The sequence below is a fragment of the Monomorium pharaonis genome, chromosome 4, assembly GCF_013373865.1.
Source record: "Monomorium pharaonis isolate MP-MQ-018 chromosome 4, ASM1337386v2, whole genome shotgun sequence".
NCBI lineage: Eukaryota > Metazoa > Arthropoda > Insecta > Hymenoptera > Formicidae > Monomorium > Monomorium pharaonis.
This window is the reverse complement of record NC_050470.1, coordinates 15,257,140-15,318,808: the sequence shown is the minus strand read 5'-3', so window position 1 is coordinate 15,318,808 and position 61,669 is coordinate 15,257,140. Positions and strand designations below refer to the sequence as shown.

Sequence of the window (61,669 nt, the reverse complement as noted above, 5' to 3'; positions counted from 1 at the left end):
AGTTTTTGAAAGAAAACGATATCCGTTTTCGAGTAACGCGTAATCCCGATATCAAGGCCGCGATCGTTGAACGTTTTAATAGGACGTTAAAGGAGAGAATGTGGCGGTACTTTACGCATAAAAATACACGACGTTACATTGACGTTTTGCAAGATATCGTTCGTGCGTACAATCATACCCGTCACTCTTCCACCAAAATGCAACCGACGATCGTGACGAGAGAAAACGCACGAATCGCACGTGAAAATATATTTCGTCGATGGAGCGTTAAAAATCAAAGTCGTAAAGCTAAATACCACGTTGGCGATCTCGTTCGCGTCAGTAGAGCAAAAGCTACCTTCGAGAAAGGATACGAGGCAGGTTGGAGCGAAGAGATATTTCGTATTCACCGTGTTCTCGAGTGGCGAAAACCTCGCGTATACGAACTGAGTGATTTAGCGGGTGAAGTCATAGACGGTATTTTTTATGAACAGGAATTAGCTCGAGTCGAGAAGAATTTGCGGGAGGACGAGTTTATCGTCGATCGAGTAATAAAAAGTAGAGGCTACGGGAAAAATAAACAGGTACTGGTCCACTGGCGTGGTTATCCCAGTAAGTTCGACAGTTGGATACCCGCTTCGAATTTAATCACTCTTCAAGATGCGTGAGGACCAATTTTACATCGTTCTTCCGAGCAATAGCAGCACGCGTCATTTTCCGCATAATAAGACGTCATCTTTCACCACACAATTACCACAGACTTTATCTTTGCACGGCGAATGGGAAGTCGGGCTTAGTGAGATTCAATTTCCTAATACTTTCCTCCACATAAATCACGGGGAAAACACTCTCAAATTCGTCGATATCGATTCGAAGGACAAAGACAAGACAGACATTAAGTTAACATCGACTGAAGCTGTAATACCAAATGGTATTTACAAAGATATCAACGAACTTTATTCCACAATTAATTCCGCGTGTAAAAAGGCCGGCTCGCATTTTCATTTTGAAGCTCGTACAGAGGAAGGATTTAAAACTTTTATCAGTCTCACATGTGCAAACAAATGTGGAAAAAATCATTATTTAAACGTTTCCGACAATCTTTTGAAAATAATCGGTTGCGGTCACATGCTGCTTTCCAAGAAAGGATATTTTTACACAGAGCTCACGGCATTGAAACCTAATTCCACAAAAGATTTCTATACAGCAAAATTTCTTATCATTAATAAACCTGATTTGGCTTTCTGGGGTAAAGAACCTCATAGTCTGATACGAGGAATCCCCGATAAAATGTTCGTTTATTGTGATATTTGCGAACCTTACATAACCGGTGATGTCAAGTCTCCTCTTCTTCGAATAGTTCCGATACCATTGAACGCGTTTAATTACACGTACGGTGCGAATCAGACGTCATATTTTTCTCCTTCTCATTACATACCTTTACGAAAAACGAATTTCCGTACGATCGAAATAGATATAAAAGACGCACTTGGTAAAAGTATACCATTTCAATCCGGAACGTTAACGGTGACGTTACACTTTAGACGTTATCAGTAACTTGAACGTTAAAAGTAAAAATTAATAAGTCATTAATATGATAGCAGAGGAGGAAGAATATTATAATTCAGCAGACGCCCGTGGGGGAGGGATACCACGAGTTTTCGTCGGTTCGCCATATCAGCGCGGACACGGAATCGGGAGTTTTCTCGGTGGATTATTCAGAAAGGCACTTCCTTACTTGAGTAGAGGAGTACGTGCGATCGGTAAAGAAGCTTTACGTGCAGGTATTAACGTGATAGACGACGTTGAAAATAATACTCCTTTGAAGGAGGCACTCAGAAATCGATTCAAAGAATCTCGAGGAAATCTCAAAAGAAAAGCAGAAGAAAAAATTAAAAACCTAATGAAGGGATCGGGATATAAAATATCGTCGAAAAAGCTGCCGCTTCAGTTCCCCTTCGTTAGTCACACTGGTCGCTTCGCGGCAACAAAGTCGGCATCGCGTAAACGTCGGACAAGCAAAAAGAAAACATCAAAAAACAGTAGGCGGAAGAAAAAAACGGTTAAAAGATTGACGAAGAAAAAGTCTCGTTCGGTAAGAGGCAAAAATAAAAAGACTTCCACTACGAATCGTCGTCGTCGTGTTAGTAAGAAGCGTGGAGTAACCGATATATTCTCTTAATTTACGTCAAAAGTCTCTGTGCGAGAAATAAGCATGTCTTTTCTTCACACTCATTCCAGTGAGTGCTTAAAGAGTGAACTCGATCTCTTCTCGTTACCTCCCACTCAAACCAGCATAGAGAGTTCGCAATGGATTTATTACAAGCCTGTGACATCGCTCGCCGACGATGCACCTATAGAATTTGTCATACCCGGTCACGGGGAAGATTACTTAGATCTCACGCATACCATGTTAAGTATTCGGCTACGCGTAGAAACCACTCCTCTCGCCGGTGGGGAGAAAGATACGACGCCCAGTGACTTTATACTCAAAGTAGGACCTGTAAATCATTTGTTACATTCCATGTTCAATCAAATTGACGTATATTTTAATCAGAAACTCGTGTCACCTCCAAACAACGCTTACGCGTATCGTGCATACATCGAAGCATTATTAAACTATGCTTCTCCCGCAAAATCCTCTCATCTGACAGCGTGTCTATGGGACATGGATACACCCGGTCTCATGGACACTCACGTAGATTCCTCGGCACCAAATAACGCTCTCGTGAGACGAGCGCGTTATATTCAGGCAGGACAGGAGTTAGATCTCTTAGGTCATCTTCACTGCGACGTTTTTAATCAGGATAAATTTTTAATTAACGGAGTAGAAGTTAGAATGAGGCTCGTACGCTCGAAAGATTCTTTCTGTCTAATGGAATCTAGTTCCACGTCAAAAATTCGTATTTTAGACGCTAGTCTACTCGTAAGAAGAGCAAAAATAAGCCCCGGTGTATTACTCGCTCACGCTAAAATGTTGAGTAAGACAACTGCCAAGTATCCTCTAACGAGAGTAGAGGTTAAAACGTTCACGATACACTCCGGGCTCGTAGGAGAATCGATAGATAACGTGATCCTCGGTCAACTACCGAAACGCGTAATTGTCGGTTTTGTTGATAACAGAGCGTTTAACGGAGATAGAAAATTAAATCCGTTTAATTTCAAAAACTACGATATAAATTTCTTTTCGCTATACGTCGACGGTGTACAAATTCCTAGTAGACCGCTACAGCCAAATTTCTCGAAAGACGAACCGCTCTACGTCGAAGCATATCATACGCTCTTTTCCGGAACTGGCATTCACTTTTTGAACGAGGGTAATTCTATAAGTAGAAACGATTATGCCGATGGATATACACTTTTCGCTTTCGATCTCACTCCCGATTTATCCGCAAATTGTGCCGGACATTGGAATCTCGTGAAACATGGCAGTCTACGATTAGAAGTACGATTCGCAAGGGCATTATCCACGTCTGTTAACTGTATCGTTTATGCAGAATTTGATAATGTTCTAGAAATCGACTCTTCTCGTCAAATTATCGTCGACTTTTCCGGCTAGACTTTATGTCTGATAGACGATAAAATCGTGTGAAAAAAAATTATAACCACCACCACTACCTTCAGCAGTACTAACATCAATTAACCCCACCACCGTCACCAACGCTAACAACGCACTTTTTTGCTGATATTTTTAAAATCATACGAAGAGAAATCAGTTTTCTACAAGACACGAAGACAGTCACATCGATTTAAAAGAGTGAAGCAAGCAAGCTGTTGATTATAACCATGGACATAGTTATTGACATCCAAGGCTTTCGGGATAGCGAGGGAAAATTTATTCCTAAAGAGATCGCAGTTGTCGCACTCGACGCAGCAATCATCGGCCATTGGATTACACTGCCTCCTTGCTCGTTTGAAGAATTACCCGAAAGTTCAAGACGTGAAAACAATTGGCTTTCACAGAATTACCACGGTATCGAGTGGTTCGACGGTGAAGCTAATCCCAAGTTTTTTGTAAGCCAACTACGTGACATTACCCGCTGGGCTCGCTGCATCTTTACCAGAGGTCATGAAAAAGCAAGTTACTTGCGTGATCTTCTCTCCAGAAACATATATAATCTGGAAGCAGATTCTCCGGCATACAAATATTTACCCGATGTCGACGAGTACGGTCACCGCTGTACTCATCACGGACTTCGAGCTAACGCAAAATTTCATTGTGCGTTACGTAACGCTTACAAATTAAAACACTGGTTAAACGAGCCATCCAGCCGAAACTTGAGTCACGTCAGTCTCTCGACTAACGACGACGTCGTCGACGAAGAAAAAGAGAAGGAAGAAGAAGGAGAAATCGTACAAAACGTAGAAGTAAAAGTCGAAGATCCGACAACAGACGAAGAGAAAGAAAACGAACGCACGGCTAAAGAGAACCCAGAAATTACGCAAACGATTCCACTCTCCCGGTCGTCGCCTTCGTATGAATTCACTGGAAATTTTACGTGCGTTGCGACAACTGAATGCCAAGTATGTCGGCGTCTATCCTGCAGACAGACTACCGAGGGTGTGGACGAGATCGACAGCAATCGTCGCTAACACAGACAATCACAATCAACCTGGCGAACACTGGGTCGCATTTTACGTCGATGAACGCGGAACAGGAACATATTTCGATAGCTACGGATTACCACCCTTGGACTCCAGATTCCTCCTACGACTGCGACGAAACTCAGCGAAGTACCGATGGAACACCGTGCCTCTACAAGGATTACTCTCGCAAACTTGCGGACAATACTGCTGTGTTTTTCTATATTTTATGTCTCGTGGTTATAATCTTAATCGGTTTCTCAATTTATTTTCTTCCGATTGTGAGCTCAACGACAGACGAATAGTAAAAATATTTAATAAAATTTTTTCGTGTAAAGAAATAAAAAAATGTGTAAAACATCAAGCGTGCTGTCATGTACAATTTTGTATTCCTAGAAAGTAAGCTATATTAATAAATATTTTATTTGTAATTTTAAGTAATGTCTATTTCTTTCTCGCACCCTCTCTATAATATATATATCTCTTTCCTATATCCGAGTCAAAATTATACTCGCACCTGTTTTTACCTTAGGTATCACTACATAATAGCAAAAAGTTCTCTCTCTCGCACTTACAAAGCATACTTGACCTATAAACCTATTGACCCATTTTACAAAAACTCACACCTGTCCGAGCCGCACCCCCCGCTGGGGTAAAACGCTCGGCACTAAGATCTGCTTTTTCCTATTCAAAATCCAGTAGTATACTCAGGACAGCCAATCAAGGCTCGGGGCAGCCATGGAGGGCCAATCAAGACTCGGGGCAGCCATGGGGTATCCAATCAGAACCCTCCGTTCAAAATCGTGACGACACAAACTCAGGCTACCCATTCAAGGCTCGGGGCAGCCATGGGGTGCCAATCAAAACGCGTCGTTCAAACTCGTGACGTCACACCGTCTAGTCTTCCCCACCAGGCCCCAGTCGGGGAAGGGGGTTAGGTTTGACACCAGTCGGACGAAGAGTGGGGTTAGGTTTGACATCAGGCCGAGGAAGAGAAGTTCGGGTTTGTTTTGATGCACCATGGCTGCCCCAGACAGGGGGGAAGGGGGGCAGACACCCCCCGCTGTGAGGGCGACACCCCCCGCTGTGAGGGCGAGGAGTGGGGGTTTGTTTTGACGCCCCATGGCTTCCCCTATACTACTACCATGTTTCCGCAGAATTAAAAGAAGTTTGTCTACAGTGCCTTGAGGAATACAACATTCTGAAATTAAGATTTGCAAATCTTCTTGTAAATTAAAATTTTGTTCATTTTGTACCGAAATTTTATTATCAAAATCGCTTAATTCGTTAGAAAAATTAGATAATGAAGAATTATCTTCATTTGATTCAATTGAAATGTCAAAACTGTTAGATATCGAAGAATCATAATTATCCATTGATAAAATTGGAATATTATTGGATGAATCCAAAGTGTTATTACTGAAAGGGATATTGGAATAAGTTTTACTTGGAAATGTTGTAACATTTCTACGTTAGAATTAGTTTCAATACATTTTTTAGGAACATTTGATGTAGTCGCTACTTTATCTAATTGAGAAATATGATGAGAAATTAATTGGTTTTTACGTCTTTTTGATAAATGGTGGTATGTTTTCGGCATATTGGAAATTGAATGTTGATTATTAAAATTAGAATAATAAATTAAACAATTAAGCTTTACTAATTAGCAAGATGATAACTAAGTATTACAATAAGTTACCAAAGTATTAGTACTTAAAAAGTAGTTTAGATAGAAAGAATTAATATAAGAATATTTATAAATAAGCAAATACTATACATAACAAATAAATATGCATAGATATTTAAAAATGCCTCATAAATAAATACTACTTTCAATACTAACAGTAAAAAATATATATAGCAATATATATATGCAAATATCAATAATTAAATAAAACAAATAATAATTTTGTATACATACAAATAATTTATTTTAAACAAAGAAGTGAACAGATTATGTGCCAACAAGAACATCAAGAATGAAATAAAATGAGATATAAATACAAACTAACTTAAAATAAGCAACTTTAAAAAGTTATTAGTACATCTGACAATGAATTAGTATAACACTACATAATGTCCGATAAATGAAACATTATTCACTGGTTAAATATTAATGTTATAATAACAAAAATCATATGCAAATATTGACAATTATTAAATTAATTAAATAATAATATATATGCAAATCAAGTAATTTTAAGCGTGTGAATGAACTGACAATGTACTGCAGAAGATATACCAATTAAATGCAACAAATAATAATAAGTATAAAATATAGCGTATGAAAATGCAAATAAACTGACAATGTGTTATTGGGTAATTGAGAATTTGCTTACAAAGCGAAAACGTTCAAACTCTAATATTAATTGAGAGAGAAAGAGAGAGAGAGAGAGAGAGAGAGAGAGAGAGAGAGAGAGAGAATATAATTATACTAAAATTCCATTAAATTAAATATATAAAATCAACTAGTTGATAAAGAAAGGACTACGTACAAAACTTTAATAATTAAATTAAACGAGTTACAATTAACGTTATTGAAAAATTTATTTTATACAAATAAATAAAACTTGCGAAAAATTAGCTCTCATAAGCTATCATAACCTTATTAAATTTTAAACAGTATTGTGATGTTTCCAATTGATAAATAATATATTATTTATACTTCCTGGTTTTCTGAACTTTGTGATTCGATGAAGATCCAAAACCCATACAGCACTTCACAGTCCACAATAATTGTGTACTTACGATCCAATAATGGAACAGTGGGCAAGAAAAAAGCTCGTGGCTCGAGACAAGAATTGGTTTTTTGCGCGCCAACGACTCTTCCAGAATTCTCACGCGGGACCCTCTGCTCCGCCTGCTCGTCCGCCTGTCTCTTCGTTTATGCGTTGTTCCTTCCCACGTGTTTCCTGCTTCCACGCAATTTACGCCGCTGCGCCGTAAACCACCAGACACGACTTCGCCGTACGAGTTTTCACGATCCGCGTGTATGTACCGTATACCGTGCCGTGGCCAAAGAATTATAGCGGCGATCAATATGGCGATCGATTATCATTTCCCCTTTGTAACTCTTGCGCACAGAAAGACGCGTAAAGGTGCCTTTTCACGCTGACGCTTAACGCTCATTTTCAGCGTCAAAAGACATCACGTGACTAAAAATGACAAATGGATATCTTTATTTTTAGTCACGTGATGTCTTTTGACGCTGAAAATGAGCGTCAAACGTCAGCGTGAAAAGGCACCTTTACGCGTCTTCCCGTGTGCAAGAGCTATAAAGGGGAAATGATTGGTCAATCCCTCTCCATATTTCCATTCCATTTCTATTCCGTTCCGTTAATTCTTCTCCATCAGGGGCTCAATTCTTTAATTTATTCGCAAGAGAAACGTATGCGCAAATATCCGTTCTAACAGAAAAGTTGCAAGTTTATTGGTTAAAAGCCATACAATAGCTAATAAATTTCCAATTTTTATGTAAAAATAGAATTTGCGAATACGTTTCTCTTGCGAATAAATTCAAGAATCGGGCCCCAGGATGCACCCTAAACGCTTGCCGCGCGGCGCTGAAAGAGATACAGACATGGGCCGCGTCTCGAGCGCCAAATTAAAATTTTCAAAAATCGGTAAACACCAAAACAGCGGTTGTGAAAATTCTCAGGTTTGCTACAGGTGCCATTTTCCATTTAATTATATTAATTTCAAAGTTGAAAACGAAGTACCAGAAAACGAAAATATCCCTCATTTCGATTCTTCGGATAGGATATAGGGCTTAATATTTTTCCCCAATTTCCTCTCACTTCGCTTTTACGAAAAATCATGTGGGATGGGAGGTCATAATCCTGTATGTGTGGTGTGTGTGTGTGTGTGTATTAAGCCTTATATTTTATTTGAAGAATTGAAACGAGGGATATTTTTGTTTTCCGAAATTAAGAAATATAATTATAATTAATGTACACATCAATTAATATTCCAGTAGAGATTCTGTATGTAACAATTATATTACTATTAATTAGGTAAGAGATATATCTCTTCTAACATTTTATAAATTAATATATGTAGCAACAATTATATATATATATATATGTTACATGTTACATGTTATTTGCTATTTGCTGGATATAATATTAATAATTTTGCGTTATATAAATATTGCATTACGTGAGTATAACATGCATTATGTAACAAGAGTAAACAAATAGTACATAACAGTTATATAATAAAAATATAACAGATGTTATAATACATTAATGCTTCAATGTTATATAACTGTTAAAATATGTGTTTGCTGGGTTATGTATACAAAAAACTTTATTTATTAATAGAAACATTTTAGCATTTTAGCATAGAACAAAACATTCAATAAAATTATATAATTTTTTAAAATATAAGGTAAACAATTTTTATAAATTAAATTCACAAATTTTTTGCATTAAAGAACATTTCATCCATGAATTGATACACATTAATGCTTTTAAAGAATCATTCTGTAACCGAGTCCTATTTTTTGTCATAGTCAGAGCTCCTATTGAAAACAACCTTTCTACTGGTACAGACGAAGCAGTTGGACTTAAAATGTCTCGAGCCATTTTTGACAATGTTGGATAAATGTCAGCATGACTTTTCCACCATTTTAAAATATTTATATCTATACATTTTCTCGGAGCCTGTAAATAATTATTAATTTCTGTTTTCCAAGAAACGAGAGATGGTTTTTTGTGCAAATAGACGGCACTTACATCTATTAAATCATTATCATCGTCATCGTTTTTAAAAGTATGTTCTAAATCTAAAATATTTGGAGTTGTATCGTCTACTTTAGGATTATTTAAATAATCCGAATAATAATTATTTTTATAAATATCTTCAAATTTTAAAATAGTACAATTTTTAAGTTCTTTGCCCCATGATGTTACATCAAAGCCTTCGATTTTGTATCTTGGGTCTAAAATTTAAAAAATGCAATAAATCCAATTGCATTTCTGATAATGTTTTAATAATTTATCACGCCCAGCTTGAAGTGCAAGAAGTAGAGTTTCATCTTGTATATTTCTATCAAATTTATTATTTAAGTTAAGTATTATTGATTCAATTTTATCAACAAGCATATTAAATGCTAACACAACGGTAGGTAACGTTACGTCTGAATCACTTGATAAATTTTAGAAACGTATTTAAAATGTTTTAAAAAGTGTACTATTTTTTCCAAAATAATCCATTCTGTTTCAGCAATTTTTAAATTAATTAAATCGGAATTATCCCACATCATCACTAACGCTGGTTTTAATAATAAAGCTGTATATAACATATAGTGCTATCCCATCGTGTTTTTACATCTAACACAGGCTTTATAAATTTAATGTTGGCAGCTTCACAAAATAATTTTAACTGAATAGTTAATTGTTCCGATCTTTGTATTTTTTTACAAGTATTTCTAATATTATTTATTATCTGAGAAACTATAGTTTCATTTATTTCATCATCACTTAACTCATATCCATCTTCATCTTCATTATCGTTATATTCGTTTGAATCTGAATATGGATGGTTAAAACATTGCTTGGTATCGACTTTTATTAGTTTTAGAATGTCTTGTACTGCTAAATTGATAATATGCGCAAAACATTGAAAACGCTGATTTTCTATATCAAAAATTATTCCTTTATTATTCAATAACACACCAAGTTCTTGAATAAATGTTGTATTTGCAGCAGCATTATCTAATGTTATGCCTTGAATTTTGTTTTGTATACCATAATCTTTAATTATATTAAGAAAAAGGTTAGCAATGTCTTTTCCAGTGTGCTTTCCATTTGATGGAACAAAATCTAATGCTAACGACTGAAAAATCCAATTATTGTCTATAAAATGTATAGTAACTCCGTGATATGATTCAAAATTTGGCGCAGTCCAACCATCAATTGTAAAAGAAAATTTACAGTCATTTTTACTTAATATTTTTTTAAGATTATCCTTCATTTTGTAATATTCAGTCATAACTTTCTCTTTCATAATATTTTTTTTAGGCATATTTATATTAAGATTTAATGTACGAAAACATTTTTGCGTCACTTTATCGTCAAAAAATGTGAATGGAAGTCTTGTAAGCAAGCCATGAAACAAGCATTCTATCCCAAACGTGATCACTTGATTGATTTTTATTCTGCAAAAATATATATATATTTAGAAAAAATAATTTGTATATTTGCATCTGTTACAAATACATGCACATGCACACATACGGATCATTGTTTATTCACAATTATTATACGATACAATAGTTGAAAGGTACAGTAAAAAGGCAAAATTTAATGTTAAGACATACAAATATACATAACAAAGAATGAAAACGTCAACAATCTGTGCAGAATTTATTAAAAAAAGACATATTTATTTACACATGCAGTAAATTTAAAGTAGATAAATTTAATTACAGAATAAATAATAAAAAAAGATTGCATGTGTGTAAGAATCGCAACGAAAAACCAAGAAACACGCAAAAGATTACACTGGAACCCCGTGTTAGCGGACTGTTCGGGGCTTTAGTCCGCTAACGCGGGGTTATCTCCTATTGCTTGGTTTCACTCCCACTCCGTGAAATACGCGACTGCATTGCTCATTGCTATCCCCCACACACGCTACTCATGTGGGCCGAGTGCATATGGAGGGGATAGTTTCCGCTAACGCGGAGTACGCTAACGCGGGGTTCCAGTGTATATAAACATACATGTAAAGAAAAATACTATAAGTCGATAATACGACATATAAAAAAATATTAAAAATTTTATAAAAGTATTGATCTACTCGATCTATCCAAAACAAAATAAAGAGTAAATAAGATACCTATGCATGTACATGTCTTTCACTTTTTACACATTACACATTTCGAGGTAACATAAAAATAGTACGAATTTAATAATGCTTCATACATAATTTATAAAATTTTATTTCACTTACATTTAGAAATAAATCCATAGTTTTTTGTTTTTCTGGCAATATTTTACGTTTTATTGCTTTTGCATCAAATAACCCACCAAACACCAAGTTACATGTAACGTACCTGTTAGTTGTAATTTCCCACTCAACAATGTAATTGTAATATAACACGTGTGTTATATTGCAATTATGTTATTGAATGGGAAATTACAACTAACAAGCACGTTACATGTAACTTTGTGTTTGCTGGAAAGTGTATATATGCTTCTTCATGATTTTTCTCCAAGTGTTTTTTTAATCCCGTAGTGTTACTATTTTTCATTTTCAATTCCTTTGTTACATTTTTCTTTTGACACAATAAGCATATGCCAACTTTTTCATTGTTTCTCGTTTTATATTCAAAATAAGTCTTATAATTGCATCGTTCAACCACAGTAACTTCGTCCATGCTTTCGTTATTACTTTCAACAATATCTTCATGTTCAGTAGAAGTACTTGGCCTAACTTTTTTTGTTAAATTTATATTAGATTTACTGCGTTTCATTTTTATCAAAAATACGCGACAAACAATTGTCCGAACAATTAAAAAGAATTATCTTATTATTTGATGTAAAATACAGACGTAGCAACCGACGAGTTCTAGCGACGCAACTGACACGCAGTAACATGCAACAGAGAGAACCTGCGCGAGATTGTTAAACAAACCACTATCGTTTATTAAGGGGGTCCTAAAGTTGTCTGTTTTACCGACGTTGCAACTGGCGACTTGTGATTAATATAGAACGGACTTGAGCTGCGTTCCGATATTCACTGCCAGTACTGAAAATCTATAGTTTACGTCACATATACTGTAAATTTTCAGTACTGACAGTAAATATCGGAACGCAGCCTTAATGTGTGTAAGGGCCAAAGCACAAAACATGGCGTAATGATTAAGACAGTCGTAGTCGTAGACAACGCACAAGCTTGTCGCACTACGACTGTCTTAATCATTACGCCATGTTTTGTGCTTCGGCCCTAAATCGTATGCAACTGCTCTTCGTAAAAACGCACACACATACATATAATTTAATGTCATGGAAAGTAAATAAGTACATAAATAATATAATAATTATGTTAAATTATGTTAAATATTATTAAAATTATATAAAATATTATTTAATATAATAAATAAATATTATATATTTTAAACAATTATTTATATTAAGATAAATATATATATTAAGATAAAAATATACCAAGACAAAACAAGACAAGACAAGATTTTTGCTACGAATATTTATCAAGACCAAGACAAGATTAAAATTTAAAAAAATTTTCAATACCAATACAATATTTTCGTAAATATCGTCTTATCTTGGTCTCGTGCAACCCTACCCTCGGCACAGCCCTGTCGCGTCCCACCTCTACCGATCCCCGCTCCAGTTAAACGGCAGCCGTCCCGGCCACCCCCGGAACGGACGTGGCTCCTCCCAGGGCCCCCACGCGGCCCGTAAGATTAGACCACCAGGTCCGGCCGCCCCCGCGCCAGAGGCCCTTTATTATGGGCGACGAATCGGCCCCCTCCCGAGACTGATCTTATCCGCCGCGGCGACCCCCCGATCGACAAAGGCCTACAAGAGGCTCGTCAAGTCCCACCGGAGATCACCTCTCCCCGAAACCGAGCAGATGGGCGAAAAAAAAAAATAAAAGAACAAAGAAATCTATACACACAGTTATGTAAACATATTCCGTACAAATATACATATATACTCGTACAATAATATTCTCCTCCTCGCCTCACCTTCATAACATTCCCTCCCGAAGAGGCTTGGCTCAACTAGTTACGCTCTCGGGGAAACTACGGCTCCCGCTCGGCCCCCGCACACTCCCCTCAGGACGTAACAATAATATTTTCTTTTGCCTAAACAAAGTTTTAACTTAAAAAAAAGTTAATAAGTTAAAGTTTCAAAAATAATTACAATTAAAAATTAAGTTATTAATAATTAATTAAGTTAAATTAAAAGTTATTAACTTTATAACTTTATTATTAATTTTCAATTTTTTAACCAGTTTGTACTCAATCCTGATAGTAATGAAGATGAATTTTTAGGAAATAATGCTGCAATGGAAGAAATAACTGACATGGAAAATTATGAAGACATTCATAAAAATCTAAATTTTGATTTGTATACTTCGATTATTAGAGTTATGAAGACTAGAACCAGGAGACCGAACTAAGCCTGATTTCGCCTCCAAAAGTGAGGCAAAAATCTGTCAGAAATGTAGTACCAAATGGTGGCGCTGGCGACAATGATTTACCGGAAACAATATGAAGTAAACAACAAGCATTTGACAATAAACCAATTTTATAATAAAAATCTTAGCAATTTTACATTTAGAGTACTTACCTCAGTTTTCTTATACCAAACATACTACAGCCTAGCACCACTAGCACAGCTGACTACGATAAACTTAGACTAGACAATTATGTGTGCTTTCCAGCAAGACACAGTGTAACACAGTGTCCATTAGTGTGAGAAAGAACATGTCAGTGTGTCTCCCTCACACTAGTGGACACTGTGTTACACTGTGTCTTGCTGAAAAGCACACTATATCTAGAGTTGGAATATATTCCGGTGTATCAGCATCGTCAGCGCCACCATTTGGTACTACATTTCTGACAGATTTTCGCCTCACTCAAAACCACAGAGATCGATCTCCTGGTCCTAGTCTTCATAATTAGAGTAATTGTAAGACTTCAATCTAAGGGATCTATAACTGGTACTATTTTGATCGATGTTTTGGACGAATTCGAAGAAGTGGTTTTGAATTTAGCTAAATTGTTAAAGACTAAAGTTCTCAAATATTTTCGAGCAAGAAATGCTACTGAAGACCTTGAAGTTGTTGAATTACTTTCCAACTTTGATTTTGAAAATCCTTTTGACGATTTTCGTACTTTGAAAGGCCAGATAAAGGCATTAAAAACTAATTGTGGTTATATTGAACCTATAGAGATTCCTCTTGGTTACCGCATGGAAAATTTATTACATAGCGAAAGTGGAACATACACACTTAAAATTGTATTTGAAACTTGTCAATATGTGCCAATAATAGATACTATCAAACATAGAAGTTAAAGAAGCTATTCTTTCTGAACAGTCATCAACGGACGATGTTTTGGCTTTATTTGTAGATGGAAACCATTTTAAAAATCATCCCCTTTTCCAGATGCATAGACATGCTTTGCGAATACAACTTTACTATGACGAATTGGAAATTGTGAATCCTCTTGGATCTAAAACAGGAATCTATAAATTGGGTGTTTTTTGTTACACGATTCAAAATATTCCAGCTTATATAAATTCTGATTTAGGAAGTATACTGAAGAATGTTTTACTGTTATGTTCTGATGCAGATACCAAAAAATATGGATTTAACAAAATTTTATTCGTCTTTTTGAGTGATTTAGAAAAATTAGAAAGTGATGATGAAATTAAAATTATGCTTGATAATATAACGAGCCGTTCCTCCGCCACCGATAAGGCACATAGATACCAGGCCGTTACCCTTCTACCTCGTGTAGTCCCTCCGCTTATCTTGTTTCCCCCGCACGTCTCCGCTCCTCTTGTCACCAAACGGGGGCTATAAAAGCCCTCCGCTGGTGATAAGAGAGCAGATCTCCCCGGTCTAGCGAATTGAGCCGACCGATCCTCTCAGTGAACTGAGCTGAGACTCCAGAACACGAATTGAATGCCAAACATAATTTCAACCCGGCTTCCTTGCCAGCGCGCACTGAGCGCTTCCTCACCCCACATACTGAGTGGCAGATCACCGCCCCGCTCGTCACCCGGATCCCGGTACGCATACTGAGCGACCGATTTTGACACCGTACACGGGGACCCTGTATTTGAGGGGAAATCGACGCCGCGGAGAATCATCCGGGATGATTCCTAACAACAGCTGATCGCCGTGACAGCTGATTGCCGTGGCTACCGAGTCGAGCAGGCCGAGCTCCGCGCCGCACCGCGCAGCCGCGCATCGTAGTACCGCAGCCAATCCGGCTACCGCTGCGACCGACAGGAGCGCCGCCTCGCACCGCACAGCCGTAGCTATACCGCCGCGAGCGCCGCGTACTCCGAACCGACCGCTACCGCCAATCAGCGTACCGATCGACCGACGCACGGACCGTGCGCCCGCCGCAGCCAATCCAGCGTCGAGACTACACGCGCACACGCGTCGCGACACACGTCGCCAACACCGAATCTTATACACCTCGCACAGCGAGATATTAGATATAAGAACTGTATATATTAGCATAGGGACATTGTAAATATTAGTTAGGTGTGTTACAATAAACCGTTAGTATTAAGCTGTAACGACCGTTTTTCCTACACGGACGTAGCTCGCCGGGATCTACGGTAGGAAAGGTCCTGAAGCAATGAATCGTACCCGACGGTATTTGATTCCTTATAATTATATTTTAATGAATATATACAAGTATTTACAGTTTGTACATGCCGGCGTAACGTTTCGGCGTCAGCTGTTTGTGTGAGCCCGCGGCGACCTAAGTCTAACAAATTTTGCCGAATGTGTTTATATTCTAGAGATGATTTGTTAGCTGAAAGTACAAAATTAGGCAATGAAAGAACCAAAGAAATATTCAATAAGCATCTGCAGTATTTAGATAGGCATAATTTTTCTGAATTATCTATGACAGCAACTGGTATAAGGAGCAATTGTTGCCCTAATCAGTCACAATATTTTCATATCTCTAGAAATAAAATTTTTGATGTGACGCATGATATTCTTTGGAGTGGAGTGGGTCTTATGCTATTAAAATGTGTACTTCATCACTACATTTGCATTACAAAACAATTTACTGTTGATTACTTCAATAATAAAATTGCATCGTTCCAATATGGCTTTGTAGAAAATAAAAACAAACTACTTGGAAATTTTTCTATAAAAATGATTTTAAAAAATGATCATTTATTAAGTCAAAAGGCAATGCAGATGTGTGTACTGCTGAGACTTTTCCATTTCTGGTTGCAGAAAAAATTAAAATATAAACACATGGATCTAATATTAATATTAATATTACTAAGTGTTGAGGTGAGTAGAATGAAAATCACGAGCAAGTAAGATTGGCAGAAACACAGTATTATATTTACCGAGAATACACACAAGTACCGATATTAGTGGCGAAAGAGAGACTAACGTGGGAAGGGTGTGAGTTGGAGAATTGCTGCTGCCACACGTCAACTAGCAAAAGTGAATATAGGGGAATAGATATAGACTCTTGGTATAACGCACACCGCGAGATCCGAATCCCCAACACTCCCCCTCGTTATGCAGGGAGTCGACTCATTTCCAGAGATCTTAAGCATTTGTTATGCTTGTCCCTTGGAAGGCCTTTGGTCAACACGTCCGCAGCCATGTCTTCCGTCGAGACGTGTCTTAAAGCAATTTCTCCTGACTCCAATTTTTCACGTACGAAATGGTGCCGGATGTCTATATGTTTAGTCCGAGAGTGAAAAATGGGGTTCAATGCAAGCTTCTGAGCCTCAAGGTTGTCGCAAAGCACAATGACAACACCTAAAATCTTCAATCCGAGTTCTCCCACGAACTTTCGTAGATATAGATCTTCCTTGAAAGCGTCACTGACTCCCATATATTGTGCCTCAGTAGAGGAGAGAGCCACCGTCCTTTGTTTCCTGGATTCCCAGATAATGCTACCTCCACCTAGAACAAAAACGTAACCGCTGTATGACCGACTATCATCTGGACAGCTTCCCCAGTCTGCGTTAACAAATCCGATGAGAGACTGCCCCCCGGTGGACTTGTAGATGATGGAGTAATCAAGAGTACCCCGAAGGTAACGCAACACTCGTTTCACTGTCCAGTGTGCGTTTTGATAACAATCATTGTAGCAGATTAAACAGCTGACAGCATGAGCAATATCCGGCCTTGAGCCCATGGCTATATACATTAAGAATCCAACCAGCTCTCGGTAGGGAACTGCGGTCTGCTCCTCGTTGCTCACGGCTGTGTTCCGACTCAGTTTGGTGCTGACATCCATAGAAGTCGGGTTTGCAGTCAGTCATCCCAAAACGTACCAGCACGTCCAGGAATCCTCTTTGATGGATGGAGTACCCGTTCTCGTGACGGACAAACTCTATGTTCAGGCAGCAATCCACATTGCCAAGATCGCGGACCTTAAAAACACTTGAAAGACTTTTCTCTGAGACATAACTAATATGTCGTCGACGTCTACAACGATCCCCACTATACAAAAAAACGTATTTAATATGTTTCATAGATGTTCTTCTGAAACATTTCATGTTTCAGAGACTCGTACTGAAACGTTTTAAAAATGTAACATAAACAGTTAATGTCCGTATTTAGATACTTACATGTGAAACGTTATAGAAATATTTCTTGATATTATATCATAAACATTTTTTAGAAACAGTATTTAAATGTTATTGTGGTATATTACTATAATAATATTTATAGTGATATCATAAATATCTTATATAAGATCCATTTTGATAGTTCTGATTAGATGGATCAGTAATTATAAAATTGCTAATAAAATAAATTTTACTACATAATTTGTTGACCTTAATACACTTTTTGTGTATAATATAACGTTATGTTATATATAAAAATATAGATTAACATCAACAACTTATGTTGTCAGAAATTTTTTTTTATTAATAATTCATAATTATCGACTATAAGCAAATCAAAACTGTTAAAGTGGATGTAATAACACTTAATAGGATGATTAATATATATATTAATTTAATTGCAAAAGTGCAACTTATTAATAAAATAAGTCATTATTATTTCAACATTTTTTATTGTATTTATTTATAACATTAGTTATAATTTCCAATTTTATGCTTATTAGTTTTTAAATGATAAAAAATAAGTTTATAAGACAGAAGTAAAAACATTTCTATATCAAATTTAGAACAATTAAAGAAATCAAAGTAGTAGTGATACAAATTTGTGTTACAAGTTTATAATTATGTGATTGAAATAAAAAATAAATTGTTTAAAAATTATAATAATATAATAACATATAATATAGAATTATTTATAATATAGAATTATTTATATTATAAATTATATATAATAATATATAATTTATAATAATATAAAAATTATAATAAAAACATTATACGTCATTTCTCACATTATTCCTGATATTTTCACGATTTAATCGCAAATTTGATTGTCTAAACCATGCCTTTAAAATTTCTTCAAATCGTGCTTCTGTTACAGTAGAACAAATTTCTTTTATGGCATTTAAAAAGAAGTCAATATTTGTAAATTAAAAAATAAAATTAATAGAAAATAAAATATAAATAATATATAGAAGATATTTTTAATTAATGATGTAACTTTTTAAGTACATAATTAATTTTAAATCTTTTAATTTAAAATTATTTTTGGCCCAGTCCAAGAACACTTAGAAGCGAGATTGTTTGAAAATAATTTTTGCAATTTTTGCCCTCTTCATTGCATTTTTTTCGGTTGTACCACCAATCATGGTTAACATATTAATCTAAAATATAATTATTTATTAATTATATTCCCAATGCGTTTATACAAAATTAGAAAAACGATTTTGTATACATACCAACTGTGATTGTGCTTCCTCAGATATTAATATAATTTCAAAATTATTAATATCTTCAATACAATCCATTGGTAATGCGGGAGGCATGTCAATGTTATGGTGAATGTTTGGATTATTGCTATTGTTTTCCAAAACATGTAAACGCTGATCTATTCGTTTACACATAAGTTTTATTTCAAATACGTTTTTTTATATAGTTTCAGTAACTGTAACTGTAAAAGTAAAAATAAAAATATAATTTTCAAATCTATATTTGTTTTTTTTTCATTTTCTATAAAGTTTTATAAATGATTCTATAAATAGCTTTTTAATAATAAAAACACAATAAATATAGTATTCGTTATAATATTTGTAATATATACTATGTATTTGTAACATTATAATATTTATGTGGTGTCCCTCACATCTGATTTCTTTATTAAAATTACAATTTTTTGAAAATTTTTGATAATATTACATATATATAATTTATTTATTAATTTACTTATTAAATAATCCTTTTATATGGATAAGAATATTTTCATATTCTATATTAATACATGTCAGTGTCAAAAATGTTTAAATAACTTATAAGAATTATTTTAAAAAATATATACGTGTGAATGTGTTTGTATGTATATATATATACTTTTTTTAAAAAAAGGTAAAAAAGAGTGCCAAGTGTGCGTGCTTGCGCGCGCGCGCGCGCTATATATATAATTTACTATTATTATCCGTAGGAATATCTTCTATAGGAACATTGTCTTCTTCTTGTATAAAAATAGGAATCTCATCAATGTCTAAGATTAGTGAATTATTATCATCAATATTTTCATTGATATCATCTGAAAAAGTATATTTATTATATAAATTTTACATCTTTATTTTTAATACGTTTTCCTATAAAAAATAAAAATATAAAAAATGTACAATAAAAATTAGATATAAAAAAGATAAAATGCATCGTGCTCATACCTTCTTTGTGTAAGTTTTTATTTAATTCAGTAATGGAATCATTAAACTCGCTAGAATCTTTTTTATTTTTACTTGAATCACTAGAATTATCTGAAAAATATGTTTAGTATTGACTGATAATGTATGAGTTAGCTAAAAATATATTTAATATGATATTAAAATAATATTAAAATAATATCTAAGAGAATTATACATATACTCATTTCAAGCATAAAGAAAATATAACTTTTCTTTTCAAAAACTTTATAAAAAAAACTTTTATACCACTTTTTCTTGAAATGCAATGTGAAACTTTCTTTCTAAATCCACGACCTAATTGAGATTCCGATTCGGTATTGCTTTTTTTCTTCCATTAATCACTTTTCTTTCTGGAGAGCATGTTCATATGAATCTATAATTTTTTTTTCTTAATATTAATATGTTATCTACGCATAATTAGTCCAAAATTGGACTTATTCATCATATATACACCGCAATGTCAAATGTTTTAGTTAGAATTTGATCTAATAGTAAATTCAATTCTAAACAAAGTTTCCAATAAATATATTAAAAAATGGAATCCTACTTCTTAAATAATTAAACATATTCAAAAATAGTCAGCTAAAAGAATGTTCCAGTCCTAACTTTTTAATGAAATTTAAGGATTAATATTTATTGGAAACTTTGTACTTAAAATTAAATTTATCACAAAAAGTATGACACTGAATTATTTGATGCCACCTTACATATATGTATATTATTACACGCATGTACGCACGCACACACACAAACACACACAATTTATTATTATTATTATGTATGTGCTTTATTATTATAAAAAATATTTACCGTATGTGACAAGTACAGTAACCGGGTGAATACTCCAATCATTTTGTGGTCTTTTACGTTTTATATTACAATTCCGTGTGTCCTTTTTCGGCCAATAAGAATATTTATCATGTTCTTTTAGCCATATACTTGGGATCACAGAACATGTTTCATCATCTTCGTATTCAGTATTAAATTTTACAACTGAATAAAGTAACTGCAAACAATATTGTTTAAAAATAACACTTTTAAGAATTTATTTAATTATTAACTTAACGTATATGTAATCATACCTAACTTAAAGAGTTTTTTATATAACTATTGCAAATATTATAAGACGAGAAGGAACAATTACTGTTATTTTGCATATAGCATTTACATAAAATAAAATAAAATTTTATTGTAATAAATCTTTACAAAGTGATATATTTAATTAAGCATAAGTTATAAAAAATAATAACAATAATTACAAAATAATATTTACATGTATGAGGATATCATAAAATTAGTTTTTTAATAGTACTACAAATTATTATGTAATAATTGAATTACTGCAAATTTATTATCTACTGGTAAAATTAAACATTTTGCTTTAATATTTTTACAATCAAATGTTGATGTAATTGATGTTTCATGCACATCAATAACTTTTATAGCTAAATTAAATGAAGGCTTTTCTATGAAATCATACGCATTTTGGAAAATTTTTCCAACTATTTTTACATTATCATTTTCAATTTTATAAATATTCGAAATAAGCATATAGCTAGAATTTTTTAAAAGAACACAGTTATTTCTTCCAGCTAATAATATTGTAAAATTTTTATACAGTAAGAAAATTTTATATAGTATTTATAAGTTTTTCCATTTTTATATTCTGTTAAAGGTTTCTCTTCGTTATTTGAATTAAATTTATTTATAGTTTGAAATTTTCTACCTTCAATAATTCTATTATATATTTGTTGCAAAGGAACCGTGAATTTTTTACTTTTCTTTTTATTTGATTCATGTAGCTCTCAAACTTAAACGCACTAAAATTGTCGATTTTTCCAAATAATAACACATCATCACCAAGATGCAACAGATTATGTACGTTATATATAATATATTTATCGCCATATAATTTTTTGTACTTTACAATAAAATATCGAATTAAAGATTTTGCATATTTATTAAGCCTGATATATTCTGATAAACTTAAAATTCTTATAGCAACGTGTAAGCATAAAAAATGTTTATATTGAATTTTAGGCAATATTCCTTTTAACGCAATGAGACCTGTATATAATAAAAATTGTCGAAATTCTGTCGCTTTCCAATATTCTACATCTTCTATAGCTCGAGGTAAACGACAAAATTCTTGAGAAATATATTTTCGGAAAGTTTTCATAATTTTTGAAATAGATTGTATATTATGGTCACGTAACTTGAATCGATTATTTCCCTTTTTTCCAATCCAAATCAATATAAGCGTTTTCATTACGCCAAGGCATACTAAGTGCATATAATCAAGTGGTACATGACTGACTAAACCGATTCCTATTTTTTCTAAAGGAGTGGAACTTTTATGATGTTCTTCTTGTAAATGCAACGCGAAACTTTCATCAGTCCTTAATGCTGCATCAAGTTCTCGAAATGTCGTTTTGCTTCTAATAAATTACTTTTTTGAATACATTTATTACAAACAAAGTAGCCTGTATGAGATTTTATTGATAGAACAATGCCAACAGGTGCATCACAAATAATTTTTGTTAGTATTGATCTGACCCTTTTATTATTTATAATAATACCATTTTTTCTTAAAAACTGTTACGTTCGATGAAATCTTTCACCTGTTTCATCTCACGTCGCGCACCGCGCTCTCGCGTGATCCGCCGGAGCACCCGTCTCACCGAGCGCTCCCCTCCCCACGAAAACAGACGCGCGGGGTATCAGCGCGTACATCCTACGCTTATACTCTTTATTAATTTTATTGTTATCACGTGCGTAATTATTACCTCAATTGTTAAAGCTCAAATCCATCGAATCATGCCGCGTATAGTTAAAAATTTCATTAAAAGAGTAATATTCTTTCGTCACCTTTCTATTTGCTATTAACGACAGGGTGCAACCGCAACCCCTCAACTCCCTTGTTAATTAATAATACTGCAATCCGTCGCAGTCATGCTATAACTCTTTCACATTATTAACAACCTGGAGTAATGTGAATATTTTTCAACCATGCGGTTCACGCGTGACACTCTCGCGCTGCCGAAGAGTCGGTCCAGCCGCGGAGCGCGTGTGCCAAGTGGGATAGCAATAGCTCGAGCATTATTCCGATCGGGAAGTATGAATGAGATAGCATGAGTAAAGTAATTACGAAGGTATGCGGTTTAATTACTCCGCTCACAGAGGTGATAGGAGAAAGGCGAAAGAAGCATTCAAACGCTAATCACCCTGGCTACCTCTTAACCGAAGTTTATAATAATCCGAACAAAAATTAGAAACCATAAAATTTCAAAAATAATAGCTATTTGTCGCGGAATTTTTCATGGATTTGAGCTTCCCTACACCCGCGTACCCCTAGGACCCTCTAGTTTTGGGGTATATAAGGAGCGCGAGATCCTCAGGAAGCAGCATTCTCGCTTAAATAACGAGTCGCGCTGCCAGTAGGCATAGACGTTACTCTGCAGGAAGAAAGTGCTATCCGTAATAATTATTAGCCTTCGTGCTCTTACAAATAAGATTACTACCAAGTATACGACATTGTGACCATTAAATTCTTGATAGAATTTAACAAGAACCGAACAGTGCGTAAGTAACATCTCCCTTATCTACAAAACGCCGTAAAATTCATTCTTATAAATTATCAAATGTAAGCTCACTCTACTTTATTTAAAACAAAGTTTTTTTTTGTGTATTCAATATAATTCTTTAACAAAATTTATAATAAAAATTATACTTAGTAACTAAAAAGAAATTTCTTACTTGTATTATTAAATTAAGTGGGGCAAAAATACGGGGCGAACCATCCTCGGTGCTCCCTAAAATATTCTGAAGCGAAAACAGCGATTTCCCTGAATCCTCATCCTGGAAGCAGGGCGCTACGATTCAGGCGCCTGCTTCCTCCCTGAACTTCAAACCAGGGGCGCCTACCAGGGCGCTTAAGTAAGGAGGTGTCCAGGGGACAACGGGCGCCTATTAAGGCGCTTTTTACCCCCTACGTCGTCCCTCCACCTAACTGTGCACCACAGGGCAGCCCATAGGGCGCTCTCCGTCACAAACGCCCCTATCTTTCCCCCCCACCACTAAGAACCGCGTCGTTCACGTGGCAGGCAGTAACTACGCGAACAATAACAATAACTATCATTGATCTCTCTCTGTCTCTCTATCTCTCTCTCTCTCTCTCTCTCTGTTCACATACTCTTGGTCCGCGTCCGCGTGAAACCGAACAAGACGGGTAAGAATAGAATCCGAGTCGATCTCTGGCTTACACTCCGTGGGATGGTACGGGCTGCCCACTAGGGCGCTTATCCCCCACACTCCCCTCCCTACTCCATGGGCAACGGGCTCGCCTATTTGGGCGCTTTATCCCCACGGACTCATACTATTACAAAACTAGGTAGATTGACTCGGTTTCTCATCTAAATTACGCCGATTAAAATATTCCTTAAAAACTAAAAGAAAGGGAAATAAATATTAACAAAGAGAAAGAGAGGAACATTACACAAATTACATGACTCTTACCACACTCGCTTATTAAGAAATTTACCTGCCTGACACGTGTCTTTTATATAATCATAGGCTCTTTTAATAAAATCGGTTTACAACCAAACAGTGCGACATCATGCCACGGTCTCGCCGAGGGGGAAGGAAGCGGCAGATCAAGCGGTTAAAATGGCGTCTCATCGAGGCTGGAACGTTCGATCCTCGCATCTTCGATCGACCTCTGCCCCCCGACGCCTCCCCGAGACGCCACGGATCACCGGGCCCGTTTGAGCTGTCGCCTCCACAGCCTACCCCCTGCACCCGACTAGTGGCCCCGGCACCACCCTGCCATAACGCACCACCACCAAACCTCGCTCCCTTCAGGCGCCCGTCGCCCCGGCTACCCCCAGGGACCGACACCGCCCCTATACGAGCTCCCACTCGTCCCGCAAAGGTGGACCGCCAGGCCCGTCCACCCCTGCGGCAAGGCCCCCGCATAACAAGCGACGAGGCCTTCGTCGGGACGCTCCCGAAATTCGCCTTATCCGGCAAGGCGACCCCTCGATCCATAGAAGCTTATAAAAGGCTTCTCAAGCCCCTCGAAGGAGCACCACCTCTTAAAAGAAAAAAACAAGCGGGAGAACAATAATAAAAATAATAAAAGAAAATATATTCTATAACCGGATCCAATTTTTTTTTTCTTTCTTTTACTCACAAACTCACAAACAGTTACGCTCCTGGGGAACCACGGGTTACGCTCGGCCCCGGTCACTCGGAAGGTCCCTCAAGTTGGCTCTTCTTTTCCCGCCCCGCGCCGTTGGGATCTGTTCACTTCCCTTTGTTTCTACGCATTAAAGCGCACTCATGTGCCCCATTCATCCGTGTACCTTGAAGGCCCCCTTCTTTTTCGCACCTCATGTGCCTACCATATATGAAAGATGGATTGCCACCGCTCTCTGTGTAGGGTCAATCTTCTATCAACATCATACTGATAAAAATTTCTTGTTATGTGACAACTGCTACCTTCAAACCTCCGAAGAGACCCGTAGTGTGCATTACGTTCTTAAACTTCGTCATTACATTCATATAGGGTTTACTAAACACGTCGAAAGGTGTGCCCTGTGTCGCGTATCACTAGCCACCCCCAGTGCCTTGCGCGATTGTCGCGATTGTCCCCGAATTCTTTCACTCTTCACTCACCACGTGGAGAGTCACGGAGAAGCACCACACGAAGACTCTGACGCCACGATAATAACGATTTCTGAGAAAACTCTGTAAAATATCACTTTCTATTCCGCGTTCTATAAAACTTTAATTATTAACGTAGAAGTAAAAACTCATTGAGCCCACAAAGCCTACGATAATATACTACGATTAACGATAAATCGGTTGTTCTAAGTCCACTTAGAACTTGGGGTACATTTCTACCCCACTCTGCCGTTTAACTTTTCCAAGCACTCTACACGCGCAAATCCAGAGCGTAATGTTAAAGAAGGGAAGCTCTTAATATTAATTCCTTTCCTATTAACGAAACATTTACGTGTGGCAGCAGAATCATACCATCGAGAAGAAATAACAATCAATCTCTCTCTTTGGTTTACTTCCCCATCCTGGTCGTACGAAATAAAAATCAATAATGCAGATAAATTCACGCATATACATTTACTCGTACTCACTGCAACAAAAATAAACCAGCGGATCGCGAAGATAAATATTTTATTTAATCTTGCTGTGGCTTCATTATCAAATAATATCGTGTGACGAGCTATAAAATGCCGTACGATTTCGTGTGTATTATCGCCTGACGGTAGTAAAACCATTATCATTAGTATTACAAATACTATTATCATATACTATCCTTAGAATTTATCAATTGCCAATTCGATATATATAGACATTTATTATATTAACTCGCACAATCCTCAGCATATCTATTATATATATATTAAAAAAAAAAAAAAAAAAAAAAAAAAACCTGAAAGGATTATCGGATAGCATCCGCGTTTTAAATTTACACGTACGATTACTATCAATAAAAATGAATCCCGACGACCTAATTGACGAGAAAGAAACTCTCGATTATAAAGAAATGATAAAGGAGCTGAAGCAAAGAGAGAGCGAATTAAAATATCGCACCGAAGCAATCGAAGGTATGATGAGGACGCTTACTAACGCCCTGTCCGGCCTCCACCTGCCACAACCTTCTACCTCCACCCCAAATGAGCAACCTAATGAGAATCCCGCATCACCGTTTTTGCCACCCCAAACTTCTTACGCCACTTTGAATATGACACCCGCGTCGTACTCTATAAATTCACCATACCCGAAATCATATATCAGAGACGCTCTCGATCTCGTGCCAAAGTATGACGGGCATAACATTCCTGTCTGGCAGTTCGCCCGCGCCTGTAAACGAGCGAGAGACTCCATACCGTCGGTAGGCGAGGCACATTTTGTTAGATTACTCCGCAATAAATTAAATCACCATGCCTATTTAGCAGTAGAAGACAAAACCCACCTCACCGTTGACAAGTTCTTAGATACTCTCAAACGAACCTTCGGGCCAGGAAGAAGCTCGAATTACTATCGCGGCCAATTAAGCATTGTTTATAAAAAACCCTCGGAACATATACTAGATTATATAGAGCGTATTAAAGATCTCCGGACGGCAATAATAGAGGGAGATCAAACAAATCTCAATCGTTCTCTGACAGAACTTGAAACATTTTCTATAGATTCATTCACGCTAGAAGCTTTCTACGAGGGATTACCCAGAGAATATCGTGTCGAACTTAAGGCAGAGGGATACCATAATCTCACTGACGCTTGCTCGAAGGTAATTACCATAAGTAAAAGGTTAGAGAGGGAAGAAGCGCGAGAAAGGAATTCACGACCCGCGCGCAACGACGCCGCACCTACACGCACCCCGCCTCCCACTAGAATTCTCCAGCGCGATGATTCATCAACGAATAACTCGGGTAGCCTTTATAATAATCGCGAACAGAAGATTTGCGGATATTGCAAAAATTTTGGCCACCTGGTACATGAATGTCGTAAGCGACAGTACCACGAGAGTAATAATAACAGAAATAATTATAACAATTATAATGGAAATTATAACAACAATAACAATCGGCCACGAAATAGTAATAGCAACAATAATACTACTTCTAATGGAGTAGCTAAAAATTCGGAAAACCAGAGGCCTCGGCCAATGGGACGCACCGAGGTCTTGGAAAGGCTCGTCCCGTTCTCCCCTTGGATTACTCCCAAAACCCGTCTACGTCTTACGAGCCGCCAGTGGAAGCGTACCCTCCGTCGAGCTCGAATCACCGTCCTTCTATGGACCAACCGCTTTCATGCTCGATACAGGAGCACAGCCAAACATAATTAAACAAGGATGCTTGCAAAGAAAAATTGAAGTAAACAATCAAGAAATTTTACAACTCACAGGCATTACGGAGGACGCCGTTAACACCTTGGGCTCAATTCAAGTTCAAATCTTTAACATACTAGTAACTTTCCATGTCGTACCGGACGACTTCCCTATCATACAACAAGGTATACTAGGTACCTCTTTTTTCACGGAACACAATGCCTGTATAGATTACAGCAATACTACAGTCACTTGGCATAACTGTGCCATCCCATTTAAGGAACAAGAAACAGTGGTAATTCCACCACGAACCAACACCGGATTTGTTATTCGTGTATCAAATCCCGAAATTAAAACCGGCTATCTGCCTCGATTGCATATTTGCGACGGAGTCTTTGCAGGAGATTCTCTAGTGACCTGCATAAATAACAAGGCTTATATCCGTATCATAAACACGCTCGACCGCAAAATAGAAGTTATAATACCTACAATAAAACTCAGAGAAGTTACCGAAATTTCTAGCGAGCCGAAAAACAATTCACTTAACTCTGATCAAGCAGATCTACACAGTTCTCAACCCCTCGAATCCTCTACACTAACTAAATCTACATCGTTCAAATCTAAACAAAACAAGATCACTAATCGACAAGAATCGCTTTTTCTCACACCCAACTACGGCATTTTCCCTGCCCCTTCGTCTTCTAATTCTAACTTTAATATTACTACCACTTCTTTTACTAATTCTAATACTCTCTCTAGTGCAGCGCGCACTTGCTCTCCCATGGGATCCTTCAGCCGTGCAGGATGCATGCGCCTCCATGAGAAACCTTTTTCTAGTGCCGAATGCACTCACTCCCATTCGGGATCTTCCAATTCAACTAACTCTCATTACCCCTCCCCCCTCGTGCCGTACAAACCCGAAAAAGAAAAAGGTACGATCAACAATATAAAAGGAAACGATACTGATTACAAAAAGAAAGAAACTGTCATTAATAAAATTGCATCAGTTAAGGAAAACAAGGAGAAGGAGGATTCAAAGAGAGTTACTTGGACTATGGCCGATAGGATATCGGCCGTTCTAAAATTATTAAGGCTTGATCACCTTGTTCCAGTCGAAAAGGAAAACGTTATCACACTAGTTACAAATTATTGCGATCGGTTCTACATACCTGACGAATATCTGGATAAAACGCAATTGGTAACACATAAAATCATAACTACCGACGATGCACCGGTGCATACTAAACAATACAGATTTCCACCGATACATCGCACCGAAATAACGCAACAAGTTAATCAGCTTATAGATAGAGACGTTATTATACCCTCAACTTCCCCTTATAATTCGCCTATTTGGATAGTGCCAAAGAAGCCAGATTCATCAAGTAACAAACGATGGCGAATGGTGATAGATTATCGCAAGCTCAATGAAAAAACAATTGGGGACGCGTATCCCCTCCCCAACATTTGTGATATTCTCGATCAATTAGGCGGTTCCAAGTACTTCTCTGTATTAGATCTTGCTAGCGGGTTCCACCAAATTCCAATGTACCCCATGGATGCACATAAGACTGCATTTTCCACTCTTCACGGGCATTATCAATTCGCACGCATGCCGTTCGGATTGAAAAACGCTCCTGCCACGTTCCAATGACTAATGGATCAGGTTTTGCGCGGGTTACAAGGAATTGAATTGTTCGTTTATATGGACGACATAGTAATATACGCAAGTTCATTAAGAGAGCACGATATAAAGATAGATAAACTGATGTCGCGGTTACGATCTGCTAATTTGACCTTACAACCGGATAAATGCGAATTCCTTCGGCGTGAGGTATCATATCTAGGGCATATCATTGGAGAAGACGGGGTCCGTCCTGACTCACAGAAGATATCAGCTGTCGAAAAGTTCCCAGCGCCTTGCAACACTAAAAATATTCGTCAGTTTCTCGGTCTAGCTGGCTATTACCGCCGATTCATACCGCAATTTTCTAGTATTGCTTCTCCATTATCTAACTTGCTAAAAAAGGATGTTCAATTCATTTGGAACGATAAAACACAGCACGCGTTTGACACACTTCGCAAACTATTATGTAATGAGCCGATACTACAATTTCCGGATTTTGAACGCGAGTTTATACTTACTACAGATGCCTCCAACTTTGCAATTGGCGGTGTATTGAGTCAAGGGGAAATGAACCGCGATCTACCAATCGCTTACGCGTCTCGAGTGCTAAATTCAGCCGAGAAAAACTATTCAACTATCGAAAAGGAATTGTTAGCCATCACATACTGCGTTAATCATTTTCGACCATATCTTTACGGACGTACGTTTACATTGATTACTGACCACCAACCATTAACGTGGCTGCACCGTGTAAAAGACCCGACGTCTCGCCTTATGCGATGGCGTTTAAAACTCGAAGAATTCGATTATAAAATTGTGTATAAAAAAGGAATTAGCAATAATAACGCTGACGCTCTGTCTAAGAACCCCGTAACGATTAATCTGATCTATTACTCAATAATGCCTATCCGAAAAAAACCCCGCCTTGATCCCGACATTCTCTCATCCGAATCTGACGACACCTCTGAATCCGATGATGAGCGATCCAGGAAACAGCCTGCTGGGGCAAGGGTTGACGTCAGAGACACGACAACGCCCGTGGCACCTACACCCTGCAGAAATTCTGAGGATTCTCTTATACCAAAGCTCATAATCCGCCTCCGCAGAAACGAGCCTCCGGTAGTTTTACCCGCCCCCACCGAACCAATCGGTTCGCAATACGAGTTAAGGACCGGGCGAAAAACCAATTTTGAGGAATTCTTCCATGAAGAAGAAAGCGATAGAGATTCGCTACCAGACCTGGAGTCTCCAGCAGACTCTCCTGCCAAATCTCCCAACACTTCTAATAACGAAACCCCCGACCAACTTCTAGATTCCGCACCGACAATTTCGCCAGACATCTCGTTATCTAGTAATTGTAAAATACAAGAAAGTCCCCTACCTTTATTAAGTAGAACCGATAACCTCATCATATTAACTACTGGTAACGGTCACCCCCTGTGCGACAGAGCGCAGGAACTGCTCCAAGCCAACAACCTACCTCCCCCTAATGATCTTGCTCTCGGAAGAGCCCGTGTTCACTTTTCGTGGCACCGCAACCGCCATATCATCATGTTACCGGTAAAGGAAAGACGAACGACACCCCTAGACGAACAAATACTCGATGAATGCCTCACTTCATTATTAGATGTAGTTTCAGAACTAGACTTACGCACCCTTAGCATACGGCTAACCGCTCAATTAGATTCAGTCTCATGGTCAACTATGGTCCAAAAGTTACGATCAACAATGATGGATCGACCTATAACTATCACTATTTGCAAGGGAATTATTTCCATCCCACTGGAAAAAGATAGAATTAATATAATTAACGAACACCACGAGTCGGCCGTCGGCGGACACAAAGGCGTTACCAAGACATATCGGCTCATTAAAAAACGATACAGTTGGCCTAATATAAAAACACAAATTCAAGATGTAATTAGACGGTGCCACACTTGTCAGTTGCGGAAACTTGTTAGAAGGAAAACAAGACAGCCCATGATCCTGACCGATACGCCAGATCGCGCATTCGACAAAATTGCATTAGATATCGTCGGGCCCCTTAAAACTACGAGCGACGGTAATACGTACATTCTCACTATGCAAGATTTGCTAACAAAATACTCAGTCTACGCGCCGCTATCTAATATTAGCGCCGAATCAACTGCGACTGCATTCATCAATTATTTTATATGTCGATTTGGTTGCCCACGTAGCATCCTCACGGACCAAGGGCGGAATTTCATGAGTCAATTAATGAAGAATATCACAAAAAAATTTCGCATTCAGCAATTTCGCACTACAGCTTACTACCCGCAATCTAACGGGTCACTTGAAAGATCACATATGGTCCTAATGGAATACTTAAGATGTTTCGTACGTAGAGAGAACGATTGGGATAAATTTATCGAAAGAGCAAGCTTTTCTTACAATACTTCCGTTCGTGAGGGTACCGGGTTTACGCCTCACGAATTAATCTTCGGTTCACCCGCACGAATTCCATCTGAATTCAACTCCGACCCTGAACCAGAAACCTATGGAAATCGACTAATGAAGGTATTTTCTGAGATACAAGACCTCCAGCGCAACGCTAAGGAAAACTTAGACAAGGCTAAACAAAAATCGAAAACTTATTACGACAAACGCGTCAACGCAATAATTATTAATCCTGGGGATAGCGTCTTCCTAATTAATAATCTCAAAACTAATAAATTCGCCACCGAATATTTAGGGCCATATAAGGTAGTCGAAGTGATGGATCACGAAAATGTTAGGCTCGAAATAAACGGGACTACCCGCGTAGTGCACACTAGTAAGTTAAAAAGGGCTTACCCCCGCGATGCGGGATGACCCTACACTCCCCTCCCCATTCTCTTTCGCGATAACATTAATCTGTTGTTAACACTACAACCCCTAAACACCGAGCATTCCCATTCAAAGTTCTTCGATTATCTCTTCCAGTGACTCCGACATATATCGTCCTAATGGAATCTTGAAGAACATCTAGCCGCGGTGTCCCACCCAATCCACGAAACGTCACATTTGGCACGTGGAACACTGAAATTTCAAGTGGCATATCCCAAGGGCCATCCTTCTTGTTCCGAATGGATATTAAGATCCTGACGGTAACTATCTTGATCCGCTGCACTCACGCCCTTATAGGCTACGATTGCAGCGGGTCACATACTAATAGCGCACTCATCTCGCTTCTCGAGATCGAAGAATGCAGAATCCCTGAAGGAAAAGTTATAACTGAAACAGTGCCAATACGGTTACTTGAGCTACCGGAGACCACGCATGTCAGCGTGCTCTCCTGCAGATTTGAAATAGAAAATATAATACGGAATAATGAAAAAATTAAGCGCAACCGATTTTATTTGCCATGCAATCTTGCCGATTGCGCCTACCTGCAAGCTCACAAAAGGTTTCGCGTTGCAAATATAACCTTTGACAAATTGAAAATAAATGTCGTAAATAGTAGATTGCTACCTCCTAGCAATCATGCTCATTTTTTCTTACCTACGTCTCCAAAGACTGGTACCAAGAATATTGAAAGCTATATTCATATAGCATTTAACCAAAATAAAATTAAGGTAAATACATTGAAAAATAAAATTACCCTCCCCTACGGGAGTATTCGACACTACACTGCGTAGACGAGGAAGGGTACCACAATTATTGGTCACCCATATTCCACAACGGTTGTCATACTTCGCAAAATATTGTTATACACCGCGGTAACGCGACAAAAATTTATTCCGACGCGCGTCCCATCGCATACTTAGTGCCGTTTTTCGACAAAAGTCTTCTTGTATTTGTGCGTGAACGACAAGATATCTGTAATACCACTGTGCTACAAACTGAATACCCACGACTGATCATCACCATGGAGAACATCACCACACCAGCCAATCCCGTGCCATATGACCAACCGCACCCTGTTACGGATCCCACGACGTCGTACCACATCACCAGCTGCACTACGGAAACCTCTAAATCGGCTTACATCAAAGCCCTACTGAATAAGTGCGAGAGGGAAAGGATTGCGCTACAAATCGCCGCACACACCGCTCTATGGGATCCTGATCAATTTGCCTACGCTATAACCGGCAGACCAGGACATTCAGCCCACATCCAAGGCGAAGCTGCGCAAGTGTATCGATGCACACCCGTGCCAGTACAAATAAGAACCACGGATACATGTTACAAACAATTGCCAATTATTGCCAACGGTGTTCCCGGATACCTGGCACCAAGGACACGAGTGATCTCTGCATTTAGTACCGAGGTCGAGTGCAATTCAGAGGAAGCCATCATTTTCCGCCTCGGAAATATCTGGACACAGTTCCAGCCCCACCGGCGAAACGTTACCACCTCTGCCTTGCCGGGACTAAGCTACCTGCCTTGGGGATCACCTCCTCTAAAAACGGAATACGAAATAGCAGGAAAAGTCACCTTGGACGATGCCCAACAGAGCACTCCATCAGAACGAGATACCTCCTATATCCAGCACCAGCTTTATAAAATTTGTTGGATAACCATCTCTTTAATCAGTCTTGCACTGATAGTAAGGCAGAGATGCTATAGACGAAAGAAATCGCTTGAAACTTGGCCTCATCGCTACATCGAAACTGTCGTGCATCCAAAGCGCATAGGAGAATCAAGGGAACGAAGTAGAGAGCCATATTCTATCCTAAACCACCATGCGCAGCTCCTCCAAAGGCCAAACAGTCCTAAGACCCGATTACCATTACCTACACCTCGCCGAATTCAGCCTGAGATATTCAAAGAAATGACAGCGGTCTCTCGATCCCTCGACCGTTTGGAAAACCGGATAAACGAATGGATCCCTATCGCCACAACAGCAGAAGTGGAAAATCACAGTGAATAAAACAGACAACGAATGTGCATGAGTGCCCCGCGAAGGGGAACGTGAAGTGAATTACATTACAAAAAAGAAAATGCGCCTTATTAGGTAATTTCTTATGTAAAGAGGAAAAGAGTAGAATTTTTTTTGTTATAATAAAAGGGTAACGCAGAAATAGTAAAGCAACAGAAGGTTTTCATTATAAAAAAAAAAAAAAATATTGATGATAATAATAATAATAACAATAATAATAATTTTTTTTTTTGGAGGAAGAAAAAAAAAGGTTTTCTTTTCTTATATATAATCACTATCGTATCTTCTCTTTTCCCCTCACATTGTACGCCTATGTGCTATACATTTGTTTTTCTTTTTTATTTCTTTTCTTCTCTTTTCTATATTTTGTTTATTAGCGGAAGCAACTTTTACTTTTCCTTTTTTTTCGTCTTTTCTCTTAAGTATGCTCGCCACGAATATTGTTACCAAAATTTTTCTTTATTTTATATCACAATTACCCCTTTTCCCTCAACGTATTTACTTTATTATTTTGGCAGGAAAACAACAGTTTTCCACAAATCTTCCGGGACTTAAAGGGAGTCGCTCTCTTTAAAAATCCAGGCAACTTCCTCTAACTCCCTTTGCGCACAATGGATCACAAGATCTCTTTCTTTCTTTAATTGTAAGCCAGTAGTTATATATATATAATAAATAAAGATATAAAAACTGATCACTATAATGTTAAAAATAGTGATCTGTAGAAAAATTCGCGTTACTATTAAAATGAGTAATCACAGTGATACTCAGGGATATTATATGTCGTCAGTAATATTAATGTATTATTAGAATGCTGTAACAATGTCAAGAATGAATTATTCGGTCAAACAAGTGTTAATGTCTCCAAGAACAAAGAAAAAGATATATATATGTGTATATGCACGCATGTACGTACTGTGATACTTGATAACAATATATACATGTATTCTCAGCATTAATAACACTACAAGTACTCAGTTACTGAAATCACTAAATTTTAAATATATTACAAAAACTCGTTGTCATGGTATAACACTACATGCCAGTTAAATAATAGAAAAATATTAAGGTCTCATTAATTCATTAATAAAAAGTTTTGACAATTTTCAAGGAATAAAATCAAGTGCCATTAACCCAATCAAGTATTAATGCACTTAAAAGATCTTCCTGTAATTAAGAAATACGGTATTTCCAGTATCACTAAATCAAATAAGAATTATATACATATATTAGGGACAACAGCCTATCGTTGATTTAAATCAGTGCTCGGAATTAGTTGCACATTTCGCCTCGATTCCTGAGGCACCGCCTGCTATGCCCCCACTACCGCTGTAGGCTCGACGGCCGAGCCGTTGATTGCGCGCGTGGCCTTGTGTCTCAGGAGCGTTCTACGATAGATATGCCTGGTCCATTCGCGTGATTAAAAAATTCTCTTGCGCTGTGAATAATTTTTTTATTTTTACAGACAATTAAAGTTATTAATAATATTTTTCCTCCTGGGTGATGTGGAAAGCTATTGACAAAATTGCAATTATTACATTGTGTTATATTATGCTCATTATATGTATATACAAATATGTTTATAAACGTAAAAATAATATTAATAACTTTAATTGTCTGTAAAAATAAAAAAATTATTCACAGCGCAAGAAAATTTTTTAATCACGCGAATAGACCAGGCATATCTATCGTAGAACGCTCCTGAGACACAAGGCCACGCGCGCGTTCGGCGTCTCGGCCGTCGAGCCTACAGCGGTAGTGGGGGCATAGCAGGCGGTGCCTCAGGAATCGAGGCGAAATGTGCAACTAATTCCGAGCACTGATTTAAATTTCAACCTTTCACTCTTGGAGAGATTACTACTATTATTACTTAGGGATAATATACACATAGTTAAGTCTTAACTGACACAATTAAAAATTATTAAATGTTAAAAGGACTGATTGAAGGTACTAGTATAGGATATATTAAAAATCAAGTTGTAATATATAGTGTAACATAAGTAGCATAAGTATAATTAAAATATATAATATAGTGTAAAATAATTTACGTACGTGGTAGTATAGTATAGCGTATTAATTTACTATTAGGTAAGACATTAGGTATATTGCCAATCGTTATTTAACATTCATATATATTATTGAACGTCATCACCAAGTATATTGTTAAATTACAACACGCAGTATATAATTGTAATTCGTGATACGTCATTGTCAATTAATTCAGTATTAACAAGGAATCTTACAGTGATACCGATAAACACTGTATTCCTAATATCATTAGATCACCATTATAATCAAACTAGATGTATGTATACGTATATAAGACTACAGTTTACCATTGATCCAATGATCAAACCCCTTTGGGAATCTATTACCATACTTAGGAATAATACATATATTTTCAACACTAGTAGACATTGTTAAGGATTATTAAACAAAAAGTATTATTTTACGATATATTGAATATCACAGATTAGGCCATGAGTGTAATATACAATATATATAGCCCAGAGAATATTTGCATTGAAACCGTCACTATTATCAAAGATTATCAAACTTTAAGAACTCCACCAAATATGTTATTAAAATTATGAACTAAATATTATATGTTACACAGCCGTAATTCTAGTTGCGTCATTATGAATTGAATAGAATAGCAACCGAGCGCGCAATATTATAAGCGTGAGTTATTTGGTGAGTGCGTTGTATTTCGTTTCCTTTGAGTCGAGCGATGTCGCAACGTTTTCACTCTGTCTCTCTCTCGCGACATCGTCTTTCCTTCGAGTGCCAGCAGCCTTTTCTTTTCTTTTCTTTCTTTCTTTATTTTTCATGATCAAAATTTTGTTCAAATAAATTAATTTGATCTAGTTGAGTCGCGACATCTCCGATATCGCTCCACCATAAGGAGGGGGGTGTTACGTTCGATGAAATCTTTCACCTGTTTCATCTCACGTCGCGCACCACGCTCTCGCGTGATCCGCCGGAGCACCCGTCTCACCGAGCGCTCCCCTCCCCACGAAAACAGACGCGCGGGGTATCAGCGCGTACATCCTACGCTTATACTCTTTATTAATTTTATTGTTATCACGTGCGTAATTATTACCTCAATTGTTAAAGCTCAAATCCATCGAATCATGCCGCGTATAGTTAAAAATTTCATTAAAAGAGTAATATTCTTTCGTCACCTTTCTATTTGCTATAACGACAGGATGCAACCGCCACCCCTCAACTCCCTTGTTAATTAATAATACTGCAATCCGTCGCAGTCATGCTATAACTCTTTCACATTATTAACAACCTGGAGTAATGTGAATATTTTTCAACCATGCGGTTCACGCGTGACACTCTCGCGCTGCCGAAGAGTCGGTCCAGCCGCGGAGCGCGTGTGCCAAGTGGGATAGCAATAGCTCGAGCATTATTCCGATCGGGAAGTATGAATGAGATAGCATGAGTAAAATAATTACGAAGGTATGCGGTTTAATTACTCCGCTCACAGAGGTGATAGGAGAAAGGCGAAAGAAGCATTCAAACGCTAATCACCCTGGCTACCTCTTGACCGAAGTTTATAATAATCCGAACAAAAATTAGAAACCATAAAATTTCAAAAATAATAACTATTTGTCGCGGAATTTTCCATGGATTTGAGCTTCCCTACACCCGCGTACCCCTAGGACCCCCTAGTTTTGGGGTATATAAGGAGCGCGATATCCTCAGGAAGCAGCATTCTCGCTCATATAACGAGTCGCGCTGCCAGTAGGCATAGACGTTACTCTGCAGGAAGAAAGTGCTATCCGTGTAATAATTATTAGCCTTCGTGCTCTTACAAATAAGACTACTACCAAGTATACGACATTGTGACCATTAAATTCTTGATAGAATTTAACAAGAACCGAACAGTGCGTAAGTAACATCTCCCTTATCTACAAAACGCCGTAAAATTCATTCTTATAAATTATCAAATGTAAGCTCACTCTACTTTATTTAAAACAAAGTTTTTTTTTGTGTATTCAATATAATTCTTTAACAAAATTTATAATAAAAATTATACTTAGTAACTAAAAAGAAATTTCTTACTTGTATTATTAAATTAAGTGGGGCAAAAATACGGGGCGAACCATCCTCGGTGCTCCCTAAAATATTCTGAAGCGAAAACAGCGACTTCCCTGAATCCTCATCCTGGAAGCAGGGCGCTACGATTCAGGCGCCTGCTTCCTCCCTGAACTTCAAACCAGGGGCGCCTACCGGGGCGCTTAAGTAAGGAGGTGTCCAGGGGACAACGGGCGCCTATTAAGGCGCTTTTTACCCCCTACGTCGTCCCTTCACCTAACTGTGCACCACAGGGCAGCCCATAGGGCGCTCTCCGTCACAAACGCCCCCATCTTTCCTTGGCGTGGGATTTGTTGTGCCCTCCCTGGGCGCTTCCCCCTCACGCTCTCTACACCTTGTCGCAAAATTGTACGCTCTTCCTCTCATTAGCATCCGAACAGTACCCACAAAAGAAAAAAGGTACTCTCTTTTTTTTTTCTATTATTTTTGGCCTAAATTCATTTCCTAAAAAGCACCACTAAGAACCGCGTCGTTCACGTGGCAGGCAGTAACTACGCGAACAATAACAATAACTATCATTGATCTCTCTCTGTCTCTCTATCTCTCTCTCTCTCTCTCTCTCTCTCTCTCTCTCTCTCTGTTCACATACTCTTGGTCCGCGTCCGCGTGAAACCGAACAAGACGGGTAAGAATAGAATCCGAGTCGATCTCTGGCTTACACTCCGTGGGATGGTACGGGCTGCCCACTAGGGCGCTTATCCCCCACACTCCCCTCCCTACTCCATGGGCAACGGGCTCGCCTATTTGGGCGCTTTATCTCCACGGACTCATACTATTACAAAACTAGGTAGATTGACTCGGTTTCTCATCTAAATTACGCCGATTAAAATATTCCTTAAAAACTAAAAGAAAGGGAAATAAATATTAACAAAGAGAAAGAGAGGAACATTAGACAAATTACATGACTCTTACCACACTCGCTTATTAAGAAATTTACCTGCCTGACACGTGTCTTTTATATAATCATAGGCTCTTTTAATAAAATCGGTTTACAACCAAACAGTGCGACATCATGCCACGGTCTCGCCGAGGGGAAAGGAAGCGGCAGATCAAGCGGTTAAAATGGCGTCTCATCGAGGCTGGAACGTTCGATCCTCGCATCTTCGATCGATCTCCGCCCCCCGACGCCTCCCCGAGACGCCACGGATCACCGGGCCCGTTTGAGCTGCCGCCTCCACAGCCTACCCCCTGCACCCGACTAGTGGCCTCGGCACCACCCTGCCATAACGCACCACCACCAAACCTCGCTCCCTTCAGGCGCCCGCCGCCCCGGCTACCCCCAGGGACCGACACCGCCCCTATACGAGCTCCCACGCGTCCCGCAAAGGTGGACCGCCAGGCCCGTCCACCCCTGCGGCAAGGCCCCCGCATAACAAGCGACGAGGCCTTCGTCGGGATGCTCCCGAAATTCGCCTTATCCGGCAAGGCAACCCCTCGATCCATAGAAGCTTATAAAAGGCTTCTCAAGCCTCTCGAAGGAGCACCACCTCTTAAAAGAAGAAAACAAGCGGGTGAACAATAATAAAAATAATAAAAGAAAATATATTCTATAACCGGATCCAATTTTTTTTTCTTTCTTTTACTCACAAACTCACAAACAGTTACGCTCCTGGGGAACCACGGGTTACGCTCGGCCCCGGTCACTTCCCCCCTCCTCCAGGACGTAACAAAAACAAATATTCTTTTACAAATGCATCTAAAAAATGTATTACTGATTCAGGTTTTTTAAATCCATGATAAATGCCCACAATAAAAGGTTCTGAAATTTCTAATAAATCAATTAACATCAAAATAGGCCAAAATTGATTCCTTGATGATTTGCTCAATGGTAAACCATCAATATTAATTGTTACCGAAATTTCTAAATTCTTTATTAATGTATTCTGCATTTTTTCAACTATGCCATTTTCAATACCTAAATGTATATATGTACCAGGTGGCATATTTACAATATTATTATATGAAGGAGTTTTTAACAATGTTCGACAATCTTTTAAAACAGGCAAATTTTCTGATCTCATTATTAATAATAACTGGTTTGCAGAATTATGCGAGATGTTATTTGCAATAATCCAATGTACAATTTTATCTGCAAAGGTAATTTTACTCTGCGACTTAAGTATATCTTTATCAATGTAACCGTGAATCTTGAAATTCTATACGGATAGCCGCGGGAATTCAGGGTTCGGGCGGCGGGCTGGTCAAGTGAATGAACGGAGACAAGATATATATGCTTGACACTACGATATTTATTACATTCTAAACCTAGCTAATATGTACAAAGTTCCTACTCTAATATACAGGGAGTCCCAGAGCATACTGGTCACTGTTCATAAAAAGGTAGATGGGATCGAGATGAACATAAAAGGTCAATATTGTTGTGGGTTTGGTCTGCTAATAATCGAGATATAAATTTTTTAAATTATGCGAATGAGAGCGCGCCTTGCGCGCCGAAGGAAGGGCTCGAGTCGCTCGAGCCATAGCACGGCCTACTGTCTCAAGCATTGGCTGCCGGCGGCGGCGGGGAAAAGAAGGAGAAGCGTGGCGTCGTCGCCGTTCCCACGTCTCGCCGCACCGCACCTAAGCTCGCGTCGATGGCTGCTACGCACACTCGCGATTACATGACGAGATTATAAATTATTAATAAAAATAGGACAAATTTAAATCGTAATACTTTTGTAAATAAGAAAGTCGAAAGAGAGAAAGCGATGAAAACGTATGGAAACTGCAAATAATATAATATTTGCCGCATCAAATTCTCTTATCGTTTTTTATGGAATATTAAATTAATGAAGATTTATCACGATTGATTCTTTATACATTCTCCTTTCGTAACCATCTTATTAGAAAATTACGAAATGCACGAAATACTATCCCTAATATGCACTCTTTATAAAATAACACGATAGAAAAATATTCACGTTTGATCTAACGACTTCAGGATAAATTATTCGATGCGACTTCTACGGTAATTATAGGTAATTAGAGATCAATGTTATGTCAAGTATCGTTAGTATGGTTAACTACAAAGGATTTTCTCTTGTATATGATAGTGAACTTCGAGTTTCTTCTATCGTTAATACATTATGAGTCACTGAAAATCTGTCGTAATTCATAATGCAATTAAAGGTAGAAGAAACTCTGAATTCTTTTATTCATTATTGAATTTTTTATTTACTCTTGATTCGTATGTAAAATTGAACTTTGCACTGCGATTGCGCGATGCGGCGCGGTGCTATCATTGGCGGCGGCGGTGCGCGGCTGCGCGGTACGGTGCGGAGCTCAGCTCGGTAGCGATTAGCTGTCACGGTGATCAGCTGTTGTATACGAAGTCATCCCGCGTGGATGATCTTCCGCGGAGCCGGTTTCCCCTTACTACGGGGTTCCCGTGTACGGAGTCGGGATCGGTCGCTCAGTGTGCGTACCGCGATCCGGGGGACGAGCGGGGCGGTGATCTGCCACTCAATATATGGTGCGAGGAAGCGCTCAGTGCACGCTGGCAAGGAAGCCGGTGCGAGGTTATGTTCAGCACTCAGTGCGTGCTCTGGAGCCTCAGCTTAGTTTGCTGAGAGGATCGGTCGGCTCACTTCGCTAGACCGGGGAGATCTGCTCTCTTATCATCAGCGGAGGGCTTTTATAGCCTCCCGTTTGGTGACAAGAGGAACGGAGATGTGCGGGGGAACGAGATAAACGGAGGGGACTATACGAGGTAGAAAAGTAACGGCCTCGTATCTATATGCCTTAAGGGGTTACACCAACCTAGACGGTCGAAAAACAGGCCTAACTTTGATATTTTATTCCTCCTAAACGGGTAGGGGAATTAAATGAAATTTTGTGTGATTATTGACTTATGTTTCGACAATAAAAAAAAATTTTTTTATTAAACAATGGCGACGGAAAGCAGAAATATGGCCGCCGACACACATTGAGGTTTGGAAAAACGCATTTTGCGGTGACCACTGTCCCGTCTAAACGATCCATCTAAAACAAAAAAACAAAATGGTGTTTTTAAGCTAACAGTAGTGGTTTGTCGGTGACAATCGCCGATTGTCGATTTTATCGTTTGTTACAAAATGGCGATGAGTTGAAGTTAAAATAAAAAAAAACGAAAAATTTTCGTCCTTTTCATTTTTTTAATTTTTAATGAAGATCGATAAAAAAAAATAGATCGTCACCGACAAAAGAATGTTTTTGAGAGTATTGTGTAAAAATTTGAAAACGATCCATCGATTAGTTTTTGAGATCTGGTGGTCACCGATTTTGAAAACCATGTTTCGAGAAAAACGCGTTTAAAGTTTCAAGTTTAGTTCTACTATTGTTAACAGCCGAATTTTGCATTTTATCTCTAGTCGGCAATTTCGAGGCCATATGAGATTCCTTCCACATTAATAGCAGCAGTGTTCTGTGAAGACTTCTGTTGACGGCGAGCAATCCTTCCTTTGCGCGTCGCCTTCTGCGCTCGTACTTCGGTCACATCGATGCGCGCTCGGTCTTGATTTTCGCAATATGCAGCACAATTCTTTTATTATCATTAATAAATGTGCGGCAGCACCTTCATTAAATGTGTATGCAGCAATATTGGCAGCAATTTGCACAACGTGTGCACCGCTGTGCTGCACTTTTGGCGCTATGCGCCAAATCAGATTGTTCAAACTTTCATTAACGTTTTGCGTAAATCCACCGACGCATTTCTTCAGTAAATTATCACTAGAAAGTTGTTTTCAAATATTGGATGAATGGCTTTAATCACATTATCGTCCAGTGGCGATTTATGTTGATATTGTTCCAATTCGAGCACTCGAACGCTCGATCCCGTTTTATTCAACTCTCTGTAATTCTGGCATTTTTTCAGATATCAACATAAAAGTTTCAGGATATATTCTCGAAACTTGAAGCTTCAAGAAAATGTAATAAAAAAAAAATCGAATTTTTTTTCCCGCTAGGTTGGTGTAACCCCTTAACGATGGCGGAGGAACGGCTCGTTACAAATTAATTAATGTTAAAATCTGCATATCTCGAGAACGGTTGGAGATGCGAACTTGGGATAAGAACTAGTATCATCGGAACACTTCAGAAAGTCAATGCAGAGTTATCACAATAATAAATATAGATTAATATTTATTACATTTACTTGCAAAAATGTTGTGATGACTCTGAATTTAAATAACTCACATTAAATATAAATCTTCAATTTACAAGACAAGATCTGATTATGACGTTCTCGAAAAAAGGAAAATATTTTTTAAAAGTAAATCTTTCGAGGCAAGATTAAATGAGTTATGTAATTTTATTAATAATTTACCTTCTGATACCATTTGTTTATTGCCTACTTGTCATATCCGTAATGTTCTTAACACTGCAATTAAGTCGTATTGCTTCAAAGGAAATATTATTGAATGTATTCCATATATCAAGAAAAAAGTGACAAAAAAGTATTGACGGATAACGATGATGATAATAGTAGAACAGCTGGGCTTTCAAAACAAATTGTAATTAAAATTGGAGCAAAAGTTATGATGAGACGTAATATTGATTCCAGTTTAGGCCTTGTAAATGGCACAATTGCTACAGTTATTTCAGTTGTGCAAGATTCATCTACTGATATAGTAGAAAAGATCAAACTTCTTTTATCATCGGGTTTGGAATATTTTATTGAAAGAGTAAGTGTTAAATTTCAAATCATGAAAAAAGCATTTGTTATTAGAAAACTATTTCCAATATTTTTGAGTTATGGCATTACCATTCATAAAACCAAAGGATTAAGATTGCAAAATGTTGCAGATATAGGTAATTCTGTGTTTAGTTGTGGTCAGATTTATGGTGCATTTGTTGTGAGCGAAGCACTCACAACCAATAAAATAATATGGTAGAATATAGAATATTAAAATTGAATTAAGAAAAAATATCATATAGCTCGCCGAGGAAGGCTCGTTATCGCGAGATGTCAAGTGACACATGCCTCGTGCGCTGCCGGCCGGTCATCGCACTGGTCAACGCACCAGCCACCTTAAGAAATTTAGCGAAGCTCAGCTTAGCAACAATCATGCCACCGGAAATGCATATTTGCGTTTTGGCAATTGTTGCTAAGCTCGCGAATATTTCCTGCGCGCGGTTATGACCATATATGGTCATGCGGAGGGCCCGTTGCCCCACTATTATACCAAATCCGCGGCACTACTTAAGCCGCTGCCGAACAGCGGGCCGTGGGATCTGACATTAGATAATCAAGACGATACATACGGCCCGTATGATTAAAATACGAAAGAGTTCGGGAAAGAGCCGCGGCGAACCTCGAGCGAGCAAAGATACGATGCGTTATCTTCGAGTCACGCGCCGTATTTAATCAACTCTGTGTAACACGACGCGGCACCTTCACCGACCGCAACTACTGTGTATCGTAAGAAGAATAAACCTTTTATTAAATTATATAATCATAAAACCAGTGAGTCAGTGATTTGAGGACCCTGCCAACAAAAACCGCCTTCCGTGAGTTCCTACTCCTCGGGCAGCAACGAATCCATAAAGATCTTTTGTCGCACCGCAAGGTACGGCAAAAATCATTTGTTGCACCGCAAGGTACAAACATTATCTCGAGTAACGCCTCTGGATGGATTGTATTTGATTAATTTTGACCCTTCATCTGTAGTAGCTAGTAAAGAGGCAATTATTGAATATAATCGACTAAAACAAGTACATGAACCAGAAGAACAAGTTATTGCAATTTCAAAAGAGCGTTATTGTAAAATTAAAGATGTACCATGGACAGTATCGAAGTCAATTATTTCCGTTCAACAGTCAGCTCAAAAAATTCGACAAAGTACTGCTTGTTGGATATTACATGGTTTCCAAAATACTGATAAAGCTTCATGCTATGCAAATGCTGTATTGCAATGTTTATTTCATTTAAACATTATTAGAAAACAATTATTGAATTCTGATAGATTAGATGTTTTAAGTATATTAGCGCACCGATATAAAAATGAAATACATAATTTGAGTACTTATACAATACGGGAATATTTAGGAGAATATTTTTCGATTGGTATTAAACAAAATGCATTTGATTTTCTTAAATCTCTTTGTATAAAATATAATTTTATAAAAAATTTGGTAGAGCATCAAATTATTTCTACTAGTCGATGCAAGTTATGTGGTAATACAAAAGTTACTATTACTAATAATAATGTTATTGTTTCAATTTCTATTAACAATATAAAGAAGAAAAGTTTTAATTTTAACGATTTATTAAATATTTTATTTTTCATTGATCTGAATTATATGATAAATTATGTGAACGTTGTGGAGAAAATAAGTTATTGTGTAAGAATGAAATAAATTTTATGAAACAGATAGTTATTATACATTTAAATTTATTTTTGTTACAAAATGATATATTAGCAAAAGTATCACAAAAGTTTAAATTATACGCTATTCCGACAAATAAAATATTAATAGTTGGACAGATATATAAAGTTAGAAATGCTACATTTTTCATCACGCTTTGATGTATTGAAAACGGTCATTTTACAAATATGTGTAGAGAAGGATCATCTAATATTTGGATTGAAATTGATGATGTGCAAGTTACAAAAAAAGCAATGGCCTAGAGGTGCAAAAGATATTTATATATTATTTTTAGAAAAAGTTAGTGATAAATAATATATAATAATACGATAACAGGTCAATATATCGAGCCAAGACAAATGTTCCTAATATAATATAATATAATTTATTCAATAAACATTATATAATTATAACCGCAATTAAAAACCTACTGTGTTAAAAAATATTAAACTTCGAAACGTTTCGACTATACTTATTGTTAGTCCTCTTCAGTCATAATAAATTACCAATATGTATGAAGTTAAATATGAATGAAATAACGCGAACGAAAATATAATTAAACAGTTAGAAAATGATGACCATTGAATAACCATAAAACAATGCATATCTTATCAAAATGTGACATTAACAAATAAAAACGTGAACCAATAAATAATACAAATAAATAAATAATAAAATGAAAAATAATAAAATGTTTCCGCAAGTCGATTTTCATATTAAAAGGACGTTTTATGGTTATTCAATGGTCATCATTTAAAGGTGTTACGTACAGACCTAAAGACGTTTTAGATTTATAATTTGATGAGTATGGAGACCCAATCTTTACGGAAATTTTGAAAATATTTTTTTCCTCTGTTAAAAAAAAAGTATTTTTTAAAGGGTACTTATCTGAAACTATCATATTTGATCCTCATGTTTATGCATATCTAGTCGAAAAAAACGGATTGTTAGTGTTACGTCCAGATAAGAAATTGTTTATGGAAAACTAGAGCCCTCATTTGTTGTATCTTTGATGTATGTATTTGTCATTTTCTGGAAATAAAATTCAAAATTGTCGCTATATCTCACAAACTTGAACGTGACAATAGAGCAATCCAATGCAAACATTTTTGTTACTACCAACCGTCAGAATACGATTTCTCTTATTTAATTATTTTTCTTAGAAGGGTCAGCGATAGGAAAAAACATTAAGTTCTCCGGACGTAACATTAGCATTTTATATCATACGAATCACTCATATGTTTATACATCCCAATACTATCTCTATTTTGCTGCCTTCTGAATTGTATATTACAATACGTAACTCTTTTGACTAAATCAACATTCTTTTTATTTCTTTTTTTAAATAAAGCAGTGCAACATTGGGCATCTTTTTAGTGTACTAAAAGACATTTATGTTAATCCAAGTAAGTAAAAGTTTTCTTAGGTAGAGATAAGCAGAAAAATACACTTTGCAACAAATGATTAAAAAAAATCGTTCTAATGTAATATATAAAATATAGTACATAACATTTATTTAAGTACTCTAGAGGCACTCTACTTGGTAGAAGCAGATTGTAATTAAATAATTACATATGGCGTTAAAAGAGATTATATGTTCGATAGATTCGCTTGATATCAGTTATTAGCTATAACGATCTTGATTGTACTCGTACTTAGTAAAATAAATAATATAATACTTAAATTATAACAATTCGATTATAGTACGACGTACTATAATCAAATTGTTATAATTTAAGTATTATAATACCCAAACAGAAAAGTAAAAAAGATGTTTCATTTGAATAGTTATTTAAACAATATTAATAACTTTTTTTTATTAAATTAATGTTTGTTTCAAACAAATAATATTTTCTTAATGAAATAAATATGTTATTAGTAAATGACAACCATGAAAATGGACGTTCATACAAACTAAAACATCCACTTTTACAAATAATTATTTGTACAAATATTACAAATAAATATTTTAATCTAAATTTTACTACAAAAACTTGGCGCCGCTAAACACTAGAAATCACAATGGCATTATATACGCATAACATTTTACACGTACACATGTGAGAGAGAGAGAGAGAGAGAGAGAGAGAGAGAGAGAGAGAGAGAGAGAGAGAGGGGGGGGGAGAGGTGGAGGGAGGGAGGAAGGGGGGGAGAGAGAGAGAGAGAGAGAGAGAGAGAGAGAGAGAGAGAGAGATACATATTCGAACATACGCACGCATAAGGCTCGATTGTTCCAACTTCTTTGTAAACTTACTGTTTTCGTGGGAAATGAAAAATTAGTTTCACTCCGTGTTTTCGCGTCACTCAGTTTACTGAAAAACTCACCTTAGTGTTACAATTTTAATTCTACTCTACTATCGAGCGAATTGCGGTTTGCGCGGATTATTATTCTGGAAGTCTTGGCTTCTGATGCAAGCGCGTCCTTCAGGTAAAAACGAAAAAATGTTCGCAGCTCGATTTGACGGTTACTATTAAAAATATGTGTAATGAACGTACGTACCTTTTTTGTTATTATTAGATTATCGAATGTTTTGCGACGTAGTCAAGCCTCGGTTCACTGAATATGTTCGCACCTGAATGACGCGCCTACGTACCCCCGCCGAACCTCCGCAGAGTCGTATGTTCGTTACAGTCTAGATTCTAGACGAAATCTCAGGACGCGCGCGGGTTTTCACGCAACACTTACCTATCAATATATGTTTGTCTATTTATTTAAGAAAAGAAATGAAGATAGACACTTACCTGGTAGATAAGTTTATAAAGGATTTGGAATAACCGGCCTTAAGAGACTGAGATATTAAAAATCGCTTCTTTATAAACAAAATTATATACTAATACACACGCACGCACTCAAATCAGATGCACGCACAAAAGAAAAAGAAAAAGAGCTGGCAAATTATTTGGTTTAGCGGCGCCAAGTTTTTGTAGTAAAATTTGTATTAAAATATTTATTTGTAATATTTGTACAAATAATTATTTGTAAAAGTGGATGTTTTAGTTTGTATGGACATCCATTTCATGGTTAGTGCATTTTCTTCATATCATTACTTTTGTAGAGAAAATAAATTATTTCTTGTTTTTGGGGGAAAAGAAAATTTTATTAAAATTTTGTACATTTGTTGTGCCAAATTAAAATTATTTTGTACAAAAATAGATTTTTGAGGGCGTTTCATGCGCGCGTATACTTGGCGCTTTTTTATACCCTTTTTTAGAAAGGTAATTTTGTTGGGATTTTACTCATTTTGTAGTGTCAGATATCTCATTTCTTTTTATAATATATATGAAGATCCTTAAAACAATTATAAAGTCCATATCTAATTAAAGATCAAGATTCAAATTGAATTAAAATAACAAAACAAAGTTATATTAATTTTATTTTTTTTCTGATTACATTTTAATTCATTTTCATAATATGCCTATTACATCACAGATAGAAATACGGCTGTGTCCAATTTGAAGATTAGTATAACACTATGTTTGATACAATCAGATAAGTATATTACAAAAAATTTTCATTTTTTATTGAAAATAAGTTTTCAGAGATAAGTTAATACTTTCCCAGACAGCACAGGATATCCTATGGATATCCGTTTTATGTCCATTTCTTGTCCTGATGTCCATGGACCTTATCAGGATATCCATAGGATATACATTTGTGGACATTGAAGGGATATCCTAAAATGGACCACTTTGTATGTCCATATGCTATCCTTATTTGTACTCGCTCCGCCAACACCATCTGCATGCACAAGTGAACTAAAAAGCAATATGGCCGTTTAAAACCAATATGGCCGTAGTAGTGGTTAGGTTTTCGTTGGTTATCGGCATGTTTTACACAGTCAGGTAAGAATCCTAAAAATTTTCAGAAATTATAAGTTACGAGAGCAGCAAAGAATCTTATTGTGTGCCGTTAGCTTTGCCTCTGTCTGATTGATCAATTTGCTAATATATTCCACCACAAATTCTCCTTTAACGAGAATGATGATGATGCTTAACGAAAATGATGGTGCTCGGCCGACGCTCGCTTGCTCTGACCTACGTAAACAGAACGGTTACGTGTACATGGTAGCAGCGACGAATTCTAGACGTATAATTACAGATGGTAATAGACGACGGCGAAGTGTACGCGGATTATGACGAAGGTCTCGATAAAGAACAGCAACGAGATTAGAGATTGCAGCAACGGGAACAATCAGAGCCTACGAGCAAGCAAGCGTCGGCCGAGCATCATCATTTTCGTTAAAGGTGAGTTTGTGATAGAATATATTGGCGAATTGATCAACCAGGTAGAGGCAAAGCCAATGGCACACAATTAGATTTTATACAGTCTACTCTGTAGCCTATGTATATATGTGTATATATATATATATATATATATATATATATATATATATATATAATGTGTGTGTATGTGTGTATATAAACATAAAATTTAATTTCTGTTATAGTTGACGAGTCACAATCATTTATTGCCTAGACGAGATCACTCGCATGCTGCAGTCATTGTCTGCAATATAAAGAATATTTGTTCCACGGTAGTCGTTAAACAATGGATACACACTATATATATGTGTGTGATAATTACAAATACTTTAAGCTTAATTAATATTATACGTATGATACTTATTTAATTAAAATTGTTTAATGTATAATTTATCGAAAGAATAGTATAATTTGTTAAATAAATATTTATATTTATATATTTTATTCTATTTTTACTTTTTTATTTAATGTAAAATTTAATTTTGAATGCCGCTTTTTATCACGTCCATAGGACGTTCATAGAACGTCCATAGGACGTCCATGGAACGTCCATAGGACGTAAAACGGATGTCCTGTGGATATCCTCAATATTCGTTAAGGACATCTTATGGATGTTGTTAGGATATCCGTGTGCTGTCTAAGTTGTGTTATGGTTTATTTTAAGTTATTATATTAAAAGAAAGAAAAAAAAAGACTTTATTTGAATCTAAATTAGAAGAATAGAAAAAGAAAAATGAGTGGACGAGTAAGAAAAAAGAAAGGGAGGGGGAGAAAAAGAAAGAGAGAGAAAATTAGTAGTTAAGAAATAATAAAAAAAAGTAAGAAAAGTAACGTAAAGTAAATTATTTAACATGTAAATAAATTATAACTATTGTGCTAGAAAGAGTATTATTGTTAAATTGAAAGAGAGAGAGAGAAGGGGAGGCAAATAACATTGTGTAGTAATGTCTATACATATACATATGTACATATATACATATATGCATGTATGTACATATATATGTGTCTGTATTCTTTCTCTCTCTCTCTTTCTCTTTGTATAAGTAATTCTTTCTCTGAATATTATATAATTAAATTCAAAGCTCGGATATAATCATATGCCGGCTTGTAATGGTGAACAATTTACACATATAAATAAATTATAATTATTGTGCTAGAAAGGGTATTATTGTTAAATTAAGAGAGAGAGAGAGAGAGAGAGAGAAAGAAAAGGAGAGGGGAGGAAGGGAGAATAATATTGTGTGGTAATGTCTATCCCGAAACAATTTATTATAATTAATGCAATTCTCTTCATGCATTCAAAAAAGATCATACTAAAAAAATTTTTTATTTGTAATTAAATTATAATTGTACTTTTAAAATTATGTTTATTGTTCTTTACAATTATTGATAATAAACCTATTTTGTCCATGTTTCACTTAAAGCTTGCAACATATTGTTGCATGCGTCGCCCGGTATACTCCGCGACCGCGACTCAGCTGTTCGAAGACGGATCAATACTATTGATTTCCTGGACCGAGCGTTGTCAGCTGACGAGCGCTTGACAACGCGTGTAAACAACGAGTTGAATCTCGGTCTCGAGCCTGGTCGGACGTGTGAATAAAGCTGCTTGGTTTTACATTATAAAAAGTGTCTTTCATTTCCGCGGCGCGCACGCTACATTTTGGGGGCTCGTCCGCTTGTCGGACCTTGAGGAACGCGCGCGGATCTAGTGATAAGTGCGCGGAGTGAACAGACGAGAAGGAGTGGAGAATTCGAAGGATGTCAATCCACCGTTCTCCTGTGATGACCCGATCTCACGCTTCTGCCGCTGCGGAGGGAGACAGAACGGATGTTCGAAACTCGGAGCAGGAGACGCCGGGGATCGTAAAGGCGCTCCTAGAGGAGATGCGGTTGCTGCGCGAAAGCCTGACTCAAAGGGAGGAGGAACAAGCCGCGACGCTGCGACGGCACGAGGAGGAGCTGCGCTTTTTACAGCTGAGTCTTTTGAATAATATTCCGCAAAACGGAAACGCGGGCAGTGAGTCGCGTGTGTCCGGGGCGGGCGCGGACGCGCGGCGAGAGGACGCGTTCGGTGCGGACGCGGACGCGCGGCGGGAGGATGCGCGAAGTGAAGCGCGAATGTCCGTCGGTCTAAAATTAAAGCCCGATACCTACGACGGGACGGCTCCGTTACGCGAGTTCCTCGCTCAATTTTCGCTTATCGCGAGTGCGAATCATTGGAGCGAGTCTGAGAAGGCGGTAGTTCTTGCTTCCTGTCTGCGGGGGAGGGCGCGTTCACTTTTGGACTCGTTTCCGGCTGACGAGGGCTCCATTTCGTTTGCGGAACTCAAGTCAAAGTTAGAACTTCGATTCGGGGAAAGTGAGCTTGCGCAAAATTTTTATATGCAGTTCACGAATCGGAAGCAAGGGGCGGGGGAAGATTTCGCGACGTTAGGCGCGGATTTGGAGCGCCTATCGCGTAAAGCGTATCCCGAGTGCTCGTACGAAGTGCGCGATAAAATTTCTTGTTCGCAGTTTATCGCTGCGCTGTCGGACGGGTTTGTCAAACGCTCCCTTCAAGTTGAAGGGGTAACGTCTTTACGAGTAGCGGTTGAGCGCGCGAAGATGTTAAAGTCTTTTAATTTAAATAGCTTTTCGGAAAAAGGGGGGAGATGGAATAATAATTTCCGTTCGGAACGTAAGGGAGACGGAAATTCTCGATCGGAGCAGTCGGGAGTTTCAAAACGGAAAGAGGAGGACAAAGGAAAAAAAAATTATTTTAAAGGAAAGGAAGGAAACGGAGAGCGAAAAGGGAAAGAATGTTGGCAATGTGGGGCCACCGGGCACTTTCGTGCGGAGTGTCCGGCAAATAAATCGGGAAACTAAGTTCTGTCGGGTTTATTGGGGCCGGCTCGGCAGGCGGAGTTCGGGCTCCTGTTCCCGCGCGCGACGGGTCCGCTCTGGTTCGGCGACTTGACGGTGTGAGTGCGGCCGCGCGCGGCCGTTGTTATTTTACCGGATATTTAAATGGGGGAGTATGCAATTTTAAAATCGATACGGGCTCGGATGTATCGGTCGTGAGTGCTAAGATGGCTGCTTCTTTTAACCAGGAGCGTATTATTTCTTGTGATTTGAAATATCCTACCGGAGAAAAAGTTCCGGTAATTTCTCGTATTACTGTTGAAATTTCTTTAGGTAAATTTTGTGTTAATTTATTGTGTTATGTCGCGGAGATAAGCGACGAATGTATACTCGGAGTGGATTTTCTCTCTGAGGCGGGAATTCTTGACGGTCTGTTTGAAAGCGCCCTCGGTTTAACGGGCAGCGAGGCGGAGAAGCGCGGGCAAATTTGTTCTCGGATTGAGGAATGCCCTGCTCGGCTCTCCGATCCTCTTTTGCGGATTTTTGAAGAAAGTTCTCAAGAACTTGAATTTTCTCAAAAACAAATGTTTTCGAATTTCTTGTCTGAATTTTCTTGTGTATTTTCTGAAAAGATTATTGCTGGTAATTGTAATGTTTTGTCGCATAACATAAAATTGTGTGATTCTCGCCCTATTAAGCAGGTACCTCGACGAATTCCCCTTCATTTACAGGCGGAAGTGAATAAAATTTTGGAAGATATGAAAGCCCATAAAGTAATAGAGGAATCAAATAGTCCTTGGGTTTCTCCAGCAGTTATGGTCAAAAAGAAGGACGGTACAATAAGGTTTTGTGTCGACTTCCGGAAATTAAATGCTGTGACCATAAAAGATTCTTTTCCGCTTCCAAGAATTGATAACATTTTGGATTGTTTAACGGGGAATTCGTGGTTCTGTACATTGGATCTTAAAAGTGGATATTGGCAGGTAAGCCTAGACCCTAAGGATCGTGAAAAGACTGCTTTTTCTATCGGAAATGGTTTGTGGCAATTCACAGTTATGCCTTTTGGTCTTTGTAACGCCCCTGCTACATTTGAACGCTTGATGGAAAGAGTATTGGAAGGATTAATTTCAAAGAAGTGCTTTGTTTATCTTGATGATGTAATTGTTTTCGGAAAAAATTTTAAAGAAATGATGCTCAATTTGAAAGAAGTTTTTATTCAGTTGAAAAGAGCTAATTTAAAAGTTAATCCTAGTAAATGTAGTTTCCTTAAAAGAGAAGTTAAATATTTAGGTCATGTTATTTCAGCAGAGGGGGTTGCAACTGACCCTGAAAAGATTTCTTCGGTTAAAGATTGGCCTCTTCCGAAAAATCGGAAGCAGGTACGAAGTTTTCTTGGATTTTGCTCGTATTATAGAAAATTTGTAAAAAATTTTGCTGTTTTAGCAAAGCCTTTGTATAATTTAACAGAGGAAAACGTTAAGTTCTTTTGGTCCTCTGAATGCCAACAGGCTTTTGAGAATTTAAAACGTGTATTAACATGTCCTCCGGTTTTGTCTTTTCCTTCGGGGGAAGGACAATTTATTTTAGATACCGATGCCTCGAATCATGGCATCGGGGCTGTTCTTTCTCAGTTGCAGGGAGAAGAGGAAAAAGTCATCGCTTTCTACAGTCGGATTTTCAGTAAGACAGAGCGGAATTATTGCGTTACCCGTCGTGAACTTCTTGCTGTCGTGGATTCAGTGAAGTCTTTCCATCACTATCTTTATGGACGAAAGTTTTTAGTGAGGACCGACCATGTTTCTCTTCGTTGGCTGATGTCCTTTCGGAATTTGGAAGGACAGCTAGCAAGATGGGTAGAACGCCTTCAGCAGTACGATTTTGATATCTTTTATCGGAGCGGAAAGGTGCACAAAAACGCCGATGGACTCTCGAGACGACCATGTTTGGAGACTTTATGTCGATACTGCATAAAGGTGGAATTAAATGAGGAATCTTCAAAGGAAGAGATTTTGGGACGTTTAATCTTTTCAAATAAGGAACTTCAGGAATGGCGTTCAGAGCAGCTTCAGGATTCTGTTGTTTCTATGATAATTCATGCTAAGGAGGCTGAGACTCGCCCTAATTGGCAAGAAGTTGCTTCAGGCGAACCTTCTTTGAAGATTTATTGGTCTTATTGGGATTCATTGTTTTTAATTGACGGAGTTCTTCATAAGAAATGGATTTCCCCGAACTTGCGGAGAGATATTTTTCAAATTGTGGTGCCACGGCATAAAGTTCAGGAAATTCTTGAAGAAGCCCATGATTCACCTTCAGGGGGACATTTCGGTGTCAATAAGACCCTTCAGAAAATACGAAAGCATTTTTATTGGGCTACCAGCAAGAAGGACGTGGAGAGATGGTGTGCCTCTTGTAAGGTATGCGTTGCTAGAAAAGGGCCCATTGGGAAGGGAAAGTGTCCCTTGGAAATTTACAATGTGGGCGCACCTTTCGAGAGGATACAAGTCGATATTCTGGGTCCTCTGCCGGTTTCTTCTTCAGGAAATAAGTATCTCCTAGTGGTAGTGGATTGTTTTACTAAATGGCCAGAAGCTATTCCCTTAAAGAATAAAAGAGCTAGTACCATTGCAAGATCACTTGTGGATCAAGTATTTTCTCGACACGGAATTCCTTTGGAGCTTCACACGGATCAGGGAAGGAATTTTGAATGTAGTCTTTTCAAGGAGATGTCTTTGCTTCTAGGAATGAAGAAGACGCGTACGACTCCTCTTCATCCACAGTCTGATGGACAAGTCGAGCGTCAACATCGCACAATTCTTGATTATTTGGCGAAATTCATTTCTGAAAACCAGAAGGATTGGGATCGTTGGATTTCACTTTATCTTTTGGCTTTTCGTTCGTCAAAGCAGGAAGCAACTGGAGCTTCTCCTGCGGAAATGTATTTGGGACAAGATTTACGTTTGCCTCTAGATCTTCTTAGAGGCAACCCTCCTTCTTCCAAGAAAGAAGAGAGGACTGATTTCATTTTCAGATTGAGGCAGAGATTAGATTTGATGCATCGTTTCGCTCGAGAGCGTCTTTCAATTAGCTCCAAAAATGCTAAATTTTGGTATGACCAACGATCTAGACAAGTAAATTTCGAACCTGGGCAGAAAGTATGGTTCTTCGATCCTCGACGGGTTCCTGGAAGAGCTCCTAAGTTGCAGAGTTCTTGGAACGGTCCGTGGAAGATAGTCAACAAATTAAATGATGTATTGTATTGTATTCGGAGATTTCATAGAAATAAAGTCGTTCATGCAAACCGTTTGGCTCCTTTCATGGAGAGGGAGTGAAGCCGATGTGAGTTTAAATCGAACCGATACGAATCCGAGCCCGAATACGAAATAGGGGGGTTTATTCTAATGTTAACACCGTTTTGAAGTTAATTTTAGTTCATGTTTTTGTGTTTTTGTTCTGTTTGTTTTCTTGTGTGTTTCAGTTGCTCTTCGGAGAGCAGTTTCTTTTTAGAAGAAGGGCGGACGAAGAGGAATCTCTTTCGGAAGGAGGTCGCTGCTTTTAGGGAAGAAGACTGCCTCATCCACGGTTTTTGACCGTGGTTTTCCCGTGGAACTTAGGGCAAATGCCGAGGCAGAGGACGGGGAGCTTTTTAAAGCGTTGGGTCCACGGAGATAAATTCCCCCCCCGATCCTGAAAAGAGAAGAAGGAAGTGCACAAGATCCGACGTCGAGGGACAGTGTCGCAAGGGGAGTGGAGCACGGGGACGCGGAAGGATTCGGGAGATCCTGCGTGAGAGCTAGATGAGCTCGGCGTGAGAGGATGCCCGTGGTAGTCCTTGCAGGAGGCGAAAAAAAAAACTCGGTGGACGTGGCTCGGGAACCCGTTGCAGCAGCTCGGGAAGAGCGGGAAATCGTCCGGGAACCGAGGGAGTCTTCTGCGGAAAGCGCTAAAACTGTTTCCCTGATTGTCGGGACGACAATCTAGAAGAAGGGGGGCAGTGTTGCATGCGTCGCCCGGTATACTCCGCGACCGCGACTCAGCTGTTCGAAGACGGATCAATACTATTGATTTCCTGGACCGAGCGTTGTCAGCTGACGAGCGCTTGACAACGCGTGTAAACAACGAGTTGAATCTCGGTCTCGAGCCTGGTCGGACGTGTGAATAAAGCTGCTTGGTTTTACATTATAAAAAGTGTCTTTCATTTCCGCGGCGCGCACGCTACAATATAATCTGCATGTGCCGGCTTGTAACGGTGAACAAAGCGTGGCTGTCACAGAAACTTCTCAAGTTTGCCAAGCCGACACATGATTATATGTTCCAAGAGCATTAATTAAAGACAAAATAGATTCATTAACAATAACTGTAAAATTCTGAATATGATCTGTGAATGTATGAAAATTTTTCTTACCATATAGAAATTTTAAATCCAAACTAAATAGTGAGCATTGCAGTATTAACAGGAACAAATTATTACTATCCAGTATTAGTATTTTTGTCAGTAACATTGTGGAACTAGTAGTTTTGTAAGTAATGTTGTAGTATTAATGATTTTATATCCTTCTTGCTGCTCTTCCGTTAACTTTAGCTTCTTTGGAATTGGCTTAAATCTAAGATACACCAGTGTAAGATTTGTAATTCTGTAATCCTCTTTCTTTTAAAACTAAAAAAGAAAACATAACACAAAGTATCAATTTTATCTCAGAATAGTTTATTCTATACAAAAATGAAAATTCTGTATAACTTATCTGATTATGCAAGGTATATTTCCTTCTACAATGTAATCCACGATGTACTCCACGATGTAATATGCATAATTATGCATAACACTAATAAAAACTAACTCGCCGCTAACCTCGAACACGTCTCTAACCTCGAACTGTCACTCGATCAACACGCGGCGGCGCGGACTCGATCATCACCAATCACGATACACAGGGTGCATTCCGTTTCATGGCGCATGGTGCATCGTTCATCCTTGTTGTCAAACATTTGAGCACAAAAGATAAGGGAGGATACAACAGTACAAATCCCCACCATTCGCCCTAGACGCCGGGCGACGACGATAATAATGACTACGACGTTTTTTAAACCAAATTTACTCTTGAGCGAAAAATTCTAATCGCGATATCTCCGCTCGTCATATAGCGAAAAAATAAAAACACTTTTATTATATAAATCGGATGAAAGTTATCCATTAAGCCTATTTAAAAATCAATCAATTCAGTCGTTATTCAGAGATCCGATAATTACAGTCTTCTCGCAAACGACGTCTCGCGTAAAAGAAGCACGGTGATGCCTCGCTGTACTTGGCGCGAGGCACTACCGTGCCTCTTGATTATTTAGAGAACCTATTTTATTTTAATCAATCTCTTCTATGTGTAATAAGAATACAGACATTATAATTGATGATATAGCGTTATATATATACACTGGCGCAAAAAAAAACGAGACAAAAATTTTGATCGATTTTTAGGCAATTTTCAAACTAATGCAACTTTGCGAAAAATCATCCAAATTACATGTACTTTTTTTTTTAAATTAAAGGGCAAAGACTCTACTTTAAGAATCCCTAGGCAAAAGTTTGATTTGTTAAGTGCGAACCCTTTGTATCGCATGAAAACCAAACATGTTTTTTTAATTAAAAAAAGTAAAAGTTTGTTATCATTTTTCATAAGTTTCTCGTTAAAATTTGGCTAATATTAATCAAGATTCTTAAAGTTCATTCTTTTCTAAGCAATTTAAAAAAAAAACATGTCGATACAATGTTTTTTGTTGATTGCACACGAGTTTGAAATTTGCACTGCATTTTAGAATATTTTAGCAAATAAATACGGTATTTTTTGAATATCATGAATTTTGAGTATCAATATGATATTGCACATTGATTTTATTCGTGTTGAACTCAATTATACCGCTGTCATCAAAGTGACCTGATCTGTATTACGTGGAGAATGACGATCGGATTTTGTACATTATGTGGCTCTGAAATTCATCGGCAAATAACCTTCATAAGTTTATGAAATTGTAAGTGCATGCATTGAGAAATAATAAATTTATCACATTGACAGAAAATTGTGCATGCATGTTGACAATTTGCCGTCAGTTTGTTAAATTCTAACGAAGAATTTTACATGATGTCAGAACAACAGACAGTTTGAGGAAACACCTTGGCTTTAGTTTGATAAAATTAATAGGGAATAAGTGACAGCAAAATGACAACACGTTACCTTCATTTGGCTATGTAGGTTGTTACGTACGGCCGATTTTTCTCGCCGGCCGTCACGATTTAGGCAAGAATCGCGCCTTGCGATGACGCGTTGCCACGGTAACCGAACGCTGGGCGATCACGCGCTGCGGACGTGCGGTCCGCTCTACCGACACGCATGCGTTAATTAAAAACACTAATTTCTAATGAACCGCATTAGATATCATAAAAAGTCAAAAAAGGGAGTAATCCTTCCCGGCTCTCCCCTGAGGCGCCTCGACTCCGAATTATTAATAGTAATCGCGCAAATTGACTAATTAACTCAATTCGTTAATTACTCTTTGGATAGGAAGCAAATTTTCGCTCCCGCTAGCATTTACACTCGCGCGGGACATTTGGGGCAGGGCAGTAAGGACCGGACGCCCTTAATTAATTGCTAAACTGAGAAAACGAGTTCCGAACACGAGGAGGAGCACGCTGTACCTCCGTGATACAGGAATCTCCTCAACTCCGTTTAGAAAAACTCAATTAAAGAATGCGAGCGATTAGAAGAAGCGGGCGATAGTTGCGCGCCCCACGACTTAGAAATATGAACAAGAGAGCAAAACTTCATCTGATGACCACGAAATCAAACACAATAATTAACTAATCACTAAATTAAGTAACAGGCATTAGATGATTTATTGCTCCTCTTTCCGCGCTCTTCACCCCCGAACGCCCTCGGTTGCGAGTATAAGCCGCAATTTTCGAGCGAAATTTGAGATTTTGCCTTGTCTCGCGCCGAAAGGACGTTGGACGTACTCCGTAACGTTTCTTGAACTTGGAGAATTTCGATTATTTCGTGTACGAACTTAGAATATTTTCGTGCCTTGCTACTCGAACTTAAAATATTTTCGAACTTAGAATAATTTCAACTATTTTGCGTACGAACTTAGAATTTATCCGCGACGCAGAACGTGGAAACCTCTCGCGGATTCGGACGTCGAAATCTTTCTTATATTCAAGATGGCAACTTCTCCCTCGCTTTACTAATCGTTATCTCTTTTTTTTTAATTATAGAACAAAAGTGCGACACTAGCGAGCGTGCGTGCGTGCGTGACTTATCAACCCGAGCGAATACAACTTGTGAAGGTGCGAGTTCTCTCCTTTTTTTCTCTTCTTCTTAAGGATTATTAAAAGCAGTGCTACTAAATTTAAATTTCTCTTTCTTTTCTCTTTCTTTTTTTTCTTCGCGTCGCAGAAGTGCGTTAGTGAGTTAATCGGTGGTGCTTCGACCCGCTTTTTTTTGTCATTTATTCAGACATCGCGAGTGGTGAAATCTGACGCATTGGCGTGTTCCGCGAGGAGCACGGCTGCCCCCGTCCCCCGCTGAGTTAGCGCGTTTCAGCGTTCTTTCGCAGACTCTCGGAGGATTGCGCTTTCGATTTCTCTCTCTCTCCCTCTGTCGTCACCTATCCCTTGGGAGACAGTCAAGCCAACGGCGCGCGCTCTTGCTATCGGTGTATCACGCGCTGCGAACATGCTGTCTGCTCCAACCGTGCGCATGCGTCAGCTAAAAATGCTAATTATTAATGAACCGCTGTAGATATCGCAAATTTTCCAAAAAGGGAGTGATCCTCCCTCTTGCCGGCTCCCTTTGGAGGCGCCTCGGCTTTGGCTTATTAATAATAAATATAGAAATTGATTAATTAATTTAAATCATTAATAACTTATCAGAGAGAGGATAAGCCTACACTCTCTTGCGCGGCAGTGCATTTGAACTCGGGCGGGACTATTTGTCGCATAATAGTAAGAGCCAAGCACCCTCAGCTAATTAATAAATGGACTAATAAATTTCAAACATGAGAAGGAGCGCTATCTCTGTGACATCGAAATCTCCTATCCTCGAAACCATTATGAAAGACGCGAATAAGGAATGCGGGCGATAAAAAGGCGCTAGCGATAGTCTCACGCTGCGCTAGTGCAAAATGTGAATACTGGGGTAAAGACCCAAACGACAATTATAAAATCTGATACAATAATTAAGGAATTAACAAAATAGATGACAGGCAATAAATGATTTATTGCCCCTTTCCTAGCTCTTCACCCCCGAACGCCCTCACTTACGAGTATCTAAACCGCGATTTTCGGGCGAAATTGGGGCGAAATTTTGCCTCCTTGTTTCGCGCCGAAAAGCTGTAAGACTTGGTCCGTATCGGTCTTGAACTTAGATTATTTTCAATAATTCAGATTTGGATTTAGAATACTTTCGCTTATTTTTTAGGTTTGAACAGACTATTTTTTGCATTTGAACTTATAAATTTTTCGAATTACAAACTTAGAATATTTCTCGGACATACGGACTTAGAATATTTTCGGGTGTACCGACTTAGAATATTTCGCGAATTTGAACTTAAATTATTTTCTTGAAATTCAAACTTAGAATTTTTCTCGACTTTTGAACTTAGAAAATT

General features: G+C 37.8%; 2 protein-coding genes across 2 annotated transcripts; one reads left to right on the top strand and one right to left on the bottom strand.

Annotated features, from left to right (window-relative positions):
* Positions 1-16,825: 16,825 nt before the first annotated feature.
* Positions 16,826-17,557, bottom strand: LOC118645348 (secreted RxLR effector protein 161-like). The gene has a single exon (XM_036286221.1). It carries the CDS (start codon positions 17,555-17,557, stop codon positions 16,826-16,828), a length of 732 nt encoding a protein of 243 aa, XP_036142114.1.
* Positions 17,558-39,578: 22,021 nt separating this feature from the next.
* Positions 39,579-40,088, top strand: LOC118645347 (proline-rich protein 36-like). The gene has a single exon (XM_036286220.1). The coding sequence runs from the start codon at positions 39,579-39,581 to the stop codon at positions 40,086-40,088; it is 510 nt and encodes a 169-aa protein (XP_036142113.1).
* Positions 40,089-61,669: the final 21,581 nt, after the last annotated feature.

What these genes read in the sequence shown, in the direction of transcription:
- LOC118645348 (XM_036286221.1), bottom strand. Translation starts at nt 17,557, where the DNA reads ATGGATGTCAGCACCAAACTGAGTCGGAACACAGCCGTGAGCAACGAG.
- LOC118645347 (XM_036286220.1), top strand. Translation starts at nt 39,579, where the DNA reads ATGCCACGGTCTCGCCGAGGGGAAAGGAAGCGGCAGATCAAGCGGTTA.